We start from the raw sequence: 72089 nt of genomic DNA on the forward strand, positions 1-72089 counted from the left end.
ATGACCACAGCAGGAAGTTAGAAGCATAACTTTGACTCAACAAGAGTTTTTCTGTTCACATGGTTTCCATACAAGAGCTCTCGGGCCTCTGATGAGGGTCTTCACACTTCTCAGTGGCACCCAACCTGATTGTTCAGCAGATAGTTTTGAGAAAAGCTTGGAACACAGAGAGCTTCCCACGGTCATTTATCCAGGCAGATGCCCTAAAATTACAGATATCTATGAGTTAATGCTTAAGGAACAGCACTCCTCAACAGCTGCAATGTGCTCAATTTTTAAAAGGTTTCCTATATGCTGTAGATGGTGATTTTGTTCTTCAGCCATGACAACCCTGGCCCAGATCATGCCTTTTGTGGTGATTATTCTCAATGTATTTTGGGCCCAGTTTAAGCATATTTTGAATGAAAACACATGTATTTTGGAGAATTAAAAGTGGCTAGATCAGAATTTTGGTATTATGAACTAGGAGTCTTTTGGTTGAAATCAACAGAAAACCGAACTTACACTGACTTAAACAATAAAGGGAATTCATCATCTCACATAAAAAGGCCAGAGATTATTCAGGCTTGATGGAGTAAAGGTCTCATTTTTCATTTCCTCTCTCTGTTCTGGCTTCTACTGTCTGAGATGAATCTGAAAGCAGACTTCCTCCATGGTCCCGAAATGGGGGCCAGCAGTCCTGGGGTTTTATGATTCCAATATTTCACAATGAAAACGTGAAAGTAACATAAGGCTATAGTACACATCATCAGTGCTCATCAGCATATCATTTTTTTTCTCCTTCCCCAATACACATAAAACTATACTTCCTAGCTCATCTCTTCTGAGCTGATGTAGTGAAAAGTCCTGTGTGAACTTTCAGCTCTCCCTTCCCCTTCAGGGTGATAGCGGAAGCCAGATATTGAGATGGTAGAGACACAAGAGTACAGCAGCCTAGATCCTTGAGTGAATGTTGGCTGCCTTGAAGAGTTGTCAGATGTTCTGGTTATTGATTTCTGTGTATTGAATTACTCCAAAACTTAATGACTTAATGCCACAATTTACTTTTATCTCTAAGTTCTGCGTGGGCTGACTGGGCTCAGCGGGGCAGTTCTCACTAGGGTTTCTCATATTGTTGCAGTTGGTTGTCAGCTGGAGCTTCAGTCATCCAACAACACACCTGAATTTAGATGTCCAAAATGTCTCACGCTTCTGGCTAGAATTGATACTGATTTTTGACCGGGTGCTCTGGAGCTGTCAACCAGAGCACCTAGACAGCTTAGGCTTCTCACTGCATGGGCTCTGAGAGGAAGTGTCACAAGAGTGTGTGTTCCAAGAGGCCCAGGAGGAATTGAAAGACTTTTATGGCTTCGGGTGTCCTGAACCATCTTTGCTGCCAAATTCTATTGGTCAAGGCAACTCACCAAGACCAGTTCAGTTTCAAAGGGAGGGGAATTAGACTCCCACTCTTGATGCAGGGAGTAGGGAAGGAAAGTATTGATAGTGACTATCTTTTATCATCTACTATACTTGACCTACAGTGGACTTTGGGTAAACAAAAGCAAATTTTATGTTTTAAGCTATTGGAATTTTGGAGGGAGGTTGTTACTTTAGCATAAGCATAGACTAAGGTGATTAATAGAATGGGAATTACAGAAAATATGGAAAAGACCGAAAAGAAAATAACTATGATTAACCTTTTATATATTCCCTTCTTATATTTTGTACGTATTTTTATATAGTTATCATGCCATGCAGACAAGTTTGTTTTTCCCCACTTAGCATTATAGCATGAACATATCTCTTTCTTATCAAGAAGTCATAGTAAAAATTTTAAATTATCAAATACTATTTCATTGTGACAAAATACTCAATTGCTCTCATATATCTGTGCATAAAGCACTGTTTCTTTATTGGATTATATTCACTCATCTTTAGAACCTTGCTCGGAAAGGTTTTATTCTAGTAAATTTCTTGAGAGCATCCCTAACTGTACTCTCATTCCCCACCTCTCTGTAGACAATGCCCAAATTTAGCTTTTTGGTGTTGATCTCTCCACTTACTCTAGATTTGACTTCAGTACTTGGTATCACTAACAGGTATTTCAAACTAAATATGTCAAACAATTCTTGATTCTCCTCCCATTTTCTCAAACCAGCTTCTTTCCCAGGTATCTTTATCTTATTAAATGGGGCTGCAACCACCCCAACTGGTCAAGCCTGAATCGAGGAGTCCCTCTGGATTCGCCTTTTTGCAGACAGTTTAGCAAGTTCTACTGTTACCCGTGCTTAGGTGCCTCTGTTGTGTGAGTCTGAGGCTGGGTCCTTGGGTCCCCCACAAAATATTTGCGTGCAGGTCCACACTCAGAGAAGACAGAACAAACGAAAAGTAGCAAACAGCGATTTTATTAAGCGAGCAAAGTACACTTGGGAAAAAGTCCAAGGGGGCAGTGGGATAAAAATCCAGTGTGCTGAAAAATTGGGTGTCCGGGTTATTATCGGCCATAGCATTTCTTTGTTTTCCTTGGGCTCCCTACCTCGAATGGTGAGAATTCCCTGCTCCCGCGTCTGACGCGCCTACGCCAAGCTGGGGCTTGCGCAGTACGTGCCAGTAGATGGGCAGTCCTAAGTCTGGCGGTGGGGATTTTGAGGAAAGGCACATGCTCAGTTAACTAATTTTATTAACTAACTTACTGGTCGAGCACCCCCAATGTAATGATCATATTATGGTCATCTGCAGTTAGCTCAGGAAGTTGGGGCGCAAGAACAGTCAGTGCCAGGCGCTGCTAGTTATCATACCTGCCTATCTAGTTTGGATATGAGTTCAACTTCGATATCCTGTTGTGTACCTTCTTCTGCTGAGCCGGTCTCTGGGTGTCCTTAACCCTTCAAGATCTCTCTCCCTCTGGCTTATATCTACCTACCTACCCGATCACTACCTGTTCTATCTCCAAAATATACCTCACCTGTCCATTTCGGTTCCCAAAGCTGCCACCCTAGTCCCAGCTATAATCTTCCCCTGAGCTTCTGTAATGGCCTGCTGAGAGTTCTTTCTGCTTCCATCTTTACTTTCCACTCTGAGTTAAATCTGTTAAAACTGTAAATCAAATGTCATCACTCTCCTGGTTATAGTCCTTCAGTTCAGGCACTTCTGGTTCAGGCCAGAACACTTCTGGCCTCTGTCTACCTCACATGGCTCTTTATAGCTGCGCCTCCCTCGGCCACATTGATCTCCATAGTCTGACTTCACTATAAACTCTTTCTACCTTGGAGCTTTCATACGTGTTTCTTCTGTGGCCTATAATGCTTTTCTCCAGCTCTACCAAGAGTCACCTCTCTCATTTTTCAATTCAGTTGTCATCTTCTTAGAGAAGCAGTATGAATCATCCTATCTAAAATACCCAGTCATTTTCCATTCAATACTCTTCAATGGCTCCAGGACTCTTACAGGAGAGTAGTTTAGTGGCAATAATCTGGTTGAGAGTGTGTGATGGTGTGAGGGGCTAGTGGTGACTTTAGGCAAGGACACTTGTCTTGAAGATGCATTTGCATAGCAATTTACATAAGATGGAGAGACTGCCAATTGTTCTTTTCAAAGAGTAGTAGTGGTGATGGGATTGATGAATGTTATTGGGCTAAAGTACCTTCCATCCTAACAGTCTTAAGTGATGTCGTGGTACTTACCATGCCTGCTTCCTTTATTGCACTCATCACTGTCTGCAATTGTCTTATTTATTATCTGTCTTTTCTCCTCTTGCTGGAATGTAGGCTCCATAAAGACATGATCTTTGTCTGTCTTCCTACATATCCCATGCTGTCCCCAACTCTAAGAACAATACCTAGCTCATAGCACTCAGTAGATAGTTTTTGAATAAATGAGTAAATTGATATATAAATAAATAAGACTAATTCATATTATCTTTTCTTTCCACCTTAACCTTATCCCCAAGTGAAAGATTTCCGTGGATTATTTTAGTCTTCAGATCCATGATGTATATATTCATATTTCTATACATATACATCATACTCCATTTCTGGGAAAGTAGAACATGTATCAAGAGTCTTCTTGAAGGAAAGCAGAGGCTAAGAGAAAATTAGATAAAGATACGCTGAAGATGATATGGAAAAAATAACAGGAAAACAGTTCAGTACTTGGAGAAAGAGGGAAAATGATGCTGCATAGCAGGAAGAGGCCATTCATAACTTTGTATCACCATCAAAAAGCTATTTAGTGTTTTCCAGATCAACATTTCTTTCTGACCCTTAGGAGTTTTGACCCCAACTTTAGAAACAATCCTCTGCTTCAAGTTCTATGGTATCTGGCTGTGGGCCCATGTCTTTTGCTTCTGTTCAACATTTCTAGGCTGCTTTGGCTGCTTTGCCACTCAGTTTCATTTCCAAACTTGGGTTTCCTAATATGTGAGTCATAATGCAATAAATAGTGATTGTATATGCTGAGGCCCAGTTGAGGAAGAGCAGGGTAACTTCCCTGTCAGTTTGGACCTTTTCTCAAAGGTACTCTTGGCTCACCCACCTTGCTTCTCTTCTAGAACCAGGTGCTTTGTTCTATCTGTTCTGGTGTCCACCAGGCCTGGTGGCTGAGCTTGAGCTAAGAAGTGAAGAAACACTGGGTGGGTTTGGATAGAATCTGGGCAGGAGATGGGTATCAGGGGCAGTTCCATACAGAGTCAGAGGGAGACTAGGTGAGGAGTGCGATTGGGTGGTTGCAGCGGAATGATAGCTTGTTTACTTAGGGTTCTCCGTGCCTGTGAACTTTCTCTAATGAATAGAGTCATTAGAGAGGCACAAATATGGAGGAATTGGCCCGGAACTGTGAATCAAGATTCAATTTAGTATTTCCTACTTTTTTATATAAGTGATAAAAATTTGTATTTTATTAATAATTTCAGTAGAAACATTAACTATTATCACCATATATACTGTTTCTTGAGCACCTACTATTTGCCAGGCACCTACTACTTGCACTATGCTTTACTTATATTATCCTTAATCTTTATAATCCTAGGGAGTAGGAATTATTTTTCCAATTTTGCAAATTTAACTAGTAAAAAAATTGAAGCACAGAACAGTTAAGTCACTTATACAAGATTATATAGCTAATAAATCGCAGAATCAGAATTTGAACCCAGGTCTATCTGGTTCTAAACTATAAAAGTATTTTTTCTTAAATTTGAAAATAACTTTTAAATTAAATCATGCTTAAATCTCTTCTTATAAAAGTATAAATGACCTATTTTTACCAGCATTTTAGAAAAATATATTGCTTTTAAAAATACATTCTGTTGATAATATTTGGATTTAAAGTTTCTGTTAAATTTTATTTAATCTGGCATCAACTTTTAAAGATTTAATTCAAAGTTCTAACTTTGCAGGTTGTTTTTATTTATTTCGAGCTAGTTTTATAGGTGGTAAGCTTTTTAAATAACTGCTTATCGAGGCTAACGTTTTGTCATGTACAGGAATTAATATTGTGGAATAAGGCGTTTGTTGTATAATTTTCCTCTATTGGCAGGGGAGGTTCTGTGCAAATAATTTAGGAATTTTCTACAAAATAAAGCAGCCATTGTGTCCTGTTGTGTATTAGTATTTGAATATGATTTTTACTTCATTGAAAAACTTACCCATGATTGTGCCTTTTGAAAAAATAAAACAATATATTCTTATTTAGAAGATTGGTAAAATACAAAGAAGAAAAAGAAAAAAGAATGATGAATAACCCAAAGATTAAAAAAATTAATATAGTGTATTTTATACATCTTTTTAATACAAAAGTTTACATATTTTACATGTAATTCACTAATCTACCTGGAATTTGTTCTAGTGTAGGGTGTTAAACCTTATGTTTCTGATATGACAGAGATGAGCATGAAACTAGTTTCTTAGTTTGCAATATGACAAATAAATTATTTTTCTGTTAGAAATATATAAACTTAGTTTGGAGTGAGGTAAATCTTCATCGATTTATATCTATTGTTGGGAAAAATCACAGGATTTCCTGTGTATACTAGGTTTATATGTTAAAACTCCCAAGATCAAGATCAAATTTCTGCCAAGAAAATTTAATTTTTTAAAATACAGATTAAGCTTCTCTGTTCAAATTTAAATGTCATTTTCTGATTCTTACGTAAGATAGTTTGACAGATGGTTAAAAGAGCAGTAGTCTGAGAAATATGATTTACAATAAATCTTTCAAGAAATGAATTAAAATGCCTGCCAAAAAGCTTTTCAAATAACTCCTCAAGCTTAATTCCTACCTCTCCAAGATACATATGCAATAATTTTTTCATTTTGTTATTTTGAATAGACTTTATTTTTTAGTGCAGTTTTAGGTTCACAGCAAAATTGAGTGGAAAGTACAGAGAGTTCCCCTATACCCCTAATCCCACATATGCACGGCCTCCTCTGATATCAACACCTCTGCACCAGAGTGGTACATTTGTTACAACTGATGAACTTACATTGACTTGTCAATATTATTTAAAGTCCATTGCTTACATTAGGGTTCGCTCATGATATTGTATAGTCTATGAGTTTTAACAAATGTAAAATGATGTGTATTCACCATTATATAGTATCATACAGAATAATTTCATTGCCCTAAATATCCTCTGTGTTTTGCCTGTTCATTCCTCCCTCCTCTCCAATGCTTGGCAACTACTGATCATTTTACCGTTTTGCAATATTTTTAAGAAAATCTTCTACATCATTTAATTGAAAAACTTTTCTAAATGATCTTCTAAGAGCTGACTATAAGGCCCTCTGATAAAACAGCATTGAACTGTATTTCCATGGGTCCTTCCTGCTTCAAAGTAGGAAGTGTTATGATGCAATTTGGGGATGTGGTTATAACTTTGATCATTTTGTTTACATAATGAATTTTTATAAGGTAGATAGTATCTGTTCCCACTTCCTACAGCCCAGGATTTGCAGCAAATGTGATTGTGCCAGACTGTTTATGGGACACAGTGGCCAGCGAAGCCACAAATGTCTATATTTAAATGTTTAGAAAGACATCCTGTGTATGATAGCTTGTTTTCTCATAGCCAAGGAGCATTTTATCTTCTGCAAGAAGAGTAAAATCATTTTTTTTGTTTAGGAAAAAAAAAACCCATAAAATGTATTGTTTTTTAATCATGTAGCTGTTAGTCTGGACCTATTTTGAGGCTAGATATCTAAGACACCTAACCTAGTTTGTCTTGCATTATTCAGTATATTTAGCGATATATATATATATGTATATATGTACATGTATATATGTGTGTATATGTATGTATATATGTATGTGTGTGTGTGTGTGTGTGTGTGTATAAACTTTTTTGGGGAAAGTAAGTTCAAACTTACAGTTTTCAAGAATAGGAATAGTACTAAAACACCCATATACTCTTTACCCAGATTCATCTACTAACATTTTACACCATTTGCTTTATCATTTATGTAGGAAGTTTCCCTCCTTTATATTTAATTATATGTCATATGTTAAATTTTTTTCTGAATCATTTGAGTGTAAATTATATACATCATGCATGGTTCTTTACCCTAAATACTTTAGTGTGCATATTCCAAGAATAGAGATATTCTTTTATATAACTAGAACAGTAAATTTAACTTAGGCATGACATTTTTTTATCTAATTTTCTGTTCATATTCCAATTTTGTCAATTCACTCAATAATGTTCTTTGTAGCATTGTCCCCTTCCAGTATAGGATCCAGTCTGTGATCAAGTATTGTATTTAGTTGTCATGTCTCTTTTGCCTCTTTTAATCCGAAACATTTCCACTACCCTTTTAAAGAATATACTCCTCATTCCCCTTTAAAAAATAGAATATTCATTTTTTTTCAGGGTTGTTTGACATCCAGAAGTTTAGGGAAAACAGCTCCCTGTGATCTGAACAGACCGTTTGGAGCTATACTGGAGAATAATGATTTCTCCTTTTCTTCTGCCTTTTGAATCTCACATATGTGCCTCCACTGGAAGAATTTAACCTGGAATTATTCAGGAAACAGTCCTCTGGAAAACACAGTTCTAGGCTTTCTCTCCACAGTGCAGAGGAAAATGTAGAAAGGGGCGGCAATAATGCTGGTGGACCACTGACAAGCTGGCACACACTCCTTCCTGTCCTGTTTGGACTTTGGGATAGAAAGGAGAACCAGACAGTAAGCTGCCTGCCCTGATGGAGTAAGTTTTCAGAGAGATCTGTAAGTACTATGGGGGAAATACATAGGGCTGTAACCTAGAATAACAAGGCCACTCTCTTAGGACACAGACACCTAAAACATGACAAGGAGCCACAGCTCTGTGAAGGGCAGGGAGAAGTGGGCTTGTGACTACTTGGTAAAGAAGAGGCCAGGGCAGTAGGACCCATAGCAAAAAAAAAAAAAAAAAAAAAAAAAAAGAGCTTGGTATACTTTAAAAATGACTGATGGTCTACATGACTGGAATTTGGTGGAACTTGGCATTTTAAGGTGGAGAGGATGGCAGAAGTTGGACTGTGGTGGGCATTATAGGACCTGGTGATTAGCTGATATTTTGTTTCTAAGTGAAATTGAAATGTTCCTACCCTATATGGCAAATTAAGAAAAGGCATCTACTCCTCAAAGCATTTCACTGAAATCTACCAAAAGATATTTGATTTCCAGTGCTCCAATGTGAAAGGCACTCTTCCACAGGGTTGTTCTACTACAACCTGTATAATTGAGTGTGGTAGTGTCTGTGGGGAGCCACAGAAGGGTTTCTGTAGAGGAGTGATATGATCCTGTGTGGTCTTGTGTAGAGGGACAGAGTTTTGGAGGTAGATCCTACAATACTTTGGAGGCAAAGGGATTGGATGAAGGAGAAGGGAAAGAGAATAAGATGGTAATGACTCATCAGGTTTGTGGTTGGCAGTGCCATTTCACTGCAATGGACATGACTAGGAAAAGACTAGGGTCTATGGGGTGGAGGTGGGGCAAAGAAATTAAGGAATAATTAAAATCCAGGTATTTGCCATCTTTCCTTGAATGCTCTGTTTTCAACTAAGAGTTAACCAAATTCTTGTCTTTTCCAAAATCAGTATCCTTGACAAACTTATTATAGAGCCAAGGACAATAGCAAAATCTTTGCTTTTTAAGATTTTAGAATGAGTCAATTTAAACTCAGATTGTATTAACATTTTCAAGTTCCCCTATGATTTAGGCACTCTGCCAAAGACTTTACACACCTTATCTTATTTCCTCTGTTTAGCCATCCATGAGGTAGTTCCTATTTTTATCTTCACTTTGCAGAGGAGATGTGAGGCTCAGAGAGAGATCTCATCACTTGATTTGAACGTGGTATACAGCTGCAGGTCTGCATCAGGAGTTACTCCTACTGCCTGAATCCCCCCTGCCTACTTTTTTTCCAGCTTTGTCAATGCTGTTCAATATAATTTTCTGCAGTGATGGAAATATTTTATATCTGTATTGTCCAGTAGTCAGGTGGCAATTACGCACTTGAAATGTGGTCGGTGTGACTGAGGAACAAATTTTTTTTTAAAGACACATTTATTCGGCATCATGATTAGACTATTGCATTCAGCAATCAATTGCATGGTGCAAAAAACAATCTACATTAATACCCTCTGCTTCATACTTTCCACAGAACAGAAACTAAAATAACCTGTTCTACAATTAGTCACAAATATAGTCCTCAAGTTTTTTTTGCCCATACACATGAGTATTGTCTAAGACATGTCTTCTTTGTAGCAGCTAGGCCCCGCCACCTCTGTGCTTGACTGAGTTCGCAAATTCGCAAATATGTTGCAACCTGTAGCTTCCCTGTCACTTCTCTGGTTCTCCTCTCCTGCTAAAGTTTGTTTCCTGGCAGTAAATAAAACCTTCTGTCACTGACTTAGCTACTGCTGCTGCTGTTGGAACTGCCACAGCCACCTTGGGTCATAGTTTGGCCAGGTGTTGGCCTCCACTACCACAGGGCAAAGCTTCTGCCTCCAGTTTCCTCCTTTCATGGGTACACAATTCGAAGATGGGTTGTTGTAATTGTCAAAATCGTTGTAGCTTCTGCTACCTCCAAAATTGCTTCTTTCATTACCAAATCCATTATAGCCATCCCCATTGCCACCATATCCTCCACCACCACAGCTGCCACTAAAGTCACCTTGACCACTGAAGTTTCCTCTATGACCAAATTTGTCATTCCCACTAAAACCACCTCCACAACCACCACCAAAGTTCTTTGGCTGGGTGAAGCACTCGCCGTCTTTTGCTTAGATAGTGCTTTCCCTTCCTTCAGTTGTGGCTGTTCACAGTGTGGTATTTCTGAATGACAGGCTAGTTTGCAGAGTTGTTGTCAAAGGTTACAAAAGCAAAGTCTCTCTTCTTGCCACTGCTGCCTCGGTCAGTCATGATTTCAATTACTTCAGTTTTGCTATACTGTTCCAAATAATCTCTTAGGTGATGTTCTTCAGTGTCTTCTGTGATATCACCAACAAAAATCTCTGTCACCTTTAAGTGGGCACCGGGTCTTTGGGAATCTTCTCTTGAGAATGACCTCTGTGGTTCCACAACTCTTCTATCCACTTTGTGTGCCCTTGCCTTCATGGCTGCATCCACCAACTCCACAGTGGCATATGTGACAAACCCAAAGCCTCTGGAGCACTTGGTGTTTGGATCTCTCGCCACCGCATAGTAAGCGTTCCCCATTGCTCAAAATGGCTCCTTAGATTCTCATTGGTTGTTTCAAAGCTCAAACCTGTGATGAAGGGCTTCCGCAGCTGTTTAGGCTCTTTGGGAGACTCTCATGTGACCACTGGGGGAGTAGAGACTTTAACAATGCTTTACTCAGAGGTGGAGTGATATAATGAACATATTTAGGAACTGAATTTTTAATTTAAGTGGCTACTGTATTTGTCAGCAAAACTCTAAATTCATGGTCTCCAAATAGGGGTCCACACAGCCCAGGGAGGGTACGAATATGTAGAGTGCAGAAAGAACATATACACGTGTACACACACACACACACACACACACACATTTTAAATCATTATTTCTGATTTTAAGTATGTTTTGTAATGTACCTAATATATTAGGTATATTATAATAGATGTGTCTATATATGCCCGCTATATATATAGATATATAATAGTGCACGTGAATTATATATAATATATAATTAACATAGATTATATATAATAACTTTTATTTAACACATATAGCACTCACCATGTTCCAGGCACTTTGCTTTACAAATATTAATTCACCTAATCTTCATAATGACATCATTGGGTAGATTCTACTTTTATCTTAATTTTACAAATGTAGAAACTAAGGCAATATTTGGATGTGGCTAAGGACACAGATAGTTGGTGGGAAAGCCAAGATTTGAGTACATTTCAGCTTCTAAGTCCATGTACTTTAGGGTAAACTAGGTAAATATATTGGAATCAGAGAGGGCAAACATTTTTACTAATGAGTGTGATCAAAAGCATTTGGTGACTAATGGTCTATACTAGACCTTAACCAATGAGACATAGCAATTCCTAATCTAAAAATTTAAAGGGATTTTGGAGATTATCAAGTCCATCCATTTTTCTAGTGAGATATTGCTCTGCATGTAGACAAGTGTGAAGATTGAGTCAAGAGTTCTGGAGATATCTGTCTTTATCTAAAGAGACAACTATACATGTAAAGAAAGGTTTGTGTGATGGTGATCCTTTGGTTTTCCATTTAAAAAAAGTTCATCCTTTTCAGTTTTGTTCTAGTTACTTAAAAAAAAAATTTTTTTTTCTTGTTTCCGAGACATTGACGTAGGGGAGGCCGGGAGGCCAAAGACCTGGAAAGAGCAGAATCTCAGACTAAGAACAGGTGGAAAGAAGGCAGGCGAAAACGCAACTCTGCTCTTTTGTTCTCTCGGTGGGTGTGGCTTGGTTGTTGGCGACTCTAATTCAAGAGAAATCGAAGGTAAACTATCTCTGAAATAATAGATCAATGAGGAAGATAAATTTACCCAAATCTAATTTCCACCTACACACTTTTTTGTTTGAAGTGAATAGGCCGTACCCCTACCCCCAATTCCTGTCTATCCTAGAAATGTCCCGTATCTCGTACCCACCAGCAAACAGGTTTTAACCTTACATAGTATCATTACAGTTTCCAGGTATGTGAAGTACCTATATGAGGTATTGCATCATCAGAGAAGTTTTGGAAATAGCAAAGTTCTAAGGCAAGAAGTAAAGCCACGCACTTAAGAGAAAGGGTAGAGTACGCGGGCAGCGTACGTGTTGTAGCCACCGCTCTCCTGGTTTCAAAACTTAGGAGTTTTACGGAAAGCAAATGGAAGACATGCCGAGTAGGATCGCCTTCTAAGTGGGTATAGCAAACACATGTCCGCCCAGACGACTTTGGGCCTCTAAATCCGAAGCTTTTCTTTCCTAGATGTAGAAAGTTCTTGAGCACCCCTGGCAAGGGCCATTCGGTGGTGGGAGAGAGGAGACCTCGAACCCTTCTACTCACTCAGTCTTCCTCAGAATTTCGTACTGGGAACAAACCTTTTTAATGGCTTGCGGGAGCCACCCGGTCAGGTAAGACGCCCCACAGGCACACTAACCACTCCCAGACCCGCGAAGAAACCAATCCTAGGCCTAGCTGCCTACGTAGGCGTGGCCTCCGCTGTGGCACCGCCCCTTAGGGCACGTCACGCGGGCAAGGATGGGCGGCACGGCGAAGGAGCCGGCAGGAAAGGGCGGGGAGCGAGCAGTGTGGGTGTGCTCGTGCCCGCGCGCTCGCGCCTGGCGTGGGAGCGGCCGCGCGCCCGCGCGCGCGCAGGAGAGAGGCCAGCCCAGCCGGCCGCGGTGGGTTCGAGTGGAGGGGCTGTGGAGTCGCCTGCGAGCGGCTATCCCGGCCGCACGCCCGCCGCGTCCGGATCGCGCCAGCTGCGCGGGGCGGTTGGCCGCACACACCCTGGGAGGCCGGAGGAGCAGGCAGAGTCCGCGCCGGGCGCCCGCGACTAGGAGGAGTAGGACCTTCGCCGCCGCCGCCCGTGGCTGGCGGGGTAGGTGAAGCCGGAGTTGGTTGTCCGCCGGCCCCTGGCTGGCCGGGAGAGGAGAAGCGAAACTTTCCAGCGCTTCTTCCGTGGTTCCCGGGCCATTCGCGGCGCAGGGAGGTGTCGTCGTCGCGGGCGGCGGCGGCCGACGCCATGTTGGGGTCTGTAAGAAACGGGGCGCTCCTGGGCCTTTCCCCTCCGGCTGCGGCCGGCCCGCGGGCGCCCGGATCGTGGCGCGCAGCCCGCAGGACGCCGCAGCCGCTGCTGGCGGGGTCGGGGCCCGCCCGGAGGGTCCGCGCAAGTACAGGGCTGGTCCGCGGGGCGGGGGCTGGGCGGACGCGCGGAGGGAGTCCCGAGGTAGGGTTAGCAGTCGGGCTTGAGGACTCGGGTCGCAGTCATGGTCTGGGCGTCTTAGGGCCTCAACATCTTTCTGTCCAAAAGTTTGCAGACTGGCCTCAGGGACGTTGTAACTTGAACAGCATATTTTTATGTGACTTGGGGCAAAAAATGGCACCGCAGAATCTGCTCTGATAGAAACGATGGTACTTAACATTATTTACTTGGAGTCCTTTAAAGTTTTGGGGTCTTTTGCCGAATTTATTTTTTCTTTTAAAAAATTAATTGAAAGCCAACAGCTTGCTGCTTATGTTGCTTGTGTGCTCTTGGTACATGATAGTAATAACTGTGCCCTTGAAGTGAGTAGTGTTAAGGTTACGGATAAGTAAGCCCTTCTCTAATTCATAGACTCAAAAAGTATGTAAGGTGGTAAATGCCTTCTTGTGTTTCAGTACGTGACTGAAGAGGCTCATTAAAGAAAAATTTAGACAGGAACGTTGACTAAGAGTTGAAGGCAGGCATGTTTAGTTCTCTTATGAACAAGGTGAAGTGATCTTGACATTGCGAAGTTTTTTCCCCTCTCTTGGGCTCCTTAAAGATGCATGCCTACCATTTTTTGAGCATTTACCTTTTTCTGTACCCTGGTATGGGGTCCTCAGGTTAATTCAGAATTAACGAAGGCTTCTGTTTTTAATCTCTTCTGGTCCTGACAGCACTGGAGGTGATTAGTATTAAGTTACTTATTTGGAAAGCACATGTAATGGCCTCAGAAAATAAAACTGTGTACTGACCAAGGCATCAAAAAAGAGTCAGCTTGATTTACCCCAATAAATGAATGTGAACTGCTATTTTTTAAATAAAGACATCTTAGCTTTAAAATTCTGTTAACTGACAGGACTCTCAAACACAAATAAAATAAACCTTAAAACTTGACTTGAAGAATTTATCTTTAACATATAGGTAAAAATACAGGTTATGCTCAAATTTGATTGCTAATTTCCTTCTTTAAAACAGTTCCTTTTTGTTTTGCTTTACTGTCAAGTAAATGCTATTATTTATACATATTTGTTTTCCTGGATGAAGAATTATCTAGAAATGAGGTGACTTAACTATCTTCACAAATCTAGCAGCCAAACTGGTATTTTACTCAGGTCTTACTACTCTTAAGCCTTCGGATTTTTCCTGTAGCATAACTTCATAGGATGCATAACTCATTTCTCTGACCACCTTGTTTCCTGTGTCTTCACTGCTCTTTCTGATTTTAATTTAGTTCCTCAGTATAAATACTTATTTCCTAGAGAACTGATTTACAAGAGTTCTTGTAATGAATTTGGATACTCTTTGAATCCTTTTCTACCTGGTTCACATTAACCCCACCCTGTTACTCTGCCCAAAAATAATTCATTTATCCCATGGCATCCCCATAAATATTACATTGACTTGTCATGGCACCTCCTTGACAACAGGCTTTTTGGATCTGATTTGCCTTTCCATGCCCAGTGAGCCCAGAACATAGCAGATGCTCAGGAAAGGTTTGAATGAGCATGAGTACACATATGGTCCTTATAAATATACTTCATGAATTTATTATTAAATTGCAATTTCCTTGGGCATAGTAGTCAATTATTCTCTAATTCTTTTTTTTTTTTTTTTTTTTTGGTAACTCAAATTTTGGCCTGGGGATACAGAACTTGAATATTTATGAAATTTCCATGTAGATGATGGACTGAAGTATAATCAAAGAAGCTGTGGGTCAGCAAAAGGATATCATAATTTTAAAGTGTAATTGAATTTGTACTGGATGGAAATAGAGTTAGTTCCTGAACATTTTGTCATGTTTATACATTTAAGCCCTTTGATAGAGCAAATCTCATTTTTCTGTCCATTATTGTTTTATCAGCATTGTCTTAGAATTTTGTTTTAGAATGCCCTGCTTAATGGAAAATGTATAAAATTGCTTTTCTATTGATGTTTAGCTATGAGAACTAGTTTTCTACACCAGCTGCGTGCTTACTAACAGTGTGCATGTTGGCTTAACTGAATAAAATGTACTTCTTAGATATGCTTTCAAAGAACTGTTTTATAAGTTGCAAGATCTCCATAGGTGAAGGTGTTCTGTAAGCAAATTACTATAGAATTTGGAGTTAATTCTGTAACCCCACCCATGATAACTTTCTCTCCAGTGAAACCATAAACTACAAACTGGTGTGCTCAATTTGGGAGGTCCTGGGAGGAGAATAGAAGACATTCAAGTAGTTGTTGTGAGTGCTAGAGAAAGCAGGTTGCATGTAGGGTGGAGTGGAACAAAAGAAAAAACCCTGAATCCTAGCTTGTTCCTTACTAGCTAGCTTATTGACTCTTGAACAAGTCTCCTCACTTCTTTTAAGCTTCGCTGGACTTATTTGTGAAAGATGGCACAGGAATATTTGCCTTCCAGTGTTGTGAGGATTTACTAAGATGTCTGTGGAAATGCCTGGTTATATTCAGCAAGTTATATTAATGCATTAATAGAATGGCAGTGAATTATATAGAATCATAGAATTTAAAAATGTTTAAAGGAGTGCAACCGTTAGAAATACTTAGTTTGGTTCTTAAGCTTGGCTGCACATTAGAATTCCCCGAGGAGCTTCTTAATACTGATGCCTGAACCCCACCCTAGAACAAATAAATCAGAATTACTGGGTTTGGGTTTGGGTAAAAATAGGCAGTTTTATCTTTTACCTTTTTTTTTTTTTTTTTTTTTTGCACCCATGATTTTAATGTGCAGTTAGGATTGAGAACCATTGATTTAATTTAATCTCCCATCTCCTTATTCTCTTCATTTTGCAGTTAAATAAAATGCAAAGAAATTGTCAGCCAGATTCCTATCGGTCAGGCTAGAAAGGATGTATGGAAGGAAAGTGAAGGAACATGGAGGAAAGTGAAGTGCATACAGGTTAAAATAACAGATTGATTTCAGCCCAGAAAAACCACGTTTGGAAATACAGTTCACTAACTCCAGTGACCTAACCTCCATTGTGCATCAGCATCCTACGTGGATAACCATGTTATTTATTTAAACTTTTCATTCACAGCTACCTCAAGTCTTAAGTTTTGTGACCTGAAATGGTGATTCAAGGGCTTGTCTTTCAGCGTATTTGTATTTTCCATCATACTTGATGAACAAGCTTTTCGTCCTCATTGTCACCTCCAGCTCCTCCCAGATTCTTAGTTTTTTCCCTTCTTTTCAGTATTGAACTCTGTAGTTCATATTCTAACTGAACTCACTAGCGCCATGTAGTCCTCTTCTTGATCTTTGCTGTTGATAACTAGTCAGTTCTCAACTTTGTAAATGTCACCATTTACTTTTTCTACTTGGTTCCTGCCTGGCATCCCTGAAAAAGTCACGGCTATGGTGACTGTTAAATATTTGTTTCTAGCTACCTGTGTACTAGTTGCTGTCTTAATCCTTTTCTCTTCCCAAAGTTGACTGATTTTCTCTATTGCTTTTTCATTCTAATTCAGGTTGCTAACACCAATCTTGAAATGCTTGACTTTTAGCAAGTGACCTTACTTTTAAAATGATTAATTTTTAATGTGAATTTTCTATTTTCTGCTTTGCATTAACTTTTTCATCTTTTTCTTTCCTTTTCATAAGTGGAACTATCCTTAATTCTTTATACTTGTTTCAATTAAATGATAGGGGAAAATCCAAATGATTGTTGTATTCGTATTTTTATTGTACCTGTAACTTTGTGTTTGCGTATTACATTTATATTTTTCTACATATTCTTCTTTGCATTTTGTTACTTTAAAAACATCTATGAGAGAATATGTGTTCATTATAAAATAATTAGGCAGTATCAAAATATTTTACTCTAGTCTTAGGCATAACCAGTACTAAATTTTTGGTGTGTACCTTTCCAGACTTAAAAAAAAAAGTTTATATTATACGTGCTATTTAGAAACCTTTACTATACTGAGTTATTTAACAGTTTTCCACATTAAATATTTCTGTGTTCTCTCAAAAGCTGTCTAAAAATCCATTATATGGATATGCCATAATGTACTTAACCGGTCTGTTGTTGGACATTTAGGTGGTTTCTGGCTTTTTAGCATTGTAGAAAAAGCTACAGTGAACTTTTTTATGTGAACAACTTTGTACAGCGGTCTTATTTTTTGCATGTACTCTTGGAAATAGAATTGCTGTGTAAACTTTCTAAAGTGCTTATATTACCAAAATGGCATTTAGAAAAGTTGTTTCAGTGTATAGTCTCAATATGAGTACCCATTTTCCTCACATCGTAGGTAAATAATGTATCATTTTATTTAAATTTTTTATTTCTTTGATTAGCATGGAGAGTCAGCATTTTTCTATTAACTAATACTTTTATTTGTTCTTTTGGAATTGCCGTTTGTATCTTACCCATTTTTCTTTTGAGAAATTTTCGTTTTTTCTTATTGATTTACAGGAACCCTTTAAATATTAAAAATGTTAACCCTTTGTTATATGTTGCAAATGTTTCTCTTTAATGCCCCCCCCCCCAGTGTTGAAGTTTAAAATTTTTATGTGATAAAATGTTTTATGCTATTTGGCTTTTTCATGTTGTGTTCAACCATTCCTCTCTATGGTTAGAAATTTAGATTCTGTTTTTCCACTCTTAGAGTTTAATGTCAGAGGGAATACTTTTTATATACCGCAGCGGCCCTTCTCCGCCCCTCCCCCTGCCCCCCCACACCACTACACAGGCACACACTAGTTTTTTTCTCAGGATACATTTCTGTGGTTAAAAATTGCAGGATCAAAGGGCAAGTGTTTTCTGAAATATTTTATTATACATTACTGTTAACTTTTGATTTTTCTATGTATTTTGCTGCTTATTGTGACCTTTTGGTACAATAAAATTAGTCTCTGAGACTTTGAAACATGTGAAAAGCATGTTGAAAAAGTGCTTTGTGCTCCCGTCTGCCTTTATCTCTTTTCTTGCTCCTACTTTCTAAACTAGGTGTTCCGCAAACTTAGTCCCTTGTCCTCTCTTCTTCCACAGCCTCAGCCAGCATCTCTGTGTTAATGACTATTAAATCTCTTTCTGTCCTAGAGCTTTCTCTTCATCCTGGCATTTCTGTTTGACAAAGAGATGTTGTCTTGTGGATGCCATGAAGGTACCTCAAGATGAACATGTCCCAAACTATTTCTTCTCCCTCCTTAAACAAACATAGCATCTGATAGATGGCTTATGCTTAAACCTTTGAAGTCATCTTACAGTCACTTTTCATCCACAGATGATTGGTTCCTACATCCTATCTGCTATACCTCAGTAATTTCTTATTTCCATCTTTCCCTCTTTATTTCTGTTGTCAATTATTATGGCTCAGGCTTTCATTACCTTTCACTTAGAGACTGTTATAATACCCTTCCAACTATTTTTTTTTTCTTCAATTTTGCTTTTCAGTAATCTCCAGTCCATCTTGTGTACTGTTTCTGTGTACTGATTAATATTTTCCTATTTAAAAATTTGTCTTCCCTTTGCCTATGTAATAAAGTATACACACTTCAGCCTGATGATTACTTTCCTTTGCAGTTTGGCTTTTCCCCATATTACCAGATTTCTCTTCTACTGCTGTACTTGTCCTGGCCCTGCCTCCTCCAGTTCAACTGTTTTCTCTCTGTTGAATATATTTATATTATAAACTATGATCCACTTTCTCTCCCCCAAAGTCAGATTCTAAGGCCCAGCTTGAATTTCTAGTCATTTAATAGTTGTTCCTAGATATCCCCCTTGGTCAAAATTACCTCCCAACTAAACCTTTTGGCTCTGAGCTTCATCACTCTTTATTTTTTTAAATTAAAAAAAAAAAAGTTTTTGTTTCATTTCTCCTTTGCTCCTTTAGGCTTCGAGTCTACACGTTTAAGTTAATCATAGTCCTCAGTCCATAGCACAGTATGTAGGTACCAGATCCTTTTCTTGTTTTCTTGTTTTTTCTTATCAGTTACTTCCATAATTATGTTAGCTACAGAAGCATTCAGGAATTATATACACTTGTGTATATAAATTTGGGAATATCGCTATCTTTCTCCACAAAGATTGTTAGTTTTGAGTGCTTCTATCTTTTAATACTAATTTGTAAAGAATAAGCAGCCAATAAATGTTTGCTACTTTAAAGTCATTGAAAATTATTACTGGTTTTACTAGCTCCCATATTGCTTAGACTAAACACCTAGGGATTTAATTTCAGCTTTACTGTTCCACATCTAGTTAGTTAGTCACGGAAATTCTGAATCTGACCTATTCTTTGTTTTTCTGTTGTAAACTTCAGACTCATTAACTTTCCCCCTTACTTATGCAGTAATTTTTCATCTGGGTTCTGCTTTTGGTCTCATTCTTCTCAGTTTACCTTTATTGTTTTATAGTTACCTTAGGAAAATTCTGATCAAATCAGGCCACTCCTTCCAAAAGCTTTAGAAAGAACTCTCAGAACCAACAAGATATCTTGTTGTTTTTTTTTTATCTCGTGTTTCTACTAAATAATTTCCTCTGGCTTCTACTGCAACTGTACATGTGGTTTTTTATTTTAACACATTTTTACTTGCAGAGCTTTGTGCCTTTACTTAGCATTTTTTGCCTTTTTAAGTTTTTATTGTTTACAACCTTGTTCAGGTATTCAGATGCTGCGTCCTCCAAGCCATCCCTTCACTCTTTCCTTTTTAGCTTCCTTACCACTTTGTTAATATTTTTATTATAGTACTTTCTCATTGTGCTGTGTATTAAAATCTTGTGGTACATATCTGTTTCATTCTTTTTTCTCTCTTAACAGAAAACATAAAGCCTTGAAGATAGTGAGCAGATTGTAACTACTTGGAAAAATATTGAAGAAAATTTGTTAGGGATGTGATGGGATAACTAGTTCTACAGCAGTATTTCAAGTGGGCTTTGCCAGCTTTATTTTTCAGATACTATACAGTGGTTTTTTAAATAGCTGTCAGCAGTGTACAGCTGCCCTTACACAAATACTTTTTGAAATGATGCAGTTTTTTTATCTGAATTTTGTTGGTAATGAGCATATGCGCACATCATCATTTTTTATTTGCTAATTTAACAGCTATGCCTTTTGGTTTGAGAAGAAAAAATCATTTTTATATATTATCATGAGATTAAGATTTTTTAAAAAAACATCTGCCATGCTCAATACTTAGAATTCATAATTAGATACTATGGTTAAATAGGTCAGAACATTTGCTTATAAATTTAAAATCTCTGGGTCTAGTGAAGCAATTGTATGTGTGTGTGGGGTGTGGTTCCTGTTTTCTGTGAAAATTAGTATAGACATCAAAAATAAAGTCTTCGATTTTTGTCACACTCTAGTGGAGAAGCTGCTTCCACTTTAACTGCTGCTGGTCATATTCAGCTCAGTGTGCATTGATTGGATGTATATACAGGCATTTTTGTAGGTGTTATTGGGAATAAAAAGTTGTAGGATATAATATTGTTTTCAGGAGTCTTCAGATCTGTTGAGAATAAGCGGGTACACAGATATCTGTTAAACATAATAGAATGTAAATGCCATAAATTGGCACACATAAAGTGTTAATGAGAATTTAAAGATGAAACAATGTCTGGCTGTGAGGCTACTGAACTGACTGGATCTTGAAGGGCAGGTAGGATTTCAGAATAGCAAGGGAGGGAGGGCATACTGAGCTAGAGAGGTAGGGGAGGAAGCCTAGAGCATATTCTGGGGCCTAGCGAGGATTCTGGTTGACTATAACAAAGAGAACATATAGAAGGTGATAAAAATGGAAAGAGACTGGGGAAGGCTGGGGCTTGACCATGAAGGATGTTGAATACTACGTTAAGGATTTTGGATTAAATTTGGCTAGGAAATGGTTTTTGAATAGAGGGTTGCCTTGTAGTTAAAGATACTAATCTTCAGAGTCTTGTGTAGTTTAAGTGCTAAGGACTAGAGAGGACTTGTTTAAAACTTGAAGTCCATACTCTTCCCCTCTCTCCTACCTCTCTAAAGAAAGACCTTTTGTAACTTCTAGTGTGACTGTTCTAGTTTTCCAGATTAATTTTCTAAAATCCTCAACTATGGCTTAGTTCTTATATACCATTGTGAGTTTCTCTGTCAAGCCTAATCTTTTTGGAACTACCTGTATTGATACTGTTAATTAGTCATAGCTTTCTTCTTTACTTCCTTTAGTATTTTAAGAATCATTTTGAGTGTATTTTATACTACTACCATCTGCTTTAAATTTTTTTCTCTTTATCAGTGGCTTTCCCAAATACATAAGTCTACATGAGTGAACTATTTCTAGAATAGTTATTTCTCAATGTAGCAAAATAGAATGGAAAGAACATGCATTTTTAAAAAAATTAGCTGTGAGACCATGGAAAAATTGCGTAATTAATCAATTTACTTTTTCTGTAAAATGGATCACTTAAAATAGAAATTATTAAGTTAAGATAATAAAATGTGGACATGCTTAGTGTGTATAGGTATTGAGTAAATGTTTTTTCCTTTTTTCCTTTCCTGGCTAAAACTTTAGAATAATGCATTTGAGTCTACTATTTGGTGCTTAGGAGAGATTTCTAAAAAAGGACTCGGTGTCTCTCAAAATGTGATTCATACTTTTGAAGTTTCAGTTATTCTCAATCCAGCTTTATATGAGTTTAAAATTAAAATATAAATAAATGCTTGATTTCCCTAAGAAATGAACCCATTCCCTTTATCACTTTTAATTTCTGCAATATATATCGTATAGTTGGTTTGCCACAGTGGCAGAAATCCTAGTGGAAAGAGGAAGAAAAACTTTGTCTCTTCTTGTTGATGGAATGAGTAGAATTTACTAAAATTCCAAGTTTAATTTGCTGAAATTTCAAGTATTTTTTATCATTCTAAAATTTGATTGAAAATCTTACTTAGAATTTTCTGGTTATTATTGTGCTTACTGAACTATAGAATTTTTGAAATTAAGAACTCCTTGTCCTTTGCATATAGTAGGCACTCAGAATAATTTGATTTAAATGCATTAGGAAAGGGTGTGGTTTGCTCTAATGCTTACACATTTGCCTAGGGATCTTGTAGCTCTGATAGTTTGTTGCTATTTGTTTTTACCTCTTCTTTCCCCACTTGCTTGAGTCTCTCCCTCTCTTCCATTTTCTGTAAAGTCTCAATTCAGCAGTAACACGGATTTTAAAATCTTGATTCATATTAAGACAGTCAAAAGTTTGAATAAAAACTAATTTGTAGGCAAGTAAGGCTTGCTGCTGCTGCTCTTCTCCTCCTCCTCTGTCCTTCATGTGAAATCTCTTATTCAGTTCCTGAGCTAAGATGAGAATCCAGGTTTTTTGGTTCATAGTTCATTAGTTTTTCCAGTATAATGCACAGTTGACTACTGAAGCTCACTGATATCAGATGTCATGGGTACATGTAAGATATTAGATTATTTTTTTGTTTTAAACTCACCTTCAAGGATGAAGTAAGGAGTATTGATTTTCAGTAAGAACTGGACCATGGTATTTTGTGACAGTTGGGCTTTCTTCTCAATTGTAATAGTATTCTTTCTCATTATTAAGAGTTTTTGCCTCTTCTAGTATTACATGTTTAACAGGTGGCAGACATTCCACTGAAGAACATATTACTTTAGAAACAAGATGTTAGCAAAAGACTAGGGCAGAACTTGGACAATCCAAATGCAGTTCTTATTTTACAATTGTGAAGGAGATAACTTGAAATTTTGGATCATTTAAATTTTTTTAAAGTAGTATTTAAAGCTGACTTACAGAAGTTAAAGTTTTGTTTTTTGTTTCTCTCTTTTTTTTTTGGAGGGGTATGCTTTTGCCGTGGTTCTTAATTTTAAACTATAATTTAAGACTTCCAGACACTTTTTACTGGAAAAGAAGAAAAGGGAAGTCAATTGGAAAACTGTCGGAAATTATCGAGTTCTGTGAAGTGGCTGGATAGGGTGAGGGGAACCAGAAATGGCGGTAGTTTTCTTATCAATATTAATAACAAATTAAAACAATATAATGTGGAAAAGAGATTAGATTGAGTGTAGCAGCAAAAAGTTTAAAATACCTGGGAACATACTAAGAAATGTAACAGTCTTGTGAGAATAAACCTATAAAATTACTGAGCCACCAAAGATTTGAAACTTTAGGAAGAGACATTATCAGTCTTGCTAGGAACACTCAAAACTATAAAGATGTTAATTTATTCCAAATTAATTTATGCGTGTAATGTAAGTTCCATCAAAATTTCAGTGGATTTTTTCTGTCCTTTTGTTTGTTTATTGTAATCAAAAATGGTTCTAAACCTTAACTGCACATTAGAATTACCTGGGGAGCTTTAAAAAATTCCAGTGCCATATTCCACATACCCCAGACTAATAGAATCAGAATATATGGGGAAAGGATCTAGGTGTCAGTATTTCTTAACCCTTTGTGTTTATCAGAGTTTATTGGTCTCAATTTTGGTTTTTGAATCCATTTCAAGCAGTTCTAATTATTTGTAGTCATTGATATTTTGTAACTTTTATTCTTAGAGATCTTCAAAACAAAAAAGAAATTTAGTTATTTTTTAAAAAACAATAAAATTACTCTAGTTCGCAGTTACCATGAGTTCATTGGACATGTGAATATCTGATATTATGAGATCTTAGAGATACTGTTTTTCCTATATCTTGAAGCATTTTGCTATTTCATTATCTAGGAATTACTTAACAAGAAAGAAAATGGAAGAGTGATGTAATTGCCTAGATGGTGATGCAGTGATAAAATAAATTATCATTATTGCACCATTTTCCCGTTTTATTACTGCATTGCTCAAAGCATTGCATCATTTTTCAAGAAGATACAAAAACAGTTTGGAGATAGCCTTCTTAGTCTTTTCGTTTGTTTTAAGCTTTCATTTAACATATTTGAGAATTTAGATTTCCTCATTTTTCACTTTCCACCTTTTATGGGAAAGAAACATTGACAAAGGTAGACTTTTCAAAACTATTAGACAAGTGAGAAAATGCATACAAAGAAACAGCAACACTTAATGATGTGAATCATTATAAGTGAAATCTCAGACAGTGAGGCTTCAGATGATGATTTTCTAGATGAGTTTTTTTTTCAAACTCAATGAGTAAACAATATTCCTAAACACAGAAAATGGAAATACAATTGGCCCTTGAACCACAAGGATTTGAACTGTATGGGTCCACTTATTTGCAGATTATTTTTTTCAACAAATACCTGTACTGTTGTGATCTGAGGTTGGAAGTCCTTGGCTGTGAAAGGCCAACTGTATGCATTGATCTACAACGTTTTATATAGGGGACTTGGGCATCCATGGATTTTGGTATCTATGGGGGAAAGCGGAAACTGGAACTAGCGCTGTACCCCCACCCCCCACCCCGTTCCCAAACACTGAGCTACAACTTAAGCTTTTCGTGAGTTTTTCACTAGTTAGAAGTTATACGCGAGTGTGTGTGCAAGGAAGTTGGCTTCCCAACCCGCATGGTATTCAAAGGTCAGTTGTTTTACAGATTCATGCATGATAATTTATGAGCAGTTAGTTGCATTCAAAGGATGCTGCTATTTTGGATATATGTGCCTTAATATTTAGATTACTCTTAAAGCTATTTTTTATTATCCCTTTATTCTTATTTCTGTAAATTAGTCATGAAATGGCTTAAATATTAAAAATAAGTAAAAAGGATATTTTGGACCCAGATAGTAAAGTGGGATGACTATGTTGTCTGATATACTGAAGGTCGATGCTTCTCTGTGGTTCCAGTGTTCAGCTAAGGTTGAGAACTGCTGTTCTTAGTAGACTTCATTTGGAAAAATAAAGAGGAGATTAGGTAAAATGTTTTTGAAAGGTTAAGTAAGTAATGGGAGATAGGCTCGACTAGTTCTGCCAGATGCATGGTACCAACACAAGAATTATAAAACAAATTAATATATTAGACCAAATATCCCTGAAGCAGATGTTAGAATATGTAATAATTTAACATGTTAAAAAGTGTTATATATTAGTAAATTTGATTATTGATATCATTTATAAGAGCTACTACTTTTTGACTACTTGTTGAACATTTTATATGCATTACCTCATTTAATTCTTTCCTGGACATAGCCGCTATTATTATTCCCATTTACAAATGAGGAAACCTGTGGTCACTGTTAGTGCTTGGTGAATCTGGAGCAGTTAATTAGCTCTTTTGGAATGTAAATATTTGCAAAGACAAAAAGGAATTTTTACCTTGCCAGAGTAAATTTGAGATGGATACAGGAATTAAATGTAAAATTTATATTATGCAACATAGATAATAATAGGTGTATCTTATATCTGGATAAGGAAAGCTTTGGAGTAATAGAAGAAAATCACAAAGGAAAAGATCTATAAGTTTAATTACGTAAGAAATAAAACTGCCTCTGTCGAACACCATAAACAAAGTTATAGATTAATATACAAGGAAAAGCAAAGAAATGGGTCAGCCAATAGCATTTATATGTAAAACAATCATACAGATTAATAACCCCTAAATATTGAGCTTAGAAATATAAGTGGCTATTAACATTAGAAACTGGTTGGCTGGCCTCAATAGGTAGCTATGAAATAAAACATTCGATTGAATTTAAAGTACTATTCTTTCCTGCCTTAGGACTTTTCTCCATAGTGTTGGTATCTTTTCATGGCTGACGTCTCATCCTTTAAGACCCAGAATATAGAACCACCCCAGCGAGGCCTTTTTGAACTACAGCAGGTGCTCTAATAACATGCCTTAGGAACTAAACCCATGTTTATATCAATTAGCCTATGGTAAAATTGGTTACAGTATACATTGATTCACTTAAAGTGGAAACCTAAGACAACAGCAACAGCGTTAGGGGAGAGGACTTACTGTACTCAGTAAATGAGTTTTTTCCTGTTTCTTGACAGTCCACTGATTTCTTCTTTACACTTAACCTTTCAGAATCACCTATTTGTTTACTTATTGTCTTTCTTCTCTAGACTCTGTAAACTCTGAGAGGACATAAATAATATCTGACATGTAGGAAGTGTTCAGTAAATAATTGTTAATTGAATAAACAATGAATAAAAAGTGAATGAAATGAATAAAATAATCACCATTTTAAAAATCCTGTTTGCTGAAATTTTTAAAGAAAAACACTCTGAGACAATGGGATGGGTACAGTGATTGTGCTGCTTGGCAAATTGGTGTTGCCTTTCAGAATGGAAATTTTGTAAAAGATAGCAAAAGCCTTAAACAGTCATGCCTTTTGACCCAGTAATTTTACTACTTGGAATCTGCCCTAAAGAAGTGATCTCTGCCAGAGGGTGGGGAAGCTTTTTTCCTAGCTCTTTGCATATTCACTGGTATTCATTTCCTCAGAAAAGAAGACAACATTTTGTAGTTGTCTTCTGCTTCCTCTTCAGTGTGGCTCAGTGAGTAAGATGTGTAAAGGATTTAATCCTTGGCTAGCCTTGGTAATCTTGTATTCTAACACTCTCACACAGTCTTTGAGAGTTCTTACTGCTTGAGGCACCTCAGTGTTCTGGTTGTAAAATTTGTATTTGGGTTTTGCGGGAAGGCAGAGGCCCCACTTAAAGGGTAGTGCCTTAATCTAGTTTACCGAAGAAGCTTGCCTTGGGGTATCAAGTAATCAGCTAAAAGTGGTACTTTGATTTCACTTTTGATAACCTCCCTTCCATTCACCCTGTCTCTTATTCTCCCTGACTAACCTTGCATCCTTACAGTGTGGGATGTATTTCTTCTGTAGGTCACTGTCAGACTATGAAAGCTATTTGCTTTAGCTGAATAGCAATTAATAATGCCCCAAACTTATCTTATATTACTGTTCTTAAATGGGGGAAAGATTTATGAACAGAGAATCAGGCCTAATATATTGTAAAATTTGAACAATGAAACATCAGGAAACAGGCTAAGTAAATCATGATGACCTATCCTTTCAGGTTATTTGCTCAAGATCCTCTTATCTCTCTTCAGTATTTTTAGGGTTTGCCGTGAAAGTCCAGAGGTTAGCATTAGCTTTCTTAGTTCTTGTAGAGCCTTAATGAATAATTAGTGTGTGGTAGTATACTGGTAATAGCACAAAGGAATCAGATTTGAGCCCCAGTTCTGTGACAGCCCTGGGCAGAGTACTTAACTTCTTTGTCTCTGTTTACTCATCTATAAAGTTGAGTTAATAGTGCATAATTATCATAAGTGACTAGGAAATATGGTAATACATGCAAAGTGCTCAGCTCCTTAGTTGAGCTCCCAGTGACTAGAATTAATTACAGGCTGTTTTGCCCCTTACATTACTGAATCTGTCTTTGTGCCTTAGTTTCTCCTTCAGCTCACATTTTAGTTAACATTATTTGATACTTCTATAGGAGATAATAAAAACTTCTTTAGTTATATCCCAAGAATTTGAGACAGTTAAAATCAGAAAATGTGAAAAGCACCGAACAAATTGGTGGTGCTGTTAATTCCAGTAGTAGCAATAATAGGACACCTGTTTGCATTGCCAGTATATGAGCTGATTAATAACTTTATGTCCAAATGAGTAGAATCAGCAGTTTATTCGGATGGGAATTGATACCTTCAGTTCTATATAAGTGCCAGCCATCCTCTTTTCTGCCTTTGGACCTTTGCAGTTATTCCTTTTGCCTGGAATATTCTCCCTGTCTCTACCGTTAATGTCTGCATATCTAGTTCTTCCTTATCTGCTAAAGTGGTAACTTTAGAAAGGCTGTCCCTGATCATCCAATCTGAGTAACTTCTGGTTGATTTTTTTAAAGTTATTTAAAAATATCATAACATTAATTACCTTTGGTTCTTGATTTTGTTTTCTCTTTCCCCCCTCCCCAACTATGGTGTAAGCCTTAAAGAGAAGGGACCTTGCCTGTGTTGGTTTTTTGCTTCTGTTTTTATTCTCTGCACCTAGATTAGTGCCTAACAAAATGAACACATGTTGAATGTTTGAATATAATGCAAAGAATGAAAAATTGTCCTTAATTGTATTTCCTAGAGATAGCCATTGTTAATATTATGGTATATAGTTTTCTAATTTTATTTTCTTTATGTGTGCTTACATATTTACAAGTGTCTGTGATTATTCATTTACACCATATTTAATTGAGCCTAAAGGTGAACATTGATTTGCTATAGTTAATGTCTGAAATTGGGATGTCGTATAATTAAGGGTATGCCATGATTTAATTGGCAGCATTTTTCTTTCTTGGTGGCACATAAAATGAAGATGTCTTAAAATGTATAGCATCTTGGATTTGATGAAATATGGCATATATTTAAAAGAAAAATAAGATCATGGTGTTCAGTTCCTTCCCTACCTAAGTATCTTGAGAATTCCCCATATCACTGTATTAGGTCTCATTCTTAACGATATATAGTGAGGACGTATCATAAATTGTTTAATCACTTCCTCTCGATGGACATTTGGAGCTTTTCCAGGTTTTTTTCTCTTTTACACACTGCTGTGTTGACTATCCTTGTACATATCTTTATGGACTTGAGTGGGATTTTTTGTAAAATACCTAGGTCACTGGGTACACATATTTTCTATAGTGTATTAGGATGCGTGTTTCTCTATACCATGAGTAGTACCGCATCTTCGGAAATTACAAAAAAAAATAATTAATCTGATATATTAAAAAATAACCTAATGTTTTAATATCATTTCTTTAATTATGAATGACATCGATTTTTTTTTTATGTTTCTTAGCTGTTTTTATTCTTCTGTGATGCACTTGTGCATAGGATAGTAGACTTTTAATTGGCTGGCAGATTTGTGTTAATTACGAAGAGAAGGCATCACAGTTTAGATCCATGCATTAGATCATATTAATTCTTAGGAACAACTTTCAGGGCAGAACCCACCCCTGTGGAGGGCAAGAGGACTTTATAAGATTGGGGGTGAGACAGAATTCAAGAATAATCAGATTCGTCGTTTCTTTTATAATGGAGGTCAAGAAGGGTTACAGTATCATCAGTTTGTGTGCTGACTACTGGAACTTAAGACTATGTTGTTAGTCTTTAAATGCTTGCTTAATATGACTTGGTTGTAGTGCAGTAGTATTAGGTTAGTAGGTCTGAAGTAGGGCACAATTCTGGGACTTGAATCAAATCAGTATTACATCTAGAAATTACATTTATGATCATTTAAAATTAGATTAATATGGGTTTTTGCACATTGCCAATATGTACTTGTCAACATACCTTTGCATCAGTTTCAAAGATAGATATCAGATGGTCTCTGCCTTTTAGGTTCCACTGTAGCCTGTGTAGGGGACAGATCTCAATCCTTTGGTAGGACTGAAACTGGAAGGTACATAGAACATGAGGAGCACAGAGGAATGTGTGTAGTCTAATAGAATTTAAGGAAATAGACATGGTAAGCTGAACTGAGTATTGAAGGGAAGGGTAAGTGTTACTAGCGGGTAGTAAGTAGTAAAGGATACAACAGCATGAGAGAAGACATGCATGGGTGAAATGAACTGCAAGTGGGTATTCTTAGAACATAAAGTCTGAGGTGAAGATTGACTATAATGAGTCTGGGGAGATAAGCAAGGATCAGGTAATGATGCCATGCTAAATATTCTGCATTTTCTAGGTTAGGGAAGTCATACTAAGAAATGGCATGATCAAGTTTGCATTTGAGATATCATGGCCTGAAGATCGATTTAGGGGCAAGACCAAAGACAAGGAGGCTTGTTGGGAAACAGTTCTGGTAATCACTTTGAAAGAATGAAGGCCTTTCCTTAATGGTAATAGCTTATTGGAAAAATCATAGTCATTACTCTTAGTTTATAAAATATTTGGCCCTCTCGAGGACCAAATATAAACTAAGATTAAATTTCATGGAACTCGGTTTATCATTTTGCAGAAATGATTTACAGTCATTGTCCAGTTGTTATTCCTTTATGTCTGTAAGAAGTTTATACTTCTATAAATACCTACCTAACTGGTATGGTGTTATACGGAGATGATTAATAGTGTTTTTTATGATTATAAATATTGGGAGATGTTAACTCTTTTGGTATGCTTATTGGTTCCCTTAGAGGGAAACAATTTTGGAGCATTTTGGTTTCTGGGTGAAAATAATGATTTCTTAGATTAAATTTAGGTTATTTAATTTCTTATATGAATTTATAGCTTTTATGTGCTAATTTTTTTTTTTTTTTTTAAAGGCTATTAGCAGAAGATGGTGGACCGCTTGGCAAACAGCGAAGCAAATACTAGGCGTATAAATATAGTAGAAAACTGTTTTGGAGCAGCTGGTCAACCTTTAACTATACCTGGACGGGTACTTATTGGAGAAGGAGTATTGACTAAGTTATGCAGAAAAAAGCCCAAAGCAAGGCAATTTTTCTTATTTAATGATATTCTTGTATATGGCAATATTGTCATCCAGAAGAAAAAATATAACAAACAACATATTATTCCCCTGGAAAATGTCACTATTGATTCCATCAAAGATGAAGGAGACTTGAGGAATGGATGGCTTATCAAGACACCGACTAAATCGTTTGCAGTTTATGCTGCCACTGCCACTGAGAAATCGGAATGGATGAATCACATAAATAAATGTGTTACTGATTTACTCTCCAAAAGTGGGAAGACACCCAGTAATGAACATGCTGCTGTCTGGGTTCCTGACTCGGAGGCAACTGTCTGTATGCGTTGTCAGAAAGCAAAATTCACGCCTGTTAATCGTCGTCACCATTGCCGAAAATGTGGTTTTGTTGTCTGTGGGCCCTGCTCTGAAAAAAGATTCCTTCTTCCCAGCCAGTCCTCTAAGCCTGTGCGGATTTGTGACTTCTGCTATGACCTGCTTTCTACTGGGGACTTGGCTGCGTGCCAGCCTACTAGGTCAGACTCTTACAGTCAGTCATTGAAGTCTCCTTTAAATGATGTATCTGATGATGATGATGATGATGATAGCAGTGACTAAGGGCATGTTTTGAAATATAAACTTGGATGTGACTAAGAAATCAGCTTTGGGGGGAATGTAAAATTCTGAGCTCTCTGTTTTGCTCTAGCCATGAATTTGCCTGAGAAACTTTTAACCTATGTGCCTCAATACATTCTATAGGAAATAGGTCCTGTTGCCATCCTCCCAACCCTACTGCTTCCACCTCTTGCCCTGCGACTTTCCATTCTTCTGCAGGGTTAGCGTCTTATAAATATAGCAGATAAATTTTTGGTTTCTTATTCTTGTTTCATTCTAGATTATTTTCTTGGAAGGTTGGGAAGAGATGTTTATTTAACAGATTATGTACTACATTGTTGTTATATGTTCTGTCATGGAAAAACTAAAAGCAATGAATGATGGACAAAGGAATATAATGTGGTTAGTTAATAACATTATTAGCTTTTTTCTAACCATTCTGTTTAATGGTTAAGACACCAGTAACAAAAGTACATGATTTGGAAATACTTTGGCTTTTTCAAATACCAAGTGGTGCCTTATCTTAATAGCATTGTTATATGAAATAAGCCCCTACCTTCTCACTTTTTAGTTTGTTTTAAAAATACACTGGTGCTCTTCGAGGTGATAAGATGAGTGTTTATAAGTGGGTATAATTGGAAAATAACTTGTCATTTGACAGCTACAAATAACTAAGTTTAGAAGTTCTCTATGAATAAATATTTTTTCATAAAATAGTTGTGATTATATTTTTATGTTTTATAGGTACCAAATTATAATCGTCAAATATAAATTTTCAGTTAATAGGTCATTCTTAGGAATTTGGTTTGGAATTTATCAAATACAGAATTGTCAAATTGTATTAGTTTATTTTTAGTAAGACTTTGTAGGTGTAAATTCATCTGCTTTACCATTATTTCTAGAATAAAAAATCTTATAAAATTCTTGAAAATAATCTGTTAAAAAAAATCCTATGATAGAGCACAGATCTACTTAGGCTGAAGATTTGGAAAAAATAATATGTAAGAATGGTTAAGACAGACTAAATTTGACTAAACTTTATATCTGTGGAAATGTCTATTTTGGTGAAACTATCTTGATTTACAAATATAGTGTTATATTTTATAAAGTTTTGTAGAGTCCCAAACGATATTTCTATTTTTGTAAAACATTGTATGTTTAATCTGTTTCTGAAATCATTTTGCAATGTGTGGAAATAGAGTAGCAATTGATCTTTCTAAAGGCAGTCTAGATTGCCTTTGAGAAGTGGTAATTTTTCACTCTGCTTTTGAGGCATCCATTAGGTTGAAAGTATTTTTATTATATAAAACTTGATGCATTTTGCACTACTTTCTCCATTTGTATGCTGCAAATGATTACAGTCTTTCAAATATGAAAAATCAGTCTAAAGATTGTTTTAAATTCTAAATTCTTTTGTTTTTAAACCGTTAAATCTGGTTATATTGCATATGTTAGTAGAGGTTCGATTCAGTAACTTGTGATGGAAAATTCTTTGGTTTGTTTAAGGCACTGTAGTGTTAATTGTGAAAGCGTCTGGGATACGTAGATCTCCCTGCAGGAAATATGAAGGAAAAGCACAACAGGTTTTTTGTTCTAATATCAGATAGACTTTTGTTTCCAAGCAATATATCATATAATCAACATGAAACCGGAAACGTGCTAATGGAAACTTGCCCGTACATAGGTACCTAGCAAATCAGGAATTAAGGGGAAATGTTCTGCAATAACATTTGCATTGTCAACCTCTATTGACTTTTTTACAATAAAAAATACTTTACAATTTATCTCTTTTTGTATGTATTGTGACTTGAAGATTTGTTTCCCTCTTGCTAAGGTAATGGAGCTATTATGCATTTTTTCCCTCATTCAATATGCCAAGCATTGAATGCCTTCTATATGCCAAGCATTATTCTAGGCCCTTGGGGTAGAGCAGTGAGAAAAAAATTCCGTCCTTTTCATGGAGTTTACATGCAAATAGAGTCCAAGATGTGTTTTTTTCCATAACTTTTTCTGTAATTTTTCAGGCTTTTGTAAATCTTAATTATATGTAAATACAAAATGATTTTGGTCAATATTTCATACTACTTCTCTTGAATGATATTTGCTTGGACTGTACTAGATTCCCAGTATATTAACAAAATTGGTAATGATTGGTGTAAAGGAAGCAAGGTACCAACAAGGAAAAGTATTAAGTTGATTACACTTTACACATGAATTCATACCTTTGGGTTAAGTGCATAAAATGGTTATAATTAACGAATCATTTGTTTATCATTTTTATGCTGAAATTCTTATAAATAAGCAGTATTAAATAGTATACTTTAGGATTTTTTGAAAGGGCCTAGTACTTGAGCTGCAATCTCCTTTCTCTTGAATATGGTAGTTTTGTTCTCATATACATGTTTTAGCTTTAAACAGTGTAGTAACAGTTATCTACATGTTCACATGTATTAGATTGCTATACGTTTTACAAGATAAAATTTAAGTCTAGGATGAAAGTAGATGAAATTTTGTTTATTGATAATTTAAAGTATTTCTTTAAAAGCTAAATTATTTTAGATTCAACATTAAGTGTTATGTCAGGTTTTATAGTATCAGTGTTTGGCGTTATAAACTTTTTAAAGGTACATTTCTACAGGGGTTATTATCAGTGTCATTCCCTTACATATCAAAATAAATTTCTTACAAATTTGTACTTGAAATTTTTTTTACAACCATATATTCATATACCAAATTTTAGCAGAAAACAATTTTTAAACCATGTAACCAACAGTATTTCTCTTTTTGTCCACTCTAAATTAAATAGCTGGCAAACATACGTAATAGTAGAATTGCTTGGCTTGATAATTCTATCAATTTAATTTATGAAGAATATAAAGGTAGAGAAGGTAATATTGCTAACACCATCTTGTCTTCACCATCCAAGTCATTATTGTATTTAATTATTCACACCAGTGAAAATGCTGTAAAGCTTTGATGGTATTATCTAAGTTTATCAGGAAAAAGAATAGTACTTTAATCAGATTTTGTGTCTTCATGCTCCTGTCAATTTAATGTTTAGAGGTAGTATATGGTTTACTATTCTTTATTTAAAAAATTTTTAATTTTCAATTACATTCAGCATTCAATATTATATTAGTTTCATGTGTACAACTTAGTGATTAGACATTTATATAACTTACAAAATGATCACCCCAATAAATCTAGTGCCCAGCTGACGCCATACATAGTTATTACAATATTGCCGACTATATCCCTTATGCTATACTTCATATCCCAATGACTATTTTGTAACTACTAATCTGTATTTACTAATCCCTTTCCCTTTTGTGCCTTCCCCCTAACCTTTCTCCCATCTAGCAACTGTCACAATGTTCTTTGTATCTAAGAGTTTCTTTTGTTTGTTATTTTGTTCCTTAGATTCCACATGTAAATGAAATCATATGGCATTTGTCTTTCTCTGACACTCCATTCAGCACAATACCCTCTAGGTCCATCCATGTTATTGGCAGATGGCAAGATTTTTTTTTTTTTTTTTTTTTACAGCTGAGTAATATTACGTTGTACCACCTCTTTATCCATTCATCCATTGATGGACATCCAGGTTGCCACCATTATTTTTTTAATAGTTTTATTAAGGTAATTTATGTACCATACAATTCACCCATATAAAGTGTACAATTCAGTGGTTTTTAGTATACACACTAACACCATCACTACCTTTTCCAGAACATTGTCATCATTTTGAGTACCTGTGTGTGTGTTTTTTTTTTAATCAGTTTACTTTTAAATTTGTATAATAAAGCATATTTTGGGGTATAATGATTCCTAATTTCATAGGCTTCTATCTCTTAAAAGCATTTCTTGTTGTTTTATATAAATCTCTGGAGAGAAGCTGAAACCTGTGCTAATACATTCATTTTTTTTCCTTGTTGCTTTGCACGAATAATAGAAAGCATGCCTGATGTATAAACATGAGCAAATGACATAAAATATTTACCGAGTTCCTGAAATTCACACTGCATGCTAGGAAACTCAATGATAATGCCATTAAGCTTAGTGATACTTGGACATTTTTACGTCTTGTGGTTTAGAAATAGCTTCTGTGATTTAGAATAGTAGTAGCTTTTAAGGTCTTAAAAGCAGAAAGAATCGATGACAAAATGTTAAAAGTAGATTGCACTTGGACAGTTGCTAAGATGCCAAATTATCTTAATTGTAACCAAAAAGCAAGATGTAGAGTCTGGGATAAATATTATAAATTAGTATAATTTCCTAATTTGTTTTAGGCACCTCCCTTCTATGTACTGCCTATTATCTGGGTTCATTGTATATATCTGCAAATAATTAGATTTCCCTTTCCATTAGAAGTTGTGATGTGTATTTTAGGGGCAAGATTTAGCTAGACTGTTGAAATTGATCTCTCTGGTATGGATGGGCCCAGTAGACCTCACTGCCTAGGGTGGAAACTAGAACTCTCTTTAAACTTTTAATTGGTCATTTATTTTGGCATGCTAATCTGTTCATAAGAACGACAATAATAATAGTTGTTCCATTAATAGCAATAACAAAAGTAATTACAACATTTGCTAGTACTCTACTGGACAGGCCCTGTTCTAAGTATATTTATTAAGTCAATTCTCACAATCCTGTGGGATAGATATAAATGTTATTATCCTTATAGGGATAAGGAGGTGTAGTAAGTGGCAGGCCCAGGGTGTGAACCCAGGCAGTCTGTTTCAGAATGCAGGCTCCTGTGTCTAACCTAAAGAGGCTTTAACAAAGTCAGGAAAGTCTTATGTGTGTCTGAAGTTTCTGCCCTCGTTAAGCTCATGTTCTAGTATATCATAATACAATGCCGAACAGTATATAATGCCAGACTGAAGTTTTTTGCAAATGGGCAACACCGGAAAATTCTCACTCTTAGAGTAAGCCTCAGCTCGCATATCCTCATCTGTCTTCCTCATTTTGTTGATTTTCTGGGGCTTCTCTAACACTTCATGTATGTTTTCAGCCACCTTGTTTAAACAGTCATAGTGTACTCATCTTACTAAACGAGACTTCTGACAGGAAAAGTTCCCATATTATTTTGATTTTTATTCAATGAAACACATTTTTTCTTTTATTCATTTATCCAGTTGGTGGAAGGAATTTAGCTGCTCTCCCATAAGTCTCCAATATTCTCACCAAATCACTCCAACACATAATCTAAGTAGAGACAGTGTGCTTGCTATGCAAACCAGTTTTAAGACATCCCTTTCATCCCTAGCCTTTCACCCATCAACTTTCATATGGAAATGACGTAGCTGCCACTGTGTTCTGTAACTTTGTCGACTACACTGTCCAATGCCTGGCTCCTTCATGTGAATGAGCGATTATCTCATTGAGCAAGTACTTTGTACGAGGCACTCTGGGATTATAGCAGTGATCACAGCGGTCTGAAGTTTCTGCCCTCATATGCCAGACAGTATATAAGTGCTGTGATGAAAATGAAGGTGTATGTTGATAGGGCATATTGGGGGTGGGGGTGGAGTGGGAAATGACAGTGGTAGAGAAAGTTCATCAGTTTCTATTCCTACTGTGTACATAGTGGGTACTTCATAAATGCTGGAATGAATAACATTAAACTCAAGATAGACATTTAGTCTATTGTCTTAAACTAGAATCAACTATCAGATTATAATTCCATTCTGAAGGACAAGCATTTACTTCACTGTACTTAAGGATAGTTAGCCTCTAGTCCTAGATGAAGTTCGGCCCTGCTAGAAAATATTTGACTTGGAGTCAAAAACTGGCTCACTTTCTGAACTCAAAAAGACAGAGTTTTCAGGCTCAAGTTTACATGCATCTTTTAATTAATGGAATTGTTAATATTTCCCTTTGAGGACTACTGAAGATTTATCTTGCTTTGGGATGACAAAGAGAAAAAGTCATGAGGGAATAAATTAGGCATGTCAGCAATGGTGAAAATTGGGGTGCTAGCAAAATGTAGCTCAGCCAGGGCTTATGCTCATTTAAAGTCATTCTGTGTCCTAGCCTGCCATCAGATGAGTGGCTTTGAAGTCTGCTACCCAGCTGCCTAGTTTGGCTTCAGAAGACAGCCACTAATTAGGACGTCTTATATTTTAAAAATGTATGTCTTTTCAAGTCTTCGTGAGTTCTTAGAACAATTAATTTTGAAAGATTGGGATTTGCTTCCTGGCTATGGTGGTTTGGAGAAAACCCAGCTTAAATGTGATCACTTCTGAGAAGCTTTCCCAGCATACTCCTCTCTTCCATTTGCTTTCTCCACATCCTGCCTTACACAGAACCACATTCATCTACTACTAAGTCTAGTCTGCTCCTGTTGTCTTAGAATTGCTTTATCTGTGTCTGTTTCTTAGGCTGGTTTGGGACCCGTTAGATGCAGGAGGCTGCCTTGTTTTTTTTTTTTTTTTCATCCTCAGCACCTCACACAATGCCTGACACGTGGTAGGTGCTCAATAATTGCTTGTCGAATTGAACGTGATAAAAGTGCCCACTTGAGCATTTTCTCTTAGGAGAAAGATAAATGTCTCCTGAGTTTGCATGCATACATTATTCTCTTTAAGCACGTGCTGAAAGCTTAAATGAAGCGCTACTGCTTGTTGACGATTTAATTTATCCAGTACAAGTGTGCCAAGGAATGCCAGAATTCCTGTTCCTGCTTAACAGGAGGGTGGCTTGCCTTGCCTTGTATTCCAAGTGCCGGAAGGACAAGCCTGCGGCAGAGATTTCCTTTGAAAAGGCGTCTGTGCCACTTCACCACTTTGTGCTCCGTTTTGCTGAGCAAGGGCAATTTCTTGACTTTTCTATATCTGTAAAAGAAGGCTCAGCAGGTTTTTTCTTTTCAAAGTGAACTTTGGAAGTGACAGAATCTGCCCTAGCCAAAGTGAAGAATATCTCTTCTCATCCTCGCCTCTTCCCTACGCTTTTACTTTAGTTACTCAAACCCTTTCTCCAACCAGTCTAAGAATACTAAGCTTTTGGCAGACTTCTAATTGGTGTCTACTGCCTTCAGGAGGTAAAGTTTTTCTACAAACTTCTCTTTGGGAACAATTTGAATTTATTAACCTATATTTATTTATTTATTAACCTAAACATTACTATGTTTCCTATAAGTGAGAAACCAAAAGCTGCCTCTTTTGAAGGCTGCGACTGGTCTTTAGGTCAGCCAAGGGCAGGATTGTGATCAACTGGCAACTTCAAAAAGATATGCACATTATGAAAATACATATGAGAGAAACAATCTTTCCCAGTGACTACTAGAGTTTTCTTCAGTATTCCATCATAGGCTCAATGGCTGAGAAAAAAATTCAAGATCTTAGAAATTTTTCACTGAACTTTTTGGTGATCAGAGTTTTAAATGTAGAATCTTTAAAGCCTGGTATCATTATTATTTCTAACAGCAAAAAAAGAAAGATGCAAACTGACTGTCTAATAGGATTCTCTTACAAGAAACTTTATTAAAAAAATCTAGATGTAGTGCATTTCAGTAAAGGAAAATTTATAATATTAAAATAATATATGGCACAGGCATGGAATAATCTATCCGAGGGATGTCATCCATAAAGTTGACTCTAGAAAAAATCTCCGATGTTTCAGCTGTTGATTATAATGTTGCATATTGTTTATGTGTCATAACCAAAATTCTCTGCTAGCATTGTTAAGAAGTCCATCTTTGAACTAGATGGGTATAGAAATGCCATATTGGAGAAGAAATGTGGGTGGGAAGATCTTGTGGGTCATATGGGTTATATAATCTTTCAGTGTCAGTTTCTTAGTTTGAAATTTGGGGTCAAAATACCTTGGGGAGGAAAAAAATGGCTTATATAATAGGCTCTGTTCATCCCTCTGACGATCAAAGTTGTGTTGGAAATAATAAGCAAACAGCAAGGAAATATCACCTGGAATCTTGTTGAATAAGCCTTACGACTAGGGAGAAACCCAAGAAATCACCCTGCAACAGCTGAAGGTAGGACAGGGCGAGGATGCAGGGCTGCCCGGTCTCCAGTGGCTGAGTGAGACTGAGGCTGCAGCAGAGGCAGTGGAGAAGCCTCTTAAAGGGGCTGCATCCACTAGCAGATTTTCTTGGTGATGGAGCTGCTTGTTCTGAGCACCAGTGCTGATTAGGCTGCTTGCAGGGGCCACCAGAGACTTACAGGGAGACATTGTGGGAGTGAGGGCATAGGTGAGACTAACTCTGTACAGCAGTGCCAGTGGTATCCATTGTTCCCTATTAAGCTCTCACCTCTCCCAGTGTGCAGACTCAATGCCGCCATGGCCATGACATCATCAAACTAGATAACAGAGGTCACTCTGCCCAGAGGATTCCCTGAAACCTTACCTTCCCCAGCTCATGGCCCCACTCAAGCCACATCCAGGTTTATCCTCATTGAGTCAAGTACTCCTTACTGAGCAGTGCTAGATTCACACTGGAGGCAGCTGGCCTCGGTCTGGTCAGCTATAAACACAGCATCTGTGGGTTGCTTCCTGAATCCGGAGGGGCACAGGCTGGGGCTAAATTTGGCCTGCAGCTGAACCCTTCTTAGGACTGTGCCGCTGGACACCCACTTCACAAATCCACACTAATAAGACTGGGAGACTTTGGAGTTTTTCTTAGTACATAGAATCAGATACAGAAAAGCAGCCAAAATGGGAAGACAAAGAAGCAGAAACTATATGAGAGAACAGAACAGCGATGCAGAAATAATGGAGTCAAGTAATCTAACAACAGATGCAGAGTTCAAAACACTGGTTCTAAAGATTCTCAATGAACTTTTGGGAAGTGTAGATAAAGTCAGTGAGAACTTCAACGAAGAGATAAAAAACATAAAAATAGAAATGGAAATTATAAAAGGGAACCCATCTGAAATGAAGAACACATCTGAGATGAGAAGTATATTAAATGGAATAAACAAAGGAATAAACAAAGTGAATAAAGAACAGGATCAAATGACCTATTACAGGATGGGAAAGCCAAGGACACTCAATCACAGTGGGAAGAAAAAAGATACCAAGACTATAAAAATAATTTAAAGAGCACATGGGACACTATTAAGGGTCCAAATATCCATCTGATTCGTGTACCTAAAGAAAATCAAGATGTTGAACAGCTGTTTGAAGAAATAATGATGGAAAATTCCCTAACCTGGTGAAGGAAATGGACATAAAACCCTAGGAAGCTCAGAGAATTCCAAAAACCAGGAATCCAAAAAGGCACACACCAAAACACATCATAATTAAAATGCCAAAGGTAAAATACAAAGAAAGAATATTTAAAAGCAGCAAGAGAAAAGCAGATAGTTACTTATAAGGAAGCACCCATAAAACTGGCAGCTGATTTCTCAAAAGAAACTATGCAGGACAGAAGGGCTTGGCAAAAAAGTATTCAAAGTGATGAAAACCCAGGATCTATAACCAAGAATACTTTATCCAGCAAAGCTATCATTTGGAGTTGAAGGACAGATAAAGAGCTTTCCAGACAAAAATAAGCTAAAGGAATTTATCACCACCAAGCCAGTATTACAGGAAATGTTGGAGGGACTTCTTTAAGAAGAAAAAACATGTATCAAAAACAGGAATAAAGAATGTTGACAACTGCATTCCTATCAATAATTACCTTAAATGGAAAAGAATTAAGTTCTCCAACCAAAAGATAGAGTGGCCGAAAGGATAAGAAAACAAGCCCCCTACATATGCTAGGCAGCATAAGAAGCTCACTTCAGATTAAAAGACACACACAGACTAAAAGGAAGAGGATGGAAAAAGATATTGCTTTGATGGACCTAGAAGATATTTAAGTCACACAGAGAAAGATAAACACTATATGATTTCACTTATATGCAAAATCTAAAGAATAAAAAAACCAAACTAATCAGAAACAAACTCACAATGATAGTGGACAGTTTGGTGATGGACAGAGGAGAAAGGGGTTTGGGGGCCTGGGAGCATGGAGTGAGGGGTTAAAGAAATACAAATTAGTAGCTGATGGATGGTCACGGGGATGGGGAGCATGGCGTAGGGAATGCAGTCATCATTAATACAGTTGGCTAGGTGGACAGTCAGAGGAGGGAGGGAACAATTGGGGGATCATTTTATGAACTATATAGAAGTCTAACAAATGTACTGTATACTTGGAACTAACTAAAATAAATAAATTTTAAAAAATACTGTACAATTTGCACTTATATGAGGTATCTAAAATAGTCAGACTCATAGAAGCAGAGAGTGGAATAGTGGTTGCCAGGGACTAGGGGGAGAGGAAATTGGAAGTTGCTAATCAACTAATATGTCTCAGTTAAAGAAGATAAAAAAGTTTTAGAGATCTATTGTACAACACTGTGCTTATGGTTAATACTATTGTATTATACAGTTAAAAGTCTATTGAGGGTAATCTGTATTAAGTGTTCTTACCATAATAAAATTAAAAGAATCCCATAGTCCCAATTTTTTAAAATAAGAATTATTTTGTAACACATTTTCTGGACAAATAAAAGGAAAAAAAGTCTTAATAATGGTAATAAAAAACATGACCTTGCCAAATTTTGGGTAGTTTTAGTGAGAGTCTACAAAGTTTTTACAGCCATGCTTGACACACAATACTATTCAAAACATTGTTGGAACTTCCCATTGTAAAAATGCTTTAAACATTGTATCGAGAGCAAATTTCATTTTGTTCTTTGGCAGTATTTTATACTCTTATCTGTGTTAAAATAATTCTCTAGTTCAAAAAATTAAGTATGGAGATTATATAGGTGCCTTGTGAAAAGAATTGCAAAGCAGATGAGTTGGCATCTGATGTAAAAAAAAGAGATTAAATACCAAAAATATCCTAGGAGAGCACATGAGATTATCGAGGGAGAGTAGGAAGATTCCAATAGAGGCACTCAAGAAAACTGACGTTGAAGGGAAAGACAAAAGATATCCTAGCAAGGAGATTGGGGGAAGGAAATTAGAGTGTTCCTAAAGCCGAGGGAATAGGTGAATGAGCAGTCAAGAGGAGCGTAAATAAGGGGGTCGTAGATAACTAGGCTCAGAGCTCCTTTACGGAGTGCTCGGGTCCAAAGTTTGATAGCAGGAGAGGGCATGGAGAGCACAAATGTGAACAATACTTGCATCAGGTATGGCTAGGAAGGAAGGGTACTTGCCAGAGTGCAGCTTGGAGGTGAGAATTAGATTTTTGTTATAACAAAGATGCCAATTGAACCTGTTTAAAGGCTGACAGAAAGAGCCAGTAGATGGAGGAGTTGAGATAAAGGATAACTGATCGATCTTTGAGCTAAAGAGGCAGGAACACATTTCCATTGTGCTGGAGGAAGGATGCAAGCCAGGGTATAGACGCAGATGAGTTTGTAGGTGGCCTGGCCAGCTCCCTTCTGATGATTTCTCTTTGCTTATGAAGTTGGGGTGAGCTATTTTTTGAAAGGAGAAGAAGGTGGGGAAAAATGGTAAAGTAGGAGGTTTGAGGAATGAAGAAAATTTGAATTGGCTGCCATGGAGACTGGCAGAGAATCTAAAAGAATTGCTGGATGGCCCTGGAGGTCCAGTTACAGTTAGAGACCATGAACTTGTAGTGGCCCAACCTTGAGGTTAAGGGACATTTCTAAAGGTTCTTTTTGAAGCCCAAGTTTAGAAGTGGGGTTAGGGGAAAAGAGCAGTGGGGCAGGAACTATCCAGATTTGGGAATTTTGCCAGGTGATTGTAAAATGGATAGAAAGACAATAAACTTGGCAATGGAGTTGAGGATATTTGTAATGCAGTGATTGATGTGATGCGTCATGGGATCTGGGTTTGATAGGGAAGGAAGTAAAAACAGGAGGGAGTTGATAGAGAAGAAAAAAACAGAGGAGTAAAGATGCTGAAGGTCTTGCGGAAATTAAATATAGATGTGATGACAGTACTTGGAATGAAAAGTGGAATCTTGGGATAGCCACAGAATAGGCTGTTGGATTTAATTTTTTATAGGTAGAGCAATTCTGGATAATGACAGAGTCTAAGGGGTGGCCAAGGGAAGGGTGGTTTAAGTGACATTGAAGGAACACTCTTTTGAGATCAAAGAACTAAGATCTTGAACCTACCCTGGATGCCTGCAGGGCTTGGATTGGAAAGGAAGATTGAGCAAGGTGTCAAAGGCTCCCTGAATGAGGAGGTGAAATGAGTAGCAAGAGGCATTTGATATTGACAAAGCGCAGTACAGAAGCTAGTTAGCAGGAGACTGAATGAGTAAAGGAATTGTCATTCAGAACTGACATTAGGGTTCTTCTCCCAACTCCTAGGTACAGTCTGTGGATAAAGGTTAGTGAGTGGCATCTCCTTAGGAGGGCTACAGGAGAGAAGTGATGTCCTTGCAGGGCTGGCTAGGATTCATTTAACCAGAGGAAACAGAGGAAAGGACCTACTAGTGATGTGATTATGAATGAGAGAGGTTTAACTATGGAATGAAGTTCTAGAGGGCTCAGGTAAAGGCTACAGAGAGAAGGGAGCAGTAGGAGTTTGGTAAATGGCAAGAAGGCTCAGAGCTCTTAGGGGTTTGAGTGTAGGCAAAGAGCTGACCAGAGGGATTTACAGTGTGGTCATTGGCCAGATATAATAGGAATATGATACTTTTAGGGATTGGCTGGCTGCTAGTGTTCTAAAAAGTGAGTCTGGAAGGGAGAGGGTTCAGGTCTTTCTGGAAGGAGGCAGCTTTCTTCATACAGAGGGGCATTGTAAGAGACACAGAGAAGAAGTTCCACAACACCAGGGACCAACAACTAAATAGTTCAGGGTGGCTGGGACATAGTGTTTGTAGAAATGACTGAGTATTAGGTAGGGCCAGACCATGAGGGGCCTGGTAGCACCTGCTCAAGTGTTTATAAGCAGGAATGTGCCACAATCATTTATATGATGCCAGTGAGGAGAATGGGCTGAATGAAATGAGAGAGAGAGAGAGAGAGAGAGAGAGAATGTTGAGGTTCTGACCTTACTTGGACTGACTCATTCCCCAACAGGAATAGCTAAATACTAACAGAGACTAAAGAACAGATCTTTTGTACATTTTGCTCTTTTTAGGACTTGATATGAAGAAATAGATGTTTATTATCATTCCTTTTTATAAATGATTATCTACTGTAATAAATCTTTTATAATTCAATCTAGAAACCAAATATAAGCACATCATTGATGTTGTAAGCCACCTTGCCACCTGACAATCCTTAGATGAAACATGGTTATTCTTGATTTATAGTCATTCCTTGACTTCTTTAATTTAAAATCCCAGGGATAAGTAATTCAGAAACATGAGGACAGACTAAAGACATAAAAGGTAACCGAAATTATCATCTGAGTGGGGCCCAAAGTAGACTTGGGGCTCTGAAGTGCAACAAGGATTGATGAATTTATACCGTGGTTATTGGGTGTGACATTCTGGTTGTTGACATTTTGGTTGTGTGAACATTCTGAATTTACTCTGGGTTCCTCTGTGTCTGCTCAACAAATATTAGTTCATCACTCTTTTATTCTTTTTGCTTTTTTAAAATAATTACAAAAGGGTTGTACATAGATTAGGAATTTCAGTCATATTACAGTAAAGGACAGATAGTTTTGCTGAACTCTTTGTCATTAGTTTGTCCGAAGATGTTCTCAGGGGGTCTAGTCCAGTAATGGAGAGTGTTTTTCTTAGTGCCATGTGTGATATAAATTCCTTAGCCTGCATGTCACATATGGAGTAGAGGCTGAGTGCTTGTGTGTATTTGTGCAAGTGGGAGTGTTTATGTGTGAATGTGAGTGGTCAGTCTTGGATAGAACATCCAAGTTTCATACACTGGTCAGAATTTGAGGTTTAGAATTCTTTTTTAACTCTAGCTTTCGCCTACTGTGAGGTAAACAGGCTTGTAGCTAGATGGGCTATCAGTCGTCTGACCAACTCTACCTGTCTAGATGAGGAAACTGAGACCCAGGTTGGTGACTTGCCTGAGGTCATGCTAAAGCAGTGAGACAGAGGCTGGCGGAGGACCTAAATGTCCTCCTTTTCTAGTTACTCAGTGGCATTTGCTAATGGGGATGATTGCGGCACTGGTGTAATTTTGATAAGCAAAGCTGAAATGAAGATGTGTCCTTTAAAACGAGTGTTTAGATAAAGAGAACAGGGAGAAGGAGGACTTGTTGTTGATGTTGAGTGTGGCTTTTCCCAATGTCTCATCTCACAGTTCTGGATGGTTCCAGTGTTTGGGCACAGTTGGGTGTGGAGTAGACAGACAGCTGCCCCTTGAGGCCATCGGCACATGGGAGTTACCTTCTATAGTAGCACACGGGAGAAAAATCCAGCCAGGTTAAGGTACCTTCTGAAAATCCTTTAGGAAGAGACCACATACAGTCTTTCAGTAAGACAGATACAATTCATGTTTTCTCTAGCATTGGGACAGGTGACTTGTTTCTTCATTAAGCACCACATGAAGCCACTGGCTTACATGTGGGTCATGATGTACCCCAAACATCTACCTTTAAACACTGAGCAGTGAGATGCTCACCCCATGAGAGGTCCATGGGACTGAGGGGACAGTTGGGAAAGTAGCTTAAGCTCAGAGGGGGGGAGGGCAGGCAGTAGCATCTACATGAAAGAAAAACTAAAAACTCATTAGAAGTTTTTAATGTAATCATATAACTGAATTTAAGTAATTCAAAAGCATGTTTGTACATTTGATGCCACCATAAATGACACCACCATCATTTTCTTGAAACCAATTAATTCCAATATGAAAGTTACATAAATGAAGTTGTCCCACCCATTAACATACTTCTTTCTCTCTTCTCTTACGTACTCCCTTTTCCCCATTTTCTTTCTTCCTTCACACTTAGCTCTGTTCTCCCCACAGCTTGCAAAATTCTTTTAGCCTCTTGCCAATTAGCCATGTCTTGCTTAGAAAATAATACCCACTTCTTACATCCCTCCATTTACTCTCTTATCTTTTGCCCTCTCCAAGCTTGTCAACTATACTCTTATCTGCTAAAGTAAGGGTTTTAGGAAAGAAAATATATACATGTTTATTTTGTTTCTTCCTAGGCAAAAAAAATATTTGATGACTTCCCTTCTCCTTTACTTTCTCCTCTCTTCCCTTGATGCTAATCTCCAACTGGTCGTTTATTGCTATGTGGCATGAAACAATTTCTTAACCTTCTGAAGCCTGTTTCCTCTTCTGTGAAATAGGGATAATAATAGAACTTTCCTGATAGAGTTGTTTTAAAGAAACCCACGCGATAATGAAAGTGCTTAGTTCAGGGTACAGCAAATGTTTAAAATAACATTTATATTTTAAATTATACATTTTTATAAGGACCACCTTTATCCAGCGTGTTAGAATAAGGTAGCGGGTCCACGGGGCCCAGCTGCGCATTACCCTTTCATTATCCATTCAAGATGCAGGAGCTTCTTAGACTTGGATGGACTGGGAAGCATAGTACAGCGTGTGTCCTGTCTGTCTTGTCTCTTCTACTTCATGAAGTTCTTTAAGGACCTCGAAATGCAGAAACACAGCCCAACCCTGACAATGGGGTGGGAGACAAAGCCAACTTCAGATATGCCAGTGTTTACACTGAAGAGACTGGGCAGAATCTGCCAACAAATACAAATAACACCAGAGGCAGTTCAGACCGAGTTCCATGGGGGAGTGGTGAGTGAGTGGCGTGGTCCGCCAGCATGAGCTCTGAACAGAGAGGGTTGGGGGCAGCCAGCAGCACCTCAAGTTCCTCCAGTTACTATTTCCTCAACCCAAAGCACTCCTCTGGCGAGCCCGCAGGACAAGCTTGGGGAACCAAGCAGGAAACTTGGCTAAGCATTAACTTTCAAATGGAGCTCTGTCCTAATTAAAGAGGGGACAGACAAGGTGATCGGTCCAGTGTCTGGCTGGCTAGAATATTCAATACTGATTTCTTCTTTGTAAGGTCACTACACTTTTACAGAACTGATAATAGAATTTCCTCACAAACAATTAGATGCCTTAAAAATTAATAGAAGTGGAATTTGAACCTAAGATGTGAAAATGACTCAAGAACAAGGTCCTAGAGAGCTTCCTGATAATCTATTGATTTACTAAAAGATGGGGAAAAAAAACATAATATAAACAAGGGATAGAGGAAATCTTTATTTTTTCTAAACTTTTTCATCTTAAGGTGTATTGTTAAGTATTATATTTGTCCAGAAATGCAGTATAACCTCATTTTAAAAAAACGACCAGAAATTAGTAAGCAGTTCCCTTGAAGAGTGAATTGAATGGTTTGTAGAGACATTTAAAAAACAGACTGGCAAATGCAGCGTCCTTGAAGGACTGCTTTTGGTCTGTGTTCAGCTGGCAGAATAAAACTTTGGCAGACCACATCTTGCCCACTTTCTTTCACTTAGGCAAATTGGACACCTGACATATAGAACTGGGAGAAAATACCACTCTTGGCTTAGGTTATGGTGCCCAATCAACTGGGTCATTTAACCATGAATGTGAAAGGTTTGACTGAAAAGCTGACTTAAATTTGGGCTACTGAACTCTCTTGGGGCAACAAGAACACATAAGCTGTTCAGCCCTTATTTTCACGGTAAACTTACTTTTAATGAACCTCAGGCCACATTACACAGAGACCAACTTGGCTTTAAGGGACAGGAAGCTCCCTGTGCAGGCACCCTGCATGGGGGGAGGGGCATCCAACATGACCACAACTCGGTCCCATCTTGACAAAATCTTTCTTTTTTTCCAACTATCAGCACTTGCCATTTCCTTCATCAGTGTTCCCCTTCGATAATCTCTCTGCTTTTCATTACTGCAGTAAATATCTGCAAATATTAAACATTAACACCTAAAGCTGCGCCCCCAATCCAGCCCTTCCTGCCTCTGGTTTATTATTTCTTCCTTAGCACTTACTACCATTCAACACTCTATTTTCTTTACATAGTTTGATTCTTTTCTCTATCTCCTGCTGGAAAGTAAGCTTTGTGAAGCCAGGGCATTTTGTACCTGAAACAGTGCCTGGCACATAGTAGGTGCTAAATAAATACTTGTGAGATGAACCAATAATGGAAGGCCCTGTGGCTCAAACCTGCTTCAACCCTTTTCATGCAGTGTTACTCCACGTTGCTAAATATGAGACTAGAGTGGCAGAGGTAAGGGCAAGGGGATATGACTATCATTAGGGCCAGCTTCATGAGTGCGCTCAGAAAGGCTCTGTGCTTGGTTTAATGATCTGCTGTCACTGTCTCAAAAATTTTTAAAAACCTTCTGGGTTTTTTGAGAATATTAACAATTTATTATTTTATTTTTTTAAATATTTTTTAATTTTTTTTATTACAATTGACGCACAGTATTATATTAGTTTCAGGTGTACAACATAGTGCTTAGACATTTATAGAACTTATTGACTATATTCCTTATGCTATATTTTATATCCCAATGACTATATTGTAACTTCCAATTTGTACTTCTTAATCCCTTCCCCCTTTCCACCCATCCTCTCAATCCTCCTATATGGCAACCATGAAAATGTCCTCTATATCTACAAGTTTGTTTCTGTTTTGTTTGTTTGTTTTGTTCTTTATATTCTACATATAGTGAAATCATATGGCGTTTGTCTTTCTCTGACTTACTCCATTCAGCGCAATACCTTCTAATTCCATCCATGTTGTTGCAGATGGCAAGATTTCATTCATTTTTTTTGGCTAAGTAATATTCCACTGTGTATACATACAATCTCTTTTTTTATCCATTCAGCCATTGATGGACACCCAGATTGCTTCCATATCTTGGCTATTGTAAATAATGTTGCAATGAACATATGGATGCACCTTTCCCTTTGAAATAGTGTTTTGGATTTCTTTGGATAAAATATGTTTTTCCATCCCTTTCCTAACAGTCTGTGTGTGTTTTTCAATCTGAAGTGAATCTCTTCCAGACAGTATATATAAGGCTCTTGTTTTCTTACCCATTTAGCCACCCTGTGTCTTTCAATTGTAGCATTTAATCCATTTACTTTTAAAGTAATTGCTGCTAGATATGTAGTTATTGCCATTTTATTATTTATGTCTTCTTCCTCCTTTTCTTCTTCTCCTTCTCCTTCTCCTTCTCCTTCTCCTTCTCCTTCTCCTTCTCCTTCTCCTTCTCCTTCTCCTTCCTTCGGAGAAGGAGAAGGAGGGAGAGGCGAAGGAGAAGGAGAAGGGAAGGAAAGGAGCAGGCGAAGGCGAGGGAGAAGGAGAAGGAGAAGGAAGAGAAGGAGAAGGCGCGGTCTACGGTCCTTCTCCTTCTCCTTCCTTCTTCTTAGTTCTTCTTCGTCTCCTCTAAGCTTTCTTCTTCTTCTCTTCTTCGTTTCTTCTTATCTCTTATCTTATTTTTCTTTAACATTTCTTGTAATACTGGTTTGGTAGTGATAAAGTCCTTAAGCTTTTTCTTGGCTGGAAAGCTCTTTATCTGTCCTTCAATTTTAAATAATAGCTTTGTTGAGTAGAGTATTCTTGGTTGCAGGACCTTACTTTTCATCACTTTGAATATTTTGTGCCAATTCCTTCTGGCCTCCAAACACTCTTGAGAAATCAGCCGAGACTGATGGGAGCTCCTTTGTCAGTAACTAATTGCTTTTCTTTTGCTGCTTTTAAAATTCTCTTTTTGTCTGTAAACTTTGATGTTTTAATTATGGTGTATCTTGATGTGGGCCTGTTTGGGTTCACTTGTTTGGGATGCTCTGAGCTTTTTAGACTTGTATGTCTATTTCCTTCACTAGGTTAGAGAAGTTTTCTGTCATTATTTCTTCAAATAAGTTTTCAGTTCCTTGCTCTCTCTCTTCTTCTGGTACTCCTATAGTGCAAACATTGGTATACTTGATATTGTCCCAGAGGCTCCTTAAACTATCCTCATTTTTTTTTCTCGTTGCTCTTCTGATTGGGTGTTTTCTATTACCTTATTTTATAAATCATTGATTCAATCCTCTTTTTCATGTAATCTGTTGATTCCCTCTAATGTATTATTCATTTTAATTATTACGTTCTTCATTTCTGACTGGTTCTTTTTATGTTTTCTATTTCCATTTTTTAAGTTTTCTATCTCTTTGTTGAAGTTCATTGAGCATCCTTAAAACCAGGGTTTGGAACTCTGCATTTGGGAGATTGCTTATCTCCATTTAGTTTAGTTTTTTCTTTTTTCCTCCTGGACTTTTTCCTGTTCTTTCACTTGGTACATGTTTTTTCGTTCCCTCATTTTGGCTGTCTCCCTGTATTTGTTTCTATATATTAGATAGAACTGCTGTGTCTCCTGGTCTTGATAGAGTGGCCTTATGTAGTAAATGTCCTGTGGGGCCCAGTGGTGCAGTCTCCCTGGTCCCCTGAGCTGGGTGCTCCAGGTATGTTCCTTTTGTGGGTTGTGTGTGCCCTCCTGGTATAGGTGAGACTTGATTGCTGGTTAACATATCAGGGGGAGGGATTGACCCTCAGGTTGATTGGTTGTGAGGACTGCCTGTGACTCTAGTGGAGGAGCTGTTGTGCAGGGGCTGACCCTATGGAACAAGATTTATTTTAGTGGGGCTCTGGTGTCTGACCAGTCTTCCCTTTTGGTGTATCATTTGTGGAGATGCTTGGATGGTGCTCTGGTATGGTCTGAAGCTGGCCACCAGGTGTGTTGGTTCTGGGGCCTCTACCCTGCCTAGGGTCACTTGGTATGGGCTACAAAATGATCTGCAGGTGGTTGCCATTTTGCTGGGCTTGGAGGTGCCTGGGAGAAGCTAAGCTGCAAACAGAGGCCAGCTGCAGCTAGTGCCAGGTTTGGGGCTGCTTAGCAAGAAGTATGAGGCACATTGAGGCCAGATGCTGCTTATTTATGGTTTTTGAATCTTTAAGAGATTTGAGAAACATCCACAGCATGAGTCAAGACAGGCCATTTGTACGGTAAAGCCACTGCAAGTGGCTTGGGTAGGCCCGTAAATTGGGTGGGGTGGGGTCTCAGGGAATCACCAGGGAAAGGAAAACTGTTTAGCCAGATTGATGGAGATTAAGTTATGGCACCACCTGTGTGTGTGGGCTGGGTGGTGGGACGATTCAACAAAGAAACAATGTTTTTTGCCAACACTTCTGTCTCGTAGGAAGCTGCCCCTCCAGGCTTTGCCCTGAAGCCAGATAATTCAGTTCCTCCCTGTATATCCCTGGTGCCTGTTGAGCTGCTGCTCTAGTGTTGGAGCTCAGAGTGAGTGAGTTGATCACTGAGTAAGTCCATGTGCGGGCCCTTTAAAAACATCTGGCACTCCAGCAGACCTCCATCTCATTCAGCCACAGTCTACACTGGTTTTCACATCCAGATTTTGTGGGGACTTCCCTTCCCAGCACTGGAAACTGGGCAGAAGAGCCTGGTTTGGGGCTGGGACCCCTTGCTCCTCATGGTGTCCCCTGCAGCTGAGATATCCCTCCCAATTTTTAACCACCACATGTTGGTATGGACCAGCCTCTTCTGCATCTCCACTCCTCCTCCCAGTCTCCACATGGCTCCTTCTGGATATCCTTAGTCATAGGATTTCTGTTCACCTAGGCTTCAGGTGTTTCTCAATAACTCATGTTCTGTAGTTTAGTTGTAATTTTGATGTAGTTGTGAAAGGAGATGAGCAAAGCCTTTACCTACTCCACCATCTTGACTGAACTCAAAATTTTTTTCTGTTTGGAGGGGGGGGTTTTAAAAGGGGGAGGGCGGGCGGAGGAGGGAGGGGAGGGAGGGGGGGAGGGAGGGGGGGAGGGCGGGCAGTGAGGGAGAGAGAGAGGGCGAAGGAGGTGAAGGAGGAAGGAAGAAGGAAGACCAGGAAGAATAAAAGTTGATAAGCAAGTCTATCTCCTCTATCGAGCCTTCTATCAGTCTTCTTCTTCCTTTTCCTTCTTCCTTCCTTCCTTCTTTCTTTCTTTCTTTCTTTCTTTCTTTCTTTCTTTCTTTCTTTTTTTGGATAGGCAACAATTGGTTGACCTCACAGATTGCAAGGACCTCATCAGCTTACAATCCTTTATTTTATTTTATTTTTTTTATTTTTATTTTTTATGCCTACAGCACCTGGTCTTCCTAGGTGGTCTCCTATTAAAGTACTAACCAGGCCCAACTCTGCTTAGCTTCCGAGATCAGACGGGATCAGCCTTCTTCAGGTTGGCATGCCCGTAGTGGACTCAAAATTCTTAATAATTTTTTTGAACTTGTACTTTGTAAGTGAAGTCCAGTGGAACACTGGAGAATGCATGTGAGAGAGGGAGTCATGCAAAGTGAGTGTCCAGTACCTTTCCTCACTACTCCATTTACATGTAATGTTTGTGGTACCCCAGGAGACCAGAATTCCAGTGAACCTATGATGCACGGGAGCTGAGTGAGACTCAAAGCAGATAAATGTAAGCATGTTATGCTTGGAGACCCTTAGAGCCTGTGAGGCCATACTTTTTGTTTGAATTAGAACTTTGAACACAGAAAGGAGGCAAGAACATGAACAAATAAGAAGCTTGATTATATTCTTTCTTACTCCTGTTACTCTGTATTAGCTGACCATGTGTACTGAAAAGGATGATGTTGAAGGAAAGGGGAAGATAGACCAAATCCACTGTTTTTTCCTTTTGGTTCTTCCCTAGTTGTTAGTAAGCTGAAGGTAGAGGGCTGGTACTCTGCTTTGTATTAAGAAATGAAATAAAATGAGTTAGGTTTTGTATAGCATTTCCACAGTTCTGCTACGAATAAACTACATATGCATGTGCCAACTTTGAGATAGAAATTTTATAAAATTCTCTTATATTTATATTTAAAGCCTGTATTGTACAATATAAAGATGAATAGTAAAATTCACACTAAAAATTTAAAATTTACTTTTTCTTTACTGAGAATAATATTAAATGGAAAATAAAAAACACCCATGGAAGAAAGGGAAAAGCTTTATATATTAGTGACTTTTAGGGCACTTTTTTCTTATTTTCTGAACAAGGGGCCCTACAATCGGGCCTTGGGAATTATGTAGCTGGCTGTGGTTGTCATGGCTATGGTTGAATAATTCAATCCAGCCTGTCAAATTCTAAGGCTATGGTTCTAAAATTATTAAGATTTTTATTAAGCCCAACTTCTTAACAGATTGCATTCTACCTTAATTTATAAGTGAGCTACTTGAAACTTGGCACACATTTACTTACAGAATCACTGTTTTGAATAGTGGTCAGGGTTTCAAGCTAGCTCATACAAACTTACTGAAACTATAATATAGTAATTGTCTTCAATATATTTAAACATTGGATTAATGTAGTTGAAGACAATAGTGTGAGTCAAGTACAGTCATCCCTCAAAATATGCAGGGGATCAGTTCCAGGATCCCTATATATACTGAAATCTGAGGATGTTGGTCCTTTATATAAAATGATACAGTATTTGCATATAACTTATTTGCATGTGGGCTACTACAAGGTATGACCACAAATCACCTCATTTATGTGGATTCAATGTAATGCTCAGGATGTGGCAAATTCAAATTTTGCTTTTTGGAACTATGTGGGATTTTTTTTCCCAAATATTTTTGACCCACAGTTGGTTGAATCCAGGGATGTGAAACTCTATTGCATTGCAGGGTTGCACTTAACAATTGGGTGGGGCTGTGGTAATTCTGGTTGGTTCTGGCCCATGAGCTGTGAGCACTGGTATGTGCCACCCAAAGCCAAAGCATTTAGTAGACAGTATGAGACCCTCAAAGGTGTTCTTTCCCCTCTGTCATAGTGCCTGGCAATATTCCAGGGGTGTTTGTTCCATCAACCTAGAATCTGCCCAGCGAGGGGATAACACAGAGCAGACACCTGTGGACTGCAATGGTGTAACCTGACCTATTCTGATCAATAAATTCATCAATTACAGATCTTTGATTGCAAGCAGTAGGAACCAATACTGGCTAACTGAAGTGAAAAAGGACCTGTTGGATCCTTGGGAAGCTCACAGATTTGTAGGGACATCCAGTTTTTTTTTTTTTGGCAGCAGGGTAGCTCTAGGACTCTTGGTTATTCATGGGCTGATGCTATAACCACACTCAAGAGGTTGGTTTGTCTGCTTGCATCAAAGTCAAAGGAGACATGAAAAGAAGTTTGCAGCAAAGAACGTAGAGGTTTATTTGAGGAAATGGCACCAAGTCCAGAGACACAGGTGAGCTAGTGCTCTTAAGACCTGGCTCCCTGATGGCATGTAGGTTACAAATTTTATAGGGCAAAATCACAAGACAGGGGTTCAGGATCATGTTGGAAGCTGAGTGGTTGGAGGTGAGGTAAGAGTAATGAATCATTTCTTCAGATCTTGCCAGTTCTTAGGTCTTTTCTGGAGTCCCTCTGTCTCATGGGAAAGCAGCCAAAGGATCATTTCACCTTAGGGCTCAGGAACTGAAACATAACTTAGGTCAAGATATTATCTTTAGCCTGCCAGAGGTCCCCATGTGTGACCATTAGTCAGTCAGGTCTGGGCTATTGTCTTTTGCTGCCTCAGGGATTGCTGATTATCTGTGGAAAAGGTCAGGTCTCAGGTGGTGGTGGTGGTGGTGGTGGTGGTGGTGGTCGTGGGGGAGAGGGAGAGGGAGAGGGAGAGGGAGAGGGAGGTAGAGGGAGAGGGAGAGGGAGAGGGAGAGGGAGAGGGAGAGGGAGAGAGGATTTCTAGAACTAGGATTTAAAACTAAATTTTAAACTAAATTTAATCAAAGTCATAAGGACCCTCGGTTTCAATGCCAGCATAGCTCAGGTTCAATCGTTTTGTGTTACTTTCTGTGAGTCAGGTTTCTGAAACAGAGGGCTGGATTGGCTTAGTTTGAGTCATCTGCACCATCCCCCACCCTTAGCCAGGAGGCGGGGACCTTGATGGACAGTCCCAGTAGGACTGCCCCCAAAGAAATATGGAGATGCTTGTTTCCAAAAGCAACATATGCCCACTGTAACACTGCACAGCTACTATTGGAGTAGCCTCGAGGGGCAAATGGAGAGGAAATTGAGTAGAGAAAAAAGTGACATGAAACCAATCATACCCCAGGAACACAATTTCATATGTTCAGGTCTGTGGTTCAGGGATGCCAATACATATTTTGTGTTTGAACATTATAGTTGCTGCTGTGGGTGCCTCAGTTTGGTGCACCCTCTCCTTCCTAGCCTTTAGGTTAGTAGCTCTCAACCCCCAGGGAAGCAGGATTGAGGTTCTGTAAAAATAACCAAATTCCAGGCTTTACCCCTGAGATTCTGATTTAATTGTTTGGTGAGCCCAGATTTCGGAATTTATTAACAGCTCCCTTGTTCAGCTAACATGTAGCCAGTGTTGAGTGGGTCTGCTTGGGACCCTTACTCTGTGGGCGTTAAGGGGTGGGAGGGCTGCGTGTGGGGTGTTCCTCTCTGAAACTGCTGAAAACAAGTTCAGACTGCTTGTTCCTTTTCTAGAAGCTTGAGATATCTTTTCTGCAGGGCTTTGTCCTCCTTTATTTACCCAAATGCAATTTTAGACTTGTTGCTGGAGCAAATATACTTATCTACTCAGCCCTCAAAGGAGGAGGTAAAAAGTTTGGGCTGGAACTCATTCATCCTTCTGTTATTTCTTCCTCTGCTGTGACTGCTCAGTGATCTCTCTAAGGTCTCTGCATGGAGAGAAAAAGGGACAGATCAAAATACTTCAGATGTAGATCCTCATACAAGCAAGTGATGAGGTGCATTGCTGCCCCCAGTTGCAAAGCCTTGCTGGAGTGACATGTGTTCTTTCTGTGGCTTGAGTCAACTTTCCTTTGCAAAGCAGTCACATCATTACTCTGGAGTATGAGACACCCTGAGAGTGGGGGCTTGTTTTATTTTTTAATTGCAAATATAATAAGATCTGTTACTGTTGAATTGCTTCATCTCTTCTACCCTGACTTAGTGCATTTCATGTTGGTATCATTGTCCCCCATCACCTGCAAGAACACTGAGGAAGAGATGCTCACTCCAGTTTGGTGAGTTATTCTAGAATGTGCAGTCCAGGATTCCTTGCAAATTGTAGGTGGAGACATTCATAGATACATCCACCTGGCAGAGGTGAAGAGGAGAAAGTGGTAACCCCAGGCAGCCAAGCCCCTTCCATGTAACTCAGGCTGCCACCCAGCACCAGTCTGCTGGAAGAGATAGGAAATAGTACATCATCATCCTTTGGGGTGAAGCCAGGGCATGGCTACCCTGCTGCAGCCTTCTGCTGGGGTCACACCCCAGGGGCTTACTGGCCACAGCAGGAGCCCTTGCTATTCTCGAGATATACTCAGGTACATCCCAGCATTCCCAGCTTTTCCTTTTTTGCTCATTCGGCCTCCTGGGGATGTTCTTAAATACATTCACAAACCCTGAGCAAGTTGTGGAGTACTTGGTCTGCTTTTTTTTTTTTTTTTTTTTACAAAAGTGATATCTTCTGCTATTAAAATTCTGAGTTTCTATACATTTCCTTAGAATCATGCAAATTCGTTGTGTATGGATATTTGATATCATGTGACTTTCCTAAGGGAAACTTTTCACAGTAAAAAGTTTAAAACCTATCTAAAAATCTCAGAATTGGCAGTGCAGTTTTTAATAAGGAAATTAAGTGATGTATAAATAAAATTTGATTAGAAATAGCATGGCTCCTGACTCCCACACTAATTGTGGATCTTGGGCTCCCTGACTCTGTGTTAAATTACCCATGACCTGAGAGGTTAGGTACCTAGCAGTTAGGGACATGGGCTTTGGGGTCAGACTCACCTGGGGTTAAGACTTGGTTCTTGAGGTAGTATTCTTTTAATTTTCTTCAACCATTTATTAATGTGAAAACCATTCTTGGCTCCTGGGAATACAGAAGCAGGCATTCAACCTTGGTTTGCCAGTTCCTGGGCTGTGTCTTTTAATCCTGTCAAAAGAAACTTGCCAGCCAGGCTGAAGACAAGCTCTGTCATGAGTGTCTTGGCCTCTGTATATAAGAGAACTTGGACTGACAAATCTGCTTATCAGATGTGCATTTCACTGAGTTATTTGCTTAGATGGCACCTCACATGACTGAATTTTAACTTAAACTTAGATTCTTAATTACTACTTAATGTCGTAAGGAAAATCACATGACATGGCATTGAAATAAAAGTTTAGAAGATGACTTGTACATGCCAGGCAATGAAATTGAAGGCAGTAGAAATGGCCAAATTTCTCAGAATAGATCTCAGAATTTTCAAAATGCAAAAGTTGGACTAATAGATCATTTGTCAAAATTTCTGGTTTGGCTTTCATGAGGAGTCATCTAATTTCCAAAATGTGGAATCCCATCAAAGAAAGAAGAAACTTCAAGGGGACCTACAAAATGCAGCCCCTACTAGGATTCTTCCATGGGCCTTGCAGGTATACTGTCAATTTTAAAGGTATCATAGAGGTCAAGGTCTTAGGTCCTGATTATGGAAAGCAGTATGCCACTGTGGATGTTTTACATAGCTGCTGGTAAACAAGAATGATCCCCAGTGCTCTTCAGATGTTGGATGCAAAACAGGCTTACACTTAAACGTTGATTATGATACTAAAGAAAAGTGTGTTTTGATAAATGAATGCTATTGACAGCTGAATAAATTATGTAAATTTCAGCAGGACTTGGGTGAAGAAAGTGAGGTTCCTAGGATGCAAACATAGGGAGGAGGTTATTCTCATGGTTATCACTCAAATGTGGGGACATCCTGAGAGCTAGTCCTCTTTTTATTTTGTGTCCTGGGAAACTCACTCACCATAGTCTCAGCCCTAAGTTTAAATATAGTTTACTTTTTTTTCCTAAAGAACTGAGAAATCCATGGTGTATCCTACAATCCACAGTGTAAAAATTGAGGAAATATAGTATTCTCAGTTCTCCCTAGGATGTGGGGTCTTGGCCTCCTGGGGTCTTTTTGTCCTGGCTCCCATTGTATATCCTTTCAGCCTGAGCACCAGCTTCCCTGGGAGGCCAGTTGTCCCTTCCTCTCCACTCTGATCATGCCCTGTGCTCGTCTTCTGTGGGTCCTGATCTCAATGTAATTGTTTTGTTTGTTTGTTCATTTGTTTGTTTTTTTATCTGTCTCTCATTTAGACTATGAGTTCTTTGAGAAGGAAAACTCTTCATCTCTTTATTTTGCCATCACCAAGTTCTGTGTCTGGTGGTACTCAGTGAATGCCAGAGTAGTGGATGCTTAAAGAAAAGCTATTGAATGAATAAATATACTTTGTAAAGGAATCTAAATCACTTTTAATGCTTGGAAGATGCAGAGGTATTTTGAAAAATACCTTCTTTAATCTGACCAACTTGAAATTAAATGGTGACCGTGATTTGGAAAATCTGAACTTTCACCTTTTCAGATGAATATGCTTTGTGGTTTTCCTACTTAGAGCAATGACCAAATTGTTGGCCTTCAAAGGCTTATTGAAAGAGACAAGAGCAGCTTTGAAGGTCGGAATTTAGCAATGGTGTTATGTCTTCTGCAGTTGGCCCAATGGCAGAGTCAATAAGCTAGGACATCCTTCGAGGATAGAAAGAAAAATGAATTCCTCTGCTGACTGAATAATAAATCTTTCTCCTTTAACAGTCAGTGCAGCCCCATGGTGGGCTGATCAAATGTCCTCAGGAACCAGAGGTCCTTGCTAATTCTGGTCTTGCCCTTGCCTTCAGTTAAGGCCTAACCTGATCATCTAGATAAGATAATATGTAACATTTACTTTTTAAGACTCATAACTCCAGCATTTTTTTTTTCTTTTAACAACTGAAGTTTGCCAAAGTGGATTCACCGCTTAGGAATCTTTGAAAGAAAGATGCTGATAACCATGTACTGGTGTATTATGTGAGGCTGCAAGCTGTTGAAAACCCCTCTTGTCCCACTAAAGCTATAATGCTAACTTTTTACAGGAACAAAACTCTCTAGTTTTGTTGAGATCCCTAGACAAATCATTTGCTTTCACATAGGCAGAAATGTAACTCATACTTGACTCCAGTTTCCAAAATATGATATTCACAGCTGGCAGCCTTCTCTGTCCTGCCCCCACTTAGTAGCCACAGAATTTCCTGTTCATTTTTTTCCTGAGAATAGTTTAGATCTGTTCACACAGGCTTGTTATAATTTAAGAAATTCTGAGTTTGTAGCATTTAAAAACGTAATTATGTTAACATGTATAATAGCAGTTTTTGGTCAGTAGGGTCAGGGCACAGTTAGAAAGGGGAAGGTGCTAATAGCTGGAGAAGCCACATTCATCCCCTTCCAGAGAAAATTGCATCTATAGTTCCATCTACTCTCTTTTCATGGCATGTGTTTAAAACATTCTTTTATAAAAATATACTCAATTATTATAGAAAATGAAGGGGGAAAATCCCATAATCCCACCAGTTATAAAATCATTGTTACCATTATTAATGTCCTTGGTTTTTTTGCCCTGCATATAAAGACAAACACTGAATATGCATCACAGCATAAGCACTTTCCCAAACAAACAAACAAAAATAGCACAAACTGTAATTGCACAAGACAGAAAGAGCACACAGAATGCACACACATATCCTACATTTCAATCTTACTTATAAACATTGATGAAAAATACCAAATAGAATATTGGGCATAAATATAGTAATATATTTAATATACCTCGACCAAGCAAAATTCATTTCAGGAATGCAGAGATAACAAAATGTTAGGAAATTTATTTGTATAATCTGTCTTATATGAAAGCTCTATATGATCATTTTGATACTGAAAAGGCATATGAAAAATTCATAATGTGATTTAAAATTTTTCCAACTAATAATATTATGCTTATTAGATACAATCTTGTTAAAGTCAGAGAAAGATAAGTGTTACTGTTTTCTCCATGTTTAAAAGTGCTTGTTAATACAATGAGCAAGATAATTAAATGTCTCACTATTGTAGAGAAGAGGGCAAAATAGTCTTCTTTTGAAGATGATACATGATTGGCACCAAGAAAATCATTAAGAAAAATAAACTTTTGGAAGTAATAGTTTCATACAGTGTGCAAGCCCAAAATAAATATGTCTAACTAGCAACAACCAGTTAGAAAATACAATGGAAAAGAGATGACACTCAGAGTGGCATCAATGACAATAAAGACCTAGGCATACATGGAACTAAAACTAAAACCAAAAAAAAAAAAAAATAGAATAGAAATTCTTCTGAGAGAAATATTGTTTGAATACAGAAAAAACAAATCTTGTTATTGGATAGTATATTAGTTTCCTAGGGCTGGGGTAACAAATTACTACAAACTTAGTGGCCAAGAAATTCACTTTCACATTTCTGGAGGCTAGAATTCTGAAACCAAGGTGTCAGTGTATTTTCTCTGGAGGCTACGGGAGGAATCTGTTCAGTGCCTTTCTCTTAGCTTCTGGCGTTGCTGGAATCCTTGTCTTTCCTTGGCTCATAGAATATCACTCCAGTCTCTGCCTTTGTTATCACACAGTGTTCTCCTTGTATTTCTGTCTTTATGGCTCTGCTCTTTTATTATAAGGACATTTGATATATTGGATTGGGGCCCATCCTAACAACCTCATCTAAACTTGACTTTATCTACAAATACCCTGTTTCCAAAGAGGATTGCATTTACAGGTACCAGGGGCTAGGACTTTAATATATCTTTTTGAAGAACACAATGCAACCCATAACAGATGAGAAGACCCAATGTTAATAATGCACATTCTTTAACTAACCTACAAATCTTATGCAATCTCAGTAAAAATTCCCCAAGGGATTCCAAATAAATTCTGAAACTCACAGTGGGGGGGCAGCAATATGAAAATAGCCAGGACAGTTCTTAAAAAGGCATGTATTACAAGCTATAGTAACTAAGTATGTATGATACTAATGTAGGAACAGACAGTCCAATGAAACAAGATAGTGTAAACCCAAGTGAATGAGTGTGTATGCACATATTATGGGTTGAATTTTGTCCTCTCCCAAATTCATATGTTGATGTTCAAACCCCCAATGCCTCGGAATGTGACTGTATTTGGAGTTAAGGTCTTTAAAGAGGTAATTGAGATATAATGACATTAGGTTGATTTTAATTTAGTATGACTGGCATCCTTATAAGGAGAGGATTAAGACACAGATATGTGTAGAGGGCAGAGCATGTGAGGACACAGGGAGAAGACAGTCATTTACAAGCCAAGGAGAGAGGTCTTAGAAGAAATCAATCCTGCTGACACCTTGATCTTGGACTTCTAGCTTCAGAATTGTGAGAAAATAAATTTCTGTAGTTTAAGCCATCCAGTCAGTGGTACTTTGTTATGGCGGCTCCAGCAAATGAATACAGTATATGAGCATGCATGAGAGTTTGTATGCGTGTGTATATAAATATACATCAGAATTTAGCATATGTATATGATAAAGGTGGCATTTCAAATCTCTGAGACAACTAACAGGAAAACCGTAAAGCTTGACCTTTACCTCATTTTTTATACAAAATAAATTTTAAATAATAAAAATTCAAATATTAAAATTGAATCATAAAATACTAAAATATGGGTAAATACTTTTATAGTCCTGAAGTACAGAATTATGATACCCAAGAAAAATTATAAAGGAATATTTTATAGGTTCAAATACATACGATTAAAATATCCCACTTTGCAATGTTAAGAATGATAAAGTTGAAATACAAATGACAAACTAGGAAATATGTTTGCAACATATATAACACTGAGTTAATGTTAATATCTTTAAAATATAAAGGACATTTACAAATTAATTTTAAAAAGTCAAGGTATTTAAAAAGTGAGCAAAGTATATAACAGCAATCCAAAAAAATTAAAAGTATATGAGAAATAAACAGATGAAAATATGTTCATTCTCACTCATAATTAAAACAATAAAGATAGTCCATAATTGGTGATGATTACAAAGATGGGTGGAATCAGGCAATAGGCTCTCAGAAGCTCTTGCTGGGGTGGACTTGGTTCAGACTTTCTGGAGAGCAGCTTGACAGTATATGTTACCACTGAAGTAGGCATATTCTTAGACCCAGAGAGTCTAGTTTCTGATTGTATCCTAAGGAGATAATTGCACAAGTGAGCAAAGAAGATTGCATAAATAGTCTCCTTGTGATGATTATAAGGGCAATTGTGTAAGAAAAATGTAAGTGTCCCTAAGTAGGAAATTAGGTATCTAAATAATATGCTAGACATATTTGGGAATATAATCTGGCCATTAGAAATAATGGCCAAAAAATGTCTGTTTACTATTATGTGAAAACAATTATTAGAGATAGAGTAGGATAAGCAGTTTGAAAAAGAATTGGTATCATGATTCCAATTTTGTAAAATCATATGCTCACAAAGATGTCTGGTAGATAATTTGTTGGAATTGACAGTGATTGTCTCCTGATAGTAGGATTTGGGGTAATTGTCATTTTTCTTTATTTATACTTTTTGATGTTGTTTGAAATTACAATGAACACAGAATTTTTTATTGTCAGAACAAACTAGTTAAAGCCATTTCCCTTTGGGGAAAATGATTTATAAAATTTTTAGTGATTGTAAAATAACAGTGGTTCCCCTATTATTCAGCATTTATATTTTCCTACATTTTCAGTACTACAAATAATGCTATAATGAACATTTTTGTGCACAAATGTTTGCTCATATTTAAGATTATTTATTTTCTTGTAATTGAATTACTAGCTCAAAAGGTGTGAGCATTTTTAAGGCTCTTGATACATATTATCAAATTGTTTTTCAGAAAGACCGTATCAGTTTACATAGCCTTGATCATCACATCCTTACGAATATTGAGTATTATTGCTCTAGACAGCTTTTGCTAAATTAATGGGGGGAAATGATATTCCATTGTTTTTATTTGAATTTTATTTTCCACACATTTATTAATCACTAAAGAAGAGACTTCTTTTATAAATTCTTTAGTCATGTCATATGAATTTTTTTCTATTGAGGTCTTGCCACTTATTTTTTAAATATTACAGATGTAGTAATATTTTGTCATTATAATAGTAATGTTTTAAAAATTTGAGTTAATGTTAAGATTTTTGCCATAAGTTTTGTTATTTAGTGGTTAAATTAACTGATCATTTCCTTTGTGTTTTCTCTTGTTGCTGTTATGCTTAGATAGTTTTTCTCTATCCAGATGTAAGATAAATATCTGGATTTTCTTATTACATTTTTATCTATTTTTTACAATTTATTGGGAAAGTGTTTTGGATGTGAAGGGACATGGTGTTCTAAATATTTTTCCAGGTTTTCATTTCATCATAACCTTAAATTTTTTAATTTAAATAGACTTTACTTTTTTAGAGCAGTTTTAGATTCACAGCAATATTGAGCAGAAACTACAGAGTTCCCATACATTCCTGCCCTAACACAGATAGCCTCCTCTACTACTAGCCTCCTGCAGCAGAGTGGTATCTGTTACAACTAACGAACCTGTAGTGACAGGTTATCACCCAGAGTCAATAGTTTCATTAGAGTTCACATTTAGTGTTGTACATTCTATAGATTTTGACAAATGTATAATGACATGTACCCACCAATATAGTATCATACAAAGTAATTTCACTTCCCTGAAAATGTTTTGTGCTCCATCTATTCATCCCTCTACCCTCAACCCCTGGAAACAAGTGATCATTTTACTATCTCCATAGTTTTGCTTTTTCCAAGATATCATCATATAGTTGGAATCATAGAGTATGTAGCCTTTTCAGGTTGGTGTCTTCACTCAGTAATATGTATTTAAGTTTCTTCCATGGTTTTTCATGGCTTGATAACTCATTTCTTTTTAGTGCTGAAAAATATTTCATTCTACTGATGTATTCACCTACTGAAGGATATTGTGGTTCCTTCCAAGTTTTGATAATTATGAATAAAGCTGCACTGCAAGTTTTTATGTAGACATAGATTTTTTATCGCATTTGGATAAATACCAAAGAGTGTAATTGCTGGATCTTAAGGTAAGAGTATGTTTTGTTTTGTGAGAAAACCCCAATTTGTATTCCAAAATGACTGACTATTTTGCATTCCCACCAGCAGTGAATGAGAGTTCCCGTTGCTCCACATCTTTGTCAACATTTGGTGTTGTCAGTATTCCAGATTTTGGTCATTCTAATAGGTGTGTAGTAGTGGTATCTCATTGTTTTAATTTACAATTCTCTAAAGACATGTGACGTTGAACATCTTTTCATATACTTATTTGCCATTTGTATGTCTTCTTCAATAAGGTGTCTGCTCAGGTCTTTAGCCCATTTTTAAATCAAGTTTCTCATTTTGTTATTGTTGAGTTTTAAGAGTTGTTTGTATATTCTGAATACCAATCCTTTATCAGATATGTCTTTTACAAATATTTTCTTCCACCCTCTGATTTTCTTTTTATTCTCTTGAAAGCATCATTCCCAGCGCAGTTTTTAATTTTAGTGAAATTCAACTTATCGATTAGATCTTTCATGGACTGTGCCATTGGTGTTGTATTTAAAAAAGCATTGCCATACCTAAGGTCACCTAGATTTTCTCTTTTGTTATTTTCTAGGAATTTTATAGGTTTGCATTTTACACTTAGGTCTATGATTCATTCTGAGTTGCGAAAAGTGTAAGGTTTATGTCTACATTCACTTTTATTTTTGCATGTGGGTGTCCAGTTGTTCAATACCATTTGTTAAAAAGGCTACCTTTTCTCCATTTTAGAACTCCTTACAATGTTTTGTTAAGTAACTAGTCCCCTCACCTTATATTTGAGATGCATCCTTTATCATATGTCAAGTTTTTTGTATAAGGTATACTTCTGGATTTTTAATTCTGCTCTATTAATGTGTTTGCCTATAACTTGCATATACTTGCCCTTATAATTTAATAATAAGTGTTAAAATGAAGAAGCACAAGTCTCCAATTATTACTGATCTTTTTCTTTAAGTTTCTTGGTTTTATCTGCCCTGTTTATTTTTTCAAATCTGTGAGGTTTCACTAAGAACATTCTGTTAGAATTTTGAATGGAATTAATAAAGCCATAAGTTGACTTGGGAAGATAGACACATTGGTTTCTCATTTTTAGGAACCCGATGGGTTTCTCGGTGTTTTGCTCATTAATCAAATATGGCCAAAGGGCACAGTGCTGGAAAATGACCTTAATAGAAAGGTGGGAACTAGACCATGATAGGCACTCCCTAATTCTGTCAGGAAGTAGCCAGAAATTGTAGGGATCACAGGGGCATTCCCCAAGAGAATTTTTCAGCTAACAGCATTATGGGGCTCAGATTTGTCTTTCAAGTGATTATTCCAGGATATATTGGCCCTGAGGGGAAGTGAGGCTGTGTTTTAACACATATTCCTTTGTCTGGATGGAGAGCATGGAAAAGCTGGCTGGAACTAGCATTGTCCTGTTTTGCCTCCCTTCCTTCTACAGGGAAGAGGGGCTGGGTAGAGCAGCGGAAAGCACATGGGCTTTGGAATAAGGCAGATCTGGGTTTGAATTCTGATAGCTGTTTGAATTCTGACAGCTGCTTAACTTCTCTGATTCTCATCTGAAATGTAGGTGTTGGTACTCACCACATAGGGTTGTTCTTTGTGTTAAATGAGATGATAACATAAAGTACCTATATAGGCCTGGCCCATGGTCTCACTCAATGAATGGCGGCTATCAGTAATAGTAATACAATTATTGTTGTTTTTTTTTTGATGGTGGTGGAGATTCAAAAAAGTAATGGATATAAAGAGTTATCACAATGCTTGCCACATATTAGCTCTTGTTTTTGTTGTCACTGCATTATTATTATTATTGTGGTAGTTATTCATGTAGCAAGCAGGCATCCCACACATGACCCTGCACCAGATGGGTGCAGAGGCATTCCTTATGAACTGTGGTGGCAGATGCTGTGGGCTATCCTGTCCTCTGCTTAGTGTTGCCCATGAGAACCCTGGTGGGCTGGATCCATGTGCCTGGGCTCAGCTATAAGATCAATCTCTCTCCTCAGATCCACCTTCTCTGACCATAACGATGTAGGATCCCCCACAGCTGGGGCCAGCCACAGCCCCTCCTCTCCCTGCAAGCCCCTTACCCATTAAGAGCAGAGTAGGGAAGGCTGCCCTCCAAGAAATGGTCAAGAGTTTAAGGTTCCAAGCTCCATGCACTTTTTCTGAATTGTGATACATTAAGCAAATCAAGTTACCTTCCAAAGTATTCTTTTTCTCATCTGTACAGTGAAGGCAATATAACTCAATAATTTCCCCTTCCCTGGGCTGTATAAGGGTTGAATGAGAGAATGTAGAGTGACACCTGGTACATGGTAGGCCCCCAACTAGGTTACCTGATAAAATACAGAAGACTCAGTTAAATCTGAATTTCAGATAAACAACCAAGAATTTTTTAGTATAACTATATCCCAAGTATTCACAGGACATACTTATATTAAAAAAACTATTTGCTGCTTATGTGAAATTCAGATTTAACTGGGAATCCTGTACTTTTATTTGCTAAACCGGGCACCCTTACACCTAACAAATGTTGTTCCCTTCCTTTCTTACCACCTGTAAGCATGAATGTGACACCCTGACCAGCTCCCAGGTCATTTTGACCATCTCATTCATTCCCATGAATTCTTTCAACCACCAGGTACTTGCTGGGTTGGTAGAGAAGGTGAAGGCAGAGAAATGTGGATTAACCAAGGCCTCTGGTCAGGCAGGTACTGTGAAATGCCTGGAAAAAGGTCAAGCGTCATTTGAACAAGAACTGTTGGTGTTTTAGTGGCCCTTCAAGTTTCCATCCTCCGTTTGGACTGAAAATTCCAGAAGAAAGGCATTTGATCTCTTTGGAGAGCTTCCTATATTACCTGTCACCTCCCTCTGGTTCTCAACGAAGGCCAGAGAAAGAGCACGTGGAAGAGCTCGGTCATGTGCAGGACAGGGGAAAAGTCAGGGTTAACACCTCCAGGCTCTGAAAGTTGCACTGCTCCCTTGCCCTTCTCCTCCAGAACTCTGCACAGACCTGTCTCTGAGTCTGCACTTAATTACCCTGGCTCCCAGAAAGCGTGAGCCCCTCCTGCCTGCTCTACAGTGGAGGTTTTTTCCTGGGACCTTTACAACTATAAAAGGAGAGAACATATGGCCACCCTGGCCCCCACTTTCAGATGTACCTTGGATGTTGTATCTGCTCTGTCCCCTGAGCAGAGAGAGGGACTGCAGCATCCAGATCTCATGCCATCCACCCACACCTCCGATGTCTTGCTGGCCTGCTGAAGCCAAAAGAAGTCCTCACCCTATGGCTAGGTCTCCACCACAGGGCCAGAATCAGGGGACAGTGAGATGTGAGCAGATCAGTGCAGTGGATTTTCCTCCTGCCTTTCTGGTGGACTTGGGGTGTAGGTGAGGCAAAGACATCTGTCATCTTAGGGAGAGAAGAAGCATACTAAGGTCGAAGCTTTTTATCCACTTGTACCAGGTCGAGTGTCTTACAGATGGCAGGTTGAGCAGCCTCGCCTAAGGGGAGAACCCGGGCCATGTAGCATAGACCCAGATCGAGCTCTGGTGCAGACACTGTAACCTCAGATCAGCATTTTGTTGTGCCCCAGTTCCCTCTCTGCAAATTATGTATAATGAAATGCTAACCTCATGTGCTTGCTGTGAGACATAATGAATAGATGTAATTAAATTGCTCAGTCTAGCACTTCACATTAGTAAGAGAAGGCAAAGGCCACTCTGAATTGTGTTGAAATGGTTTCTCTTGAGTCAACCGAAGTTTCCATGACGTCTTGCTTTGCCCTAAGGGTTGGGTAGCAGGCTTCTACTCTCCCTCCCCTCTCTCTGACCTCCAGTAAGGGGTGTGTGTGTGTGTGTGTGTGTGTGTGTGTGTGTGTGTGTGTGTGTAGGGGGTGAGATTACCCCACCAGTTCATAATAAACCACTTGATCTTTGTGAACTGAAAACCTGTTCTCACAAGAATACCAACTAGCAGGCACACAGGAAAGACAATGACAGAGGTTTCCACACCCAGGACGTGCTGCTGATTACTTTAATTGTGTCTCTGTCCTTAGCTCCCAATGGGTTTGCATCTGTGTGACATGAGACTAAATGGTAACTACTCCTCCCTGTGTCTGTGCCAACAACATATAGGTACAAAAGAAAGGTACCTCAAAATGTTGAGATGAGGGTATCTTAGAGGTGGAAAGAAGGAGAATGACATTTAGTGGGTGCAACTAGGACCCAGGTGCTCAGCAAACATCACTTCATTGAATCTTCATAAGAACCCTATATCATAGATTGGTCTTATCTGTATAAAAATGGGCACCCAGAGGTTAAGCAACAACCCAGTGTCACACAGCTAGTAAGTGGGAGAGCCAGGATTCATACCCACAAGCGACTCTGCAGCCACTGTCTTAGAGAGGACTCCAAACCACCACTCTATCTCTCATGCCCATGGCAGATGCCACACGTTGATTGTGACACTATTTCTCACCAGATCCAGGGCAGCCTCAGTACTCTTCTAAATACAGCTGGCTGCTATCAACTTATAGGGTGGATGTTCAAACCTAGCTCGTGGGTCAGCTCTGCATCATTCAAGCCGCCTTCTGGCTTGCGATAATAGGCTCTTTGTGCCAGCTCAGGTGTCTCTTATGGCCCAGCTCCCCCTGCACAAGGCTGATGCCAGGATCAGGCAGGCAACATCAGGTGTATGACAGGCTTCCTGTGAAGGTTTATCATTGATGTGAGGAATTTGTCTCATTAATGATGCAAACCTTTGGGTCAATTGTTGCCCTCCCTTCTGTTAAAACTCAAGTACCTCTGGGATAGGTGATATCTGTGCTTTTACTGTGAATTTATTTTCTGAATCACTGTTTTGCTTGTTCAGAAGGATAGGCAAAATTTTTCTATATGTCTGGGGATATTGGCTGAAATCCAAAGCTTAAAGCAATAGGTGATTTCTCACCACTCTCACCGCCACCAGCACGCACACATTTTATAGAGAGGTGCTAGGCCATGTATGAAGAATTTGCTAATAAGTATCCAAACTGGTCCTGCAATTCCCACATTACTCATATTTAGCCTAGATCTAAGCAAAGGACAAAGGTTGTTCAGTGAGAAAATGTGCAAGCCACCCCATGTGGCTCCATTAAATTGTTTCTTAGGAGTAATATACTTTTTCAAAATTTGTTGGGGCTCGGGCTGAAATGTTTTGTTGGGGTCCAAGGTGACCCAACACCTTAGAAGGTGGCCCGGCTTGTCAGTCGAAACCACTCCATCCAAGATTTCTTTTTGCGTGGGAGAGGAGATTTCAGCAGAAAGTGTCTTTGTGGGCTGTACTTTCAGGCAGGAGCTGAGGAATTTTTATAGAAAGTTAGATGGAGACGATGTCACCCATGATGCCTGGTTTGGAGAATGGGCCGCACTGGAGAATCACCATTGGGGGTCTTCAAAGAATGCACTAAAGTCCCCTTTGAGGGATAGGAAATGAGCCTGCCTATGAACAGTTGCTAAATAACATCTCTCAAAGACCTCTATGTCCTAATCCCCAGAATTTGTGAATATGTTACCTAATGACAAAAGGGACTTTGCAGGCATGATTATATTAAGGTTCTTGAGATGGGGAAATTATCCCAGATTAACCGGGTGGCCTCAATGTGATCATAAGAGTTGTTGTGAGAGAAGATGTGAGGATGGAAGCAGAAGTCAGAGAAGAGGGAAGATGCTATGCTGCTAGCTTTGAAGACGAAGGAAGGAGCCACATATTAAGGGATGCAGGTGGCCTCTAGAAGCTAAAAAAATCAAGGAGAGAGATTACCTCTAGAAGTTCGAAAAGTTATGCAGCCCAGACAACTCATTTTAAACTTCTGACCTCCAGAACTGTAGGAAAATAAAAGTGTGTTGTTTCAAGACTTTAAGTTTGCAGCGATTTGTTATAGCAGCAAGAGGAAATTAATACTCCTTCCATTACTGGGAGGAAACATTGTGCAGCCAGAGTACCAGCTAATTGTGCCAGCTGAAGTACAATATGGCACACAACATTCTTATACCAAAAAATCGTTCATTGTTTAGCTGACATTCATATTTAATGGGGCGTCTGCTTTCTTATTTGCTAATTCTGGTCAGAAAGGAGTAGAAGAAAACCCATTAATTATTAAAAGGACACTTTAGCCCCTTTGCTTCTCCTTTCTCCTCCCTGCCTCAAATGTGGAGAACCCAAAGCAGGTGGCAACTGTGGAAGGAGGAATTGAAATATTCAGAGGAATAGATGAGACTGTGACCCTTTGCAGGGCTGGTTTCTATATCTGGGTTAGGCATCTGGGTAGATGGTGGCAGGTGGAAGAAGAAAGAGAGGGAATAAACCTTGAACTGGCTGAGAGAGTCATTTTCTTCTCTTAGATCAGCCTGACATTTTAAATATCTGAAATAAAGGATCATTGGGTAATATCCGAAAGTGACCAATGTGTTTTGGATCTTCCCAACATATTGTCTCTGGTGGGGAAGAGAGAACCAAGAGCAGAAAGGCGGGGTTTGGGGAAAAGTCAAGGCGATGCCTAGTTATACTACAAGTCCAGCCCAGTCAATAAACCAGGTACATTCTCTCTACCCGATTGCTGCTCTCTCCTGTTTAATTGCTCCAGTAATTCCTGGGAAGAGTGACACCCACACCTTATCATGTTATCATTTTACTAGATTGCTTTTTCCCCTGGGCTGGGAAGGACAACCAAGCCCCAGAGTGAGGGGAGAGGGTGAGGAAAGGGGCAGGAATTCCAGAGGGGACCTCAGGAATAAGCAGGAACTCGATGACCTGTTGGGACCTGGCAATCTCTGGAGACTATGCCTGAGCAGCTTTGGTGAACCAGTGCCAAATCCTACCATCAAAAATAAAAATGAGGGGCAGAGAGTTATGTTCTTTGGAATTTTCTGGACAGGTCCTATGAAAATTGCCCAGAGCAGGGCTCTCACCAGAATTCCACATAACAATTGCATTGGCTGTGGTGAACTGCTTAGAACATTTCTCTCCACCTGAGTTTTCTTGACCTAAGCAGATGTGAATGGCTTTTTTTCTGACTCACTCTGAGCCTGACCTATTTGTGAAATGCTTTCTCTACAAAAAGCTGGAGAAAAGTGCAGAGAATTATCCATTTATAATTCTAGCATAGATAGGACTGTCTAACCCTGTCATTTTGGCTGCTCCCTACTTGCCAATGGTAGGTGAATGCTGCAAATGTTGGCGAGTGTCTAATGGCCTAACCTATCTGCTCCAGCAGTAATTGCCAGGAAGGTAGGGGTGAGGTAGGAGATGGAAAGTGGGGGAAGGGCATGCAAATGTCAGAGCAGGGGCCTGGGGGAGGCTATGAGGACCCAAGAGATCCATTTCTAATTCTGCCTTTTCTTTGTGGTGAACCAGGAACCTCTTAAGGATGAGTGGGCTGTCCGTGAGGTAAGTTGTTGGTGCCAGGCACACAGCAGGGCACTGGCTTGGTAGAGTGGAAGGAGCCAGGACTTTGCACTCAGATTTGGACTTGGATGTTTTTTGTCATTGTCCTTGCTGTGTGATGGTGGCTTTTCACCCTGTCTTCCAGAAGCTATTTCCTCTCCTACCAAATGGGCATAGTGATCTGTCCTTCATACTTCTTGGACTTCATATAAGAGTAAATGAAATATTACCTGTGAAAGGATAATGTATACTTTAAGTGCTCTACAAAATTTATTGAAAGTGCTTAGAGAGCTTTAAATGAAGTTTCCGAAAATTTGCCTTTTTCATGGGTAGAAGAATGAGAGGAAGCCAAGTTAATTCCATCTGGGACAATGTTAACATGATTCAGACTGGCTGTGTCAGCCTGAGACCCTCCATTCTGCCCAGACTTT

General features: G+C 38.2%; 1 protein-coding gene and 1 pseudogene across 4 annotated transcripts; one reads left to right on the forward strand and one right to left on the reverse strand.

Moving 5' to 3' along the window:
• Positions 1-12758: 12758 nt before the first annotated feature.
• PLEKHF2 (pleckstrin homology and FYVE domain containing 2) lies at positions 12759-33080 on the forward strand. Of its 4 annotated transcripts, none has more exons than XM_016125420.2 (2): positions 12759-12821; positions 30536-33080. In XM_016125420.2, exon 2 carries the CDS (start codon positions 30550-30552, stop codon positions 31297-31299), a length of 750 nt encoding a protein of 249 aa, XP_015980906.1. In that variant the 5' UTR covers positions 12759-12821; positions 30536-30549; the 3' UTR covers positions 31300-33080. The 4 variants fall into 4 exon arrangements, with proteins under 4 accessions (XP_015980906.1, XP_015980903.1, XP_015980905.1 ...); XM_016125417.2 differs by lacking the exon at positions 12759-12821 and adding an exon at positions 12828-13021; XM_016125419.2 differs by lacking the exon at positions 12759-12821 and adding an exon at positions 13059-13173.
• A 19254-nt stretch (positions 33081-52334) lies between these two features.
• Positions 52335-52453, reverse strand: LOC118612301 (annotated as a pseudogene).
• Positions 52454-72089: the final 19636 nt, after the last annotated feature.

The sequence above is a fragment of the Rousettus aegyptiacus genome, unplaced genomic scaffold (genome assembly GCF_014176215.1).
Source record: "Rousettus aegyptiacus isolate mRouAeg1 unplaced genomic scaffold, mRouAeg1.p scaffold_m13_p_15, whole genome shotgun sequence".
Lineage (NCBI taxonomy): Eukaryota > Metazoa > Chordata > Mammalia > Chiroptera > Pteropodidae > Rousettus > Rousettus aegyptiacus.

What these genes read in the sequence shown, in the direction of transcription:
- PLEKHF2 (XM_016125420.2), top strand. Translation starts at nt 30,550, where the DNA reads ATGGTGGACCGCTTGGCAAACAGCGAAGCAAATACTAGGCGTATAAAT.